Raw genomic sequence first — 60,948 nt, forward strand, 5'->3', positions numbered from 1 at the left:
ATGGGCCAACTGAAAATATTGCCAACGTGGAGTGGAGCGGATTCTAGAAGCAAGAACCACAATGTACGGGGGGCCCGCTAGCCGCTCGGCCAGATGGAGGGGCTGCCCCTGCAGAGGTGGAGAGGGGCGTGTGCAAGACTCTTGCTCTCCCATAAATACCGCCTGATTGCTTTAGTCACCTGCATGCGTGACTTTGTTCATTTTCTTTTTTTTTTTTTTAAGATTTTATTTATTTATTTATGAGAGACACAGAGAGGCAGAGACACAGGCAGAGGGAGAAGCCCAACGTGGGACTCGATCCGGGGACCCCGGGATCACGCCCTGGGCCAGCCAGGCGTCCCTGTTCATTTTCATCCTAAGGGCCGTTGCAAAGGTATGGAAAGGACTCCGACATAAAAGAACACGGTCACTATTCAATTAAGGGACCGGCTACAAGCTGTCATTTTATTTTTTTTATTTTTTTATTTTTTTGCAATGTTTTCCCCTTGCCACATGGACTTTGGTTCTAAAGGCGTCCGGCTCGGGACAACAGAGCTGCTGCATGTTCTTCGAGGAGACCAAACCCCAAACCCTGACGTCCTCCGAGGCCACATAATTGCAGCTTAATCCCAACAAAGGCCCGAATTTCCGTTGACCTGACAGCGGGCGCCACCATGTGGCAAAGACGTCTCTGCCACCCAGGGCTCCCGACGGCTGCCGTCGGGTTCCCAGGGAATTTCTGATTTTGTGGGGTTCGCCCCCCCACCCCCCTGCACGGTTGGTGCCAGAGGAGGGAACTCCATCAGCCTGCCTCTAATTCACAATTTTAGGATTCGCGTGATTCAAACCCGCACAAAACAGGTCCCCGGGCCCGCTGATGCTACTTCTGAAAAATCCTTGAGCTTCTGGCCCCCACGTGGCCGGTGTATTTGCAGATGAAAGGAGGCCACGGAGCTGGCTGTGATCTATGATTATTTGTTTTATATTCAGGATCAACAAAAAGCCATAAAAGGAGTCATTAGAGGATTCCATTTTCCAATTCGCTACACTTGCCTGCTCACCTTCAAAATCTAATCGATAATAATGAGGGAGACTTAAGACAAGTTCAATCAAAAGTTCAAGTCTTGCTGGTGGTTCTTGACATCGCTTTTCCGCCTCTGGTCGATGAAACCGTGGATCGTGTTCTGCGGTGTGGCGGCCCACGTTGTCTTTCCGTTGGCCACAGGATGACGTGAGCCTGCCCCGCCAGCTCCCCGGCACTTCTTTGGCCTCTCCAAACCCTTCCCGTGGCAAAAAAAACCACTCCATTCAGGTGGATCCCCCCAACTGCCGATGATTCCCGAAGTGGGCTTTGCTGCCCTCAGCCTCCCAGAGGGAACGTTCAGGGGGAACAGCAAGTGCAAACCTTCCCAGCTCCTTAGGCAGATCTCAGGTTAGATGGCACTTCCTCCAGGAAGCCCTCCGGACCTTTCCCATGGGAGTCAGACGCACCGACAGATGGGGTCTTCCAGAAAAGGAAATCAAGTTCAACGTGGCGTGTTGGGCAGCCTGTCAAGCGTCTCTGATGAGTGAATGTTCAACCTCATTTGGGGGTAACATCAGGGATTCAGTGACCTTGTCCCAACATGGCCAGACACCTGGCTAGCTGCTGGGGATACGGCACTGAGGAAGTCCAATCAGGTTAATCCTCTGCTCAGACCCACTCCCATGGAGTGGCTCCCGTCATGCTCAGAGCAAGAACCAAAACCCTTCCAGCAGGCCAACAAGACTCCATCCCCTTTCCTCTCCTCAGCTACCGGGCCAGCCAACCTCCTGCACCTCCTCACTGTCCTTGAGTAATGCAGGGCCTTTGCACATGCTGTTTCCTTTGCCTGCAGTTTTTCTCTCCATATAACTGCATGGCTCACACCCTCTCCTCCTTCAAGTCTTTGTCTAAATCTCATGTGCTGGTTGAGGACTTTTCCGCTGTCCTATTTGAAGTTGCACCCCATCCCTAACCTGAGTCCTGACCCCTCCTTACCAGTTAGTTTTCTGGTAGATCTTTTAAGCTCTGACATACTATATAATATACTTATTTATTACTCCATGAGGCCAAGGAGTTTTGTCTTTTCACATGATAGGTCCTCAATAAAAAAATGAGGAGTGCATGAACGAGCCTGACCTGCCCTCACGGACCTCCAAGTCTTGCAAGAGATAGGCTCTGACCAACCTCACAAACGGCTATTTCGATTTGTAATGGTGCAACAATAATCGTGCAAAGGGGAGGAGGTGCGGGCTGCCCTGGATGCACCTGAGGCTCTGCAGGCAGCCACATCTTGGCCCCAATCCCCGCCCCACTCAATTATCAGGATACTTGATTTGAACCTGGACCTATCTGTCTTATGTCCTCCCTGCAAGCCAGAGGCCAGAGGCACCTGTTCCGCCCCGGCTCTCTCTGAGAAGCCAGCATCTGAGGACACAGCGGAGAAGACAGTGAACACCAGATTTCCTTTCTTTAAAAAAAAAAAAAAAAAAAAAAATTTAAATTAAATTGCATTTTGAGCGTTACTGGAAATGAATACCAAAAGAGCAGTGCTGCCGTTTTGCTCCCGCATTAGAATCACTAAGCGAGGGGCTAAGCTGGGTAATGAACATAAAGGCTACCTCGTGGAATGTGGGACTATAAAAATTTTAGATATTTCAATAAAACCACATTAATAGGGTCTCATATTTCCTGCAGGATTTAAAAGCACACAAATACTCCGTCTTTGAAAAATTGTCCCAAACAGTTGAACGTCAAAGCCGGTGGGACCCCTAAATGAAGTTTGTTTCCAACAGGCGCCACCTGGTGTCGCAGCTTATTGAACGCTTTCGGGTGTGAAATGCCTGAGGTCATCAGGTCAGTTCTTTCTGCGGAGAAAAATAATCTTGAATCATTCAAAAGATTCCATGACTGCCTGTCTTTAAGGACGCACTTCTCACATGCCATTTGGCAGAAGGATATTGGGCTCACCCCCTTCGTCCTAACCGGAGGCCAGTTTGGTTCCAAATATACTCGAATCCAAGTGACTGCTTGGACAAGTCACAGAAAGATCGGCCTTTTACAAAACCCACGTATACACTAGTCACCTGCTCGTGTACATGTTAGAAGCACGGACATAGCTCGACCTCTTCATCAGCCATGGGCAACTGAACTTGGTTGGTTGGGGCCTCAGTTTTCCTTATCTGTCAAATGGTGAGGATAAATTGCCACCTTAGATGATGCGCGTGAAATCCCTTAGTGCTGCCTCTGGCACATAGTAAATGCTCAATGCCTGATACTTATATATTAAATCAAGGGGTGGGGGGAGATGGAGCAATTTTCAAAGGGCTATCAAATAATCCCATTTCTAGTAACAGTAATAAGTAACAGCATTGGCATAGACAAACATCAGAACACATAAATTCCAGGACGCCTGGGTGGCTCAGTGGTTGAGTGTCTGCCTTTGGCTCAGGGCGTGATCCTGGAGTCCCAGGATCGAGTCCCACACTGGGCTCCCTGCGAGGAGCCTGCTTCTCCCTCTGCCTGTGTCTCTGCCTCTCTCTGTGTGTCTCTCATGAATAAATAAATTAAATATTTTTTAAAAAGGAAAACATAAATTCTGGATTATTAGAGGTGTCCCTCTCTAGAGGAGGGAGTTTCACTTTCTTTACCATAGACTTACCTGAGGCTTGCTTTTTTAGAAAGACATAGTATGCTTATAATTTTAAAATTAGGAGGTTTTTGGTATTGTGGTAAAATATGCAGAACATAAATTTACCACGTTAACCATTTATTTTTAAGTGTGTAATTCAGTGGCGTTTAGTACATTCACACTGTTACGCAGCCATCACCACCCTCCACCTCCAGAACTTTCTTATCTTCCCAAACTGAAACTCTGTTCCCATTAAACCCTCCAACCTCCTCCCCCAGCACCTTGCCCCAGTCTACTTTCTGTCTCTGTGGATTGGACTATTCTGGGAACCTCCCAGAGATGGAATCATCTACTACCTGTCCCTTTGTGCAAAATGTGGGTTTTTAATGTAAAAAAAATGGAAGTGCTAAAGCACTATCTCTGTCCTGTATAAAGCCCTCAACCACTGTACTATTCCAGAAGCTCTAACAGAATAGATCATGGACCTCTGAGGGCCCCAAGCCCCCTCCAGGGGTACAAAGGGTCAAAAAGACCTAATATACAATGAAGTTACTTACTTTCCACAGGCCACGTGATGTGTGATGTCACCCAAGACCGAACAAACGGCAGAGATGAGCATCCCCTTCTCTTTTCTTAAGACACTAAAGACAGTTACAGGGAAGCCTGGGTGGCTCAGCATGATCTCGGGGTCCTGGGATCAAATCCTGCATTGGGCTCCCCACAGGGAGCCTGCTTCTCCCTCTGCCTGTGTCTCTGCCTCTCTCTCTGTGTTGCTCATGAATAAACAAACAAAAGCTTTTTTTTTAATAAGTAAATAAAAATAAAGACAGTTACAAAACAGTGAAAACACTGCCAGTCTTCTCATCCAATTTCTTTTGGTTGGGGAATTTTGTTATTTACAATGAAAAAAAAAAGTAGGTATTCATATTCATATCAACATATAAAAAATTATTATTTTTCTTTTTGAACTAATAAATGTTGATTGTTTTAAACCGAACGATGATAAATATCAATAAGCATGACCCACATAAGCAAGAATTTTTGAAGACCCTGAATGATTAATCAATCGTTAAGAGTGTGAAACGATTCTGAAGCCAGAAGTATTAAGAATGGCCACATTATGGTAACCTTTCCAATGATGAATGGTGCTTGCGTTGGCGTGGACCGCCAGGCGTTTTTCTCTGTGTAGATGACCTGTCAGCGTGTAAACGTCTCACATGTGAGTCACACTTGTCTCCGGGCACCACATCCAGTCTCCTATAATCCAATTATCTCCTCTGCCCATCCTCACCCCTCTACCCACACATGCCCAGAAAACCATTCAAACACTCCAGACTAAAACTCTCTTGATCCTAACTACCTCTTCTTCTTCAAAATACCTGCCCCACCCACATAGCAGCCTGTGAAACTCCTTTCACTTGGTACAAGGATACATAAGGGACAATAAACTAACAGGAGTTGAGCGTGCATTACGTTCATTGCCACGGGTAGATGCATGCTTATAAGCAGTGACTCAGCGGATAATCTCATAGGTAGGAGGTTGTTGAGATAATTCTACGAGACCATCTTTCTGTCATTAAGAATTGCTGAGCTGGAATAAATTATGTATATTTGCCCATCCACCCATCCATCCTTCCATCCATCCATCCGACCAACAGATATTGAGGGAGAGCCACACTCTGGACTACGCCCACAGGAAACACCAATAAAATAAATTCCTTCCTCCGGGGAGGCCCCCTTCAGGTGGGCAAGACCAGCAAACAAGGACACACTATAATGGCAGGTGGTACTGAGTTTCATAAGAAAAAAATTACAGCAGATACAGACGTAGGGAGGCTGGAAAGGCCCTGGGGCAGGTGAAGTATGAGCACCGGGGTGAAGTCGGGGCCGGGGGCGGACTACCTGGGATACAGTGTGACCAGGCCTCGAGACAGCACGGGTACCACTGCAGCAGCAAGAGGAAGGTGCCCAGAAGTTTCCAGAAGGAGGACCAAGGCCTCTGTCGCTGCCACAGTAAACGAAGGAACAAGAGGAGAGGCCAGGGCTCAGGGCCATGGCAAGAAAGCGACAGGAAGTCTGTAGAGGATTTGAACAAGGACGGGGGTAAAACTCTCTCATTTTTGGAGTTCCAACAGGCATGTGGAGGAGATTCAGCCGAAGGACAGAAAGTTAAACAGGGAAGAAGGGAGACAGGAAGCTGCCCTCCGGGTGAAGAGTGGCTTGGCCCGGGGGACAGCAGCGGAGGTGACAGGAGGCGGCTGGGTGCCCAGAGGCTTTGCAGGAACGGAGGCCCCGGGTTGCTGGGATGAGGAAATGAGAAAGTCTCCCCGACGGCTGAAGGGTCTGGCTCCTTCAGAGGAGCGGGGAGGGCAGAGGCTGTGGCGGGTGCTTTAATGGGGTGCGGGCCGATGCCAGAGGCATCCAGGTGCACAGGTGCGTGGCACAGATGTTTGTGCACGGCACAGGTGTCGGTGCGCAGCACAGGTGTCGGTGCACGGCACAGGTGTGGGCGATCTGTGGCACAGGTGTGGGCAATGTGTAGCACAGGTGTCGGTGCACGACACAGGTGTTTGTACGCACAGGTGTTGGTGCACGGCACAGGTGTGGGCGATGCGTGGCACAGGTGTTGGTGCACAGCACAGGTGTGGGCGATGCGTGGCACAGGTGAAGGTGCACGGCACAGGTGTGGGCGATGCGTGGCACAGGTGTCGGTGCACGGCACAGCTGGGCTCTCGGGCAGGGCTGGAGGCAGTCCTGACATGGGACAAAGGTGCCCGGAGCTCTGAACCCGAGGGCCCTGACGTGTGTGGGAGGCATGGAGGGAAAGGACCCATCTGCTCCTACAATCCCTACCCGCAGCTGCTGGGAGGTGAAAGGGAAAAATCCCCGGGGGCTGAGGGTGGCAATTAGTCCACCGACAAACCGGGAGGATGCCTGTCGGGCCCTTAACTCAAGGACATTTTAATTACGACTATGATGAGATTACAGTTGCCAGTTTGAAGCTATTTTAGGTCACTTAGAATTCCAAATCGAAAGTCCAGGGAGGCGTAGGTAATTTCTCACCCTGGTGTAAGAATCACTTGGTGTGCCTGTTAGACACGCAGGCTCTCAGCCCTCCTGCAGCCCCACCGACCAGAATTGGGGGCGGTGGGGGGTGGCAGTGGGGCTGGGAAATGTGATTCTGAGGGGTACAGCCTGCAACAGCCATAGAAATTCAGGCATTTGATGTGTGCGCAAAAGTGATGAGGAAACCTCACTAGGTGAATAGGGGTGAAGGGCAGTAAGGAAAAAAAAGTGATCTTTTTTTTCTTCTTTGATATGACTTTTTACAGACTCAGGGGTTGGGAATCTTGTCACCCTGCTTCTCTGGCCCATTTTATCCATCGTCGTCCTAAAACATAAATCTGATACCACCATCTGCCCAAATACGGTCAAAGTGCTCTGGCAGGTGCGCTCGGGCCAAGGCCCCGAATCCTTGAGATTTAAAACATCCAAGTCTGGCCTGAACTCCAAATTTGTCCCGGGAGCCATGGTTCTTCACTGGGGACATTTTGCATCCTAGGGACATTTTGGGTTGCCTGAAAGCGGTTGGGGTTAGTACGAGGGGAGGGGTGCCCCTGGCATCCAGTGGGTGGAGGCCAGGGAAGTTGCTGAACCTCCTCTGCTGCACGGAATAGCCCCCGCAACAAGAAGGATCTGGTCCCCAAATGTTGATTTAAGACCTCAGGTCTGTAGCCACGCGGGTGTCCATTCAAGTCTGTAAACTCCAAGGGCTCTTCCGTTGTTAAAGCACTTTACTAGGCACGAGGCCGCGGGGACGCGATTGCACCATCACGCGCATTATGAAGGGCCGTGGCCTTTCTCCTGTCCTCGCCACTCAGCATCTTCTGTTCACTGCTGGTTTCCTCCCACTATTACACCCTGTCCTAACGGGGTCTGTTTACCAGTTTTCAGCCCATCTTTGGCACTAACACGGAAAACGTTGGCTCCTGGGACACAGATCCCCAGCACCCAGTATGAGCTCCTCATCCTCATCAACAAAGGCCAAAGGCGTGCTGGGGCAGCCGCTGGGGGGGGGGGGGGGGGGGGGGCGGGCTCTGCGGTTTAGCGTCTCCTTCAGCCCAGGGCGTGACCCTGGGGACCCGGGATCGAATCCCACATTAGGCTCCCTGCATGGGGCCTGCTTTTCCCTCTGCTTGTGTCTCTGCGTCTCTGTGTGTCTCTCATGAATAAACAAAATCTTAAAAAAAAAAACAAAAGGCGTGCTGAAGGAAAAGAAACAGGCAGGGAGAGGCCACCAACTTTCACCTCTCCAGATTTGATTCTTTTTCCTTCGAATCATTTGGTTTTCAGGAGAAAAGTGGGCTCGCTTTCTTAAGAAAAAATTCAATAAAACAGCTCCCATCAGCCTGCACTAGTGTGGATTACATGCTCCTTTTTATATACGGGCATACAAACACCAGCTTGTGCACGTATCTTACAGACAGAAACAATGCAAGGATACATCAAAACCTATTTTGGGGGGATGCCTGGGTGGCTCAGCGGTTGAGTGTCTGCCTCTGGCTCAGGTCGTGATCCTGGATTCCTGGGATCGAGTCCCATTGAGTCCTGAGTCCCATTGAGTCCCGAATCATCCTCCCCGCAGGGAGCCTGCTTCTCCCTCTGCCTGTGTCTCTGCCTCTCTCTGCGCCTCTCATCAATAAATAAAATCTTAAAAAAAAAAAACTTTTACATAACACAATTATATTAAGGGAGGAAAAAAGGCAAAGCAGTATTTAAAAATGGAAAACAATGAACCTAATGGGATCTGGAGTTGTTGGCGAACGTACAGATAAGGAATTTCAGGCTTCTAACCCATGCTGTATCCTTGAGTGGAATTTATTCAGTAGAGAGTCTCCAGTAAGGACTGCTAGACACCCCCACTCCCAAAGTTTCCAATTCAGCAGGTCTAAGGTGTATTTCTGACAATGTGTAAAATTTCTAAGATGCCTTTGAAACATGCATTTCCCAGTGATGATGATTTTGCTAGTCCGGGGCCACAAGTTGAAAACCAGTTATTTAAAAAAAAAAAGAAAGAAAGAAAACCAGTTATAAACAAGTGAAACTTAAAAGCACTTGAAATCTTCACTTAGAATGTTGGCATTGTGACTTACTTGCTACACGTAGTAGGATAAATCAAGTTATGTTGGTATCAGAAAGCCAAGTTTTCAGAAAATCAAATATAAGATCAAAGAAATAACCTTATTTTAAATTAGTTAGAAACTGAGTGCCCTGAGTTAGGGCACTCAGGTGGCTCAGCAGTAGAGCGTCTGCCTCTGGCTCAGGGCGTGATCCTGGGGTCCCGGGATCGAGTCCCACATCAGGCACCCCACAGGGAGCCTGCTTCTCCCTCTGCCTATGTCTCTGCCTCAGTCTCTCATGAATAAATAAAATCTTAAAAAAAAAAAAAAACAGTAATATAGAAGTGCCTGGCTGGTTCAGTCAATGGAGCATGTGACTCTTGAGGTCAGGGTTAGGTTCAAGCCCCCACGTTAGGCATGGATTACTTAAAAATGTTAAAATAAACCAGAGGCACCTGGGTGGCCCAGTCGGTTAAGAGTCTGCCTTTGGTTCAGGTCATGATCTCAGGGTCCTGGGATGGAGCCCCAAGTCAGGATCACCACTCAGGGGAGAGTCTGCTTCTCTGTCTCCTCTCTGCTCTTCCCCAGCTCATACTCTCAAATAAATAAAATCTTTAAAAACAAAACCCCATAGCAATAGAATTCATTGAAGTCCCCCCCCTCCCCTTAAAAAAGGCGTATATATCCTCATTCTCTAGGTTAAGAAGTCCTGGGGGTTGAAGCAATCCAGGAGTAATGAGCATCCTTATCGCCAAATCACCATTTCTAATTATCATTTCCCACAAAAGGAGCCCAGGATCTTCTGAGAAGTTAACTCTCCAGGTCTTGGTCAGGAAATGGTCAAGATGAGCTCAGAAGCTAAGAAGCCTTCAGGCTGTTGTTCAAAACACACTAAGCCAACTTAAAGGAGCCCCTGTTGGCCAGACAGGAGACTCTGAGCATCAGAGTGATGCCTGCAATTGCTTAAAACTCATGGAATGTATACGCGGTTCCTCAGAAAAAATTCAGAAGTTCATACATTCACCAGTCACGTCTAGGACCAGACTTTATTCTCAAAGCTGATTAATCAAGGGGCAGAATCAAGTTTTATCGTTCAAGCTGTATTTCAGGGTAATCGAATCACAAGTGAGGTCTTCTGTCCAATAATAATAATGCAGAAGAAATTATGGAATTTTTAAATCACCCTTTGCAATATTCTTAATGTTTATCCAGTGGCTGCTAAAACCCAGAGGAGAAAAGTTGATGGAGAACTTTATTACGGCTGGATAGTCTGACATCTGAACCCATGATCAAATTTAACATGCATACAGTTGGAAAACCAAACTATGTGTCCAGAGGGGATGTGATTGGGAGCATATAGATTCCTCCTCTCCAAAACTGAGCTCAAATCTACTTTAAACCTCTCGATTGAATTTATCAGTTCAAAGGACATCAGAGAGACTGGAGAAAGTTAGATGAAGCCACAAATACACAATAAACCCATCGAATGTGTGAATTTCTACAGGACCAAAGACCCACCCTCTTCAATAAATAAAATGTTGTAAGGTTGTAAGGTGTGTGTGGAAAGGGTAAGTAGATTAAAATACTTAAAAAACCAATCTAGGGGCTCCTGGGTGGCCCAGTCGGTTAAGTGTCCGTGTCTTGGTTTCAGCTCAGGTCCTGATCTCAGGGTCCTCGGATTGAGCCCTGAGTCAGGTTCTGTGCTCAGTATGGAGTCTGCTTAAAATTCTCTCTCCCTCTGCTCTAAAATAAATCAATCTTAAATTTAAAAAAATTTTTAAAAAAAGGATCTTCTAAAACCAATTTAAGGGCATCTTGTTTAGGTCCTGAGGAGAAGCCACCTCTGAGACAACCAGGGAACATTGTCATGGAGGTTGGTTATAAGGAATCATTGTCCATTTAGCTGTGTGTGATCATGAAAGCTCTTATCCATTAGGGATACATACTGAAGTGTAAAATGAAACTGTATCACGTCTGAGATTTGCTTTAAAATACTCAGGGGAGAAGAGTTGAGGTGATGCAAAATACTGCTGGGGAGCACAAGGATTCATTACACTAACCTTTAAGTAGGCTTAAAATTGTACTTATAAAAAGTCAAATAAAACAAAACCAGAAACCAGGGACACAATAAAGACCAAAACCCAAGACTGCAAAACACCAAATCTATATTTACATCCACATATAATAACATAACTTTAAGCTGAAATATATCATAAATAAAACAAGTAATGTCTACTGTTTGACAAGTATCAACAATTAAAATAAATCAAACTGGAATGAAATAAATACATAAACAAAAATCCAATGGATTGTACCTCTATTATATGTACTGTTGTCTCAAAAGGAAAAAAAACATACAAAACCAGTAGTATCCCAATAGTTAATACTGATGGACCAAAAACAAAAACAAACAAAAATTTTGGAGTACAAGGGCTGTGAAAAAAAAAATGGACATTTTTATGCATTCAGAAATTCAGAAATGTGGTTAAGAAAGGAGAAATCTGAAAGCCCCCAAAATTTCAGTATGACATGAATTGACTTGTTTTCAGATAGATTTGGTGATTTTTTTTAAATACAGGTTTAAATTTCAGCCCTCTATTATCTCGTATCCCCTTTTAAGATTTACATTTATAGTCACAGCAAGCTTTCTGCAACACTCATTGGATTAGGCAAAGATCAAGTCAATCATCTTGCAAATGTGTTAATCTTCAAAAATAGGCTATAAAAGTGCAAAACTATGAAAACAAAAATCTAGATTATGTACATATGGCTCAGCTTGTGAACAGGAAAAAAGGTAAATAGTGTACACTTTCCTGATACAAAGCACTTCATTGCAATGACAGCAGACTGATCTCTAATCAGGTCTCCCTTTAACGTGGGAGTTTAAGACTTCTCTGTCAAGTATGCTTCATGTTACATAATGAAAACAAAAACAAGAACAAAGAAATAAATCAGGATTCTTTTAGGACTTCACTCTTGCTCTAACGCAAAAGGACAGGGCAAGAAAACTTAACAGTGCAAATTTATTTTTGAAAACGGTTTTCTTAATAAAATATTTTGTGGTTGCTAAACCAATGTACTGCTGAATAAACTCAGCCGCGGACAGCGTATTAAGGGAACAAAAGTTTAAAACACCTAGCAAGCCAGCTGGTGGCTAACCTCTCTTTAAAAACCCAAACTACACATGCACTGAGAAAAACGTTGCTGCTCCAAACAACCAAAAACGGGAAGACAACGGAGGTCAAGAAACAGATCACATCTTCCCCATTACCAGAAGGCTCAGCCGGCAGTTCCTTATTCAGAATCAACGTGTCTATCATTAACTCGAATATGTCCACAGTTAACCCAAATGCCGGGCACACCAAGACTCCTAGATACAAACCTAAAATTTACCCGAAAACTTTCATGTCCTTTAAAATTGCTTCCAATATGTGTAATTCACATGTATAATTTAACGTTTATGTTTTTTTTTACATACTAATTTAAGGAAAAGCCAAGAAAACCTGAATTTTCCAACAAAAATGATTAATGTGATAAAAAATAACTTTTAGGAACTCCACATACAATTTGGTATGTTTACTGCGTATGTGGCTGCTCTGCGGAGGACATGCTTCTCTGTAAACACACACACTTAAAAACCCCACAAATCACACCACTTTTTCAGAAAAGGATCGTGGATCTGGACTCTCCCTCTGTTGACAAAATGAAAATTACAATAAAAGGGCACCGAATTCAAAATGACTGACCACAGTATATGCAGCACATATTCATAGAGGGTCAATACTTGTGTTAACAATTTTGTTAAGACAATAGACTGGGGAAGATTTAACATAATACAAATCATTGAGAATTTTTTTTAAAAACATACATTTTCAACGAAAGAGTACAAATAGGAACTGCTCAAAGTGATGAGCTACATTAGAGAAAAGAGTATGCACAGTATTTGAACAAGCAGGTTTAGAACTTACATATGTACATATTACCTGAGGTGCAAGCGTCATATACTTTCTCCCCACCCACCCCCCAACCCCCCAGATGGTTTCTTTCCAGCAGCGCTCAAGTATGCAAAAGACTCCTCTTCTTATTTGGTCGATTCTAAAAAAAATATTATTCAGGGACAAAATAGAGATTTCCAGTCTCCATTTGTGTACAACCCAACTGTTCCAACTATAGTTTTTATTGCTATTTGGTACAAAAGTTAACAGAACAACTTTACAAAACCGTAGTGTTCCTGGCATGTTACACGCATGGTACGGTCACAGCTTATTTCACAGGCTCCCACCATCTGCTTTTGCCAAAGGATGGACGAACTCAATTTGTGGACAGTACACATCCATCAAGACCTGTGGAAACAAAGGTTCAAGAAGCGATTAAGATAAAACTGAATACGGCCCAGAAAATCTTTAATAGCAAAGTACAATCAACAGAAATAAGGAGATCTAGAAACACAGTGAGTTCCACGTAAGCTCAAATGTTGCAACAAAGGGGCGCCTGCCCTGCTCAGTGCATGGAGCATGTGACTCGATCTCTGGCTTGTGAGTTCAAGCCCCACAGCAGGTGTAGAGATTACTTAAAAATACAATCTTTACAAAAAAGTAATGTTGCAACGAAAATATCAGGACTCTGCATAATGCTGTGCCGCTTCAGAGATACTACTACATACTGAACAGTGATTTAATGAAGAGGATTTTACCAAGAATCAGAATTCATATAAGTTACACTAAGTCTGGCAAAAGCAACGGTCACCGATGAGAAACTGAAAGCTTATATAACATTTGTTCAGCCAACATCTAACAAGTTTTACCAGTGATATTCCCCGCAGTAGACTAGGCAATGAACACGAGTCTCCTCTCCACCCGAGCTAGCAGTGAAGGTGGACACACAGGTGGGGGCCAGTGGGGAGGAATGGAAGGGAACCACTTGTAGGGGGAGCATAATGGTGCAGGGGGCCAGCCCTAGCCTACAGAAAGAGGCTAGGGCTGGACCAACAGGACAGTTAGCATTTACTATTAAGGACCTGCTGTGCCATATGGCACAAGAAATCTGTTACAAATTATCTGTTCCCATAAATTTTCGTTTTTGTTTTAATGGAGAGTGGACTTAACCCCGTTCCTGTCCAACACTTTACTCTCATTCTACTTTCACTACCTGAGGGGAAAAAAGGAGCGTAGGCCTGTGTAAGGCTAATAGGTCCGTCCCTACCTGTCCCACTGGAAACAAGACAGAGAACTCACACCCTAGACTGGGAGTATAAACGGTGGTCACATGACAGGACAAGGATTTCCATGAGAACTCAAACTGTCCATCAGCCCCCATCTCTTCATGCAATTCATTGGTAAATTAGGCCTAGAATAACTCTTCACCTGGACATCAGGCCCGCTGGCCAAACCTGGAATTAACTAAACTAATAATCACACAACTCTGACCATACTACTTGAGTCTTCTCGATATCTACAGTTATATACACTTGCCATGTGAGGCACAAAGTCAAAATGCACCTACTTGTCCCTGTCCCATTCCCCTCCCCCAACAGATAAGGATGCACAGAGGCTTTCAACAAAGATTAAACAGGAGAGTTGGGGGGTGCGGGGGAAGGGGCACAGGCTTTGGTTCATGCAGACCTAGGACAGAACCAAAAACAGAGTATACACTGGGCAAGTTCAATACTCCAAGTCTTGGTACCCTCCTCTGTAAAGTGTGCACAGGGCCTCCTAACCCAGAGGTCAGCAAACATTTTCTCCAAGGGGCCAGAGTGTAAATATTTTCAGCTTTGCAGGCCGTGTGCTCCCTGTCACAACTACCCAGAGCTCTGCTAATGTGGCACAGAAGCAGCCATCAACAATACATAAAGGAATGGACATGGCTGACAGCCAGTTAAAACTTTATAGACAGAAACAGGTGGAGGGCAGTTTGCTAATCCCTGGCCTGATGCCCCCTGCCGTGGAAAGGATTAAGTGAGGTCATGATTATAAAATACTTCAAGACTGAGCATAAAATAAATGCTTAGTAAATTCCAGTCTCTATTACTATTATTAATATAATCATCATCACTGATACAGACCCTGAGCACTCAAAGTTTTAAAACACTTCAAACCTGGGGTGCCTGGGTGGCTCAGTGGGTTAAGTGTCTGCTTTCAGCTCAGGTCACGATCTCAGGGTCCCAGGATCGAGCCCCACATCGGGCTCCCTGGTCAGCGGGGAGTCTGCTTCTCCCTCTCCTGCTGCCCCTACTCTTGCTGTCTCTCTCTCTCCCTCTCTCAAATAAATAAAATGTTTTAAAAAATAAAAAATTTTAAATAAAACACTTTAAAATTAAAATTAGGTGCACCTGGGTGGCACCATTAAGCATTCCAACTCCTGGATTTGGCTCAGGTCATATCTCAGGGCTCTGCCGAGTCTTTCTCCCTCTCCCTCTGCCCCTCCCCCCACTGCGCTCTCACTCTCCAAAATAATTAAACAAATCTTGAAAATAAATAAAATTAAAAGTAATTTTACTTTATATCCTACTGGATAAGCCAGATGGTTTGTTTTCAATCAGATAAAATCAATACATCATATATGCGTTCACCTTTCTTACCCGAAATAGTAAATCAAGTTTTTTTGTCATTTGGCCGATAATGTGCATTCCCAATAAAATTCTCATAGTTTCTCTTTTGTAGCATGCTGCTAGACAAGTGTTGATACGACACAGGCCTTTTTCCTGTTGGGAAAAAAAATGTGGAAAGGTCTTTAGAATTAAGTCCAACAACTGGGAAGATGTATATGGGTTGTCAGAGGTTCAATTTTCACAATTCCTGACTGGTAATGTGATCAGAACACACCAGTTGCATTCATGTTGCAAAGTTACAAGTAAAATGTTTTTAAGTGCCCTGAGGACATGTGCTAGCACAAAATTGTAAGTCACTAAAGCTAAAACAGATCTAAGTACTATGCTGTCACTAATAAGAACTATAAAGTTAAGATCCAGGGTTTAGGCACAGAAAAAAAAAAAAAGCCCCAAAAAATGGTAGCAAAAATATTTTAAACTTATATACACCATAAACCAAAACTGTGGGGAAGAGGAGAAAAAATACTTTTCTCAGAAAAGGATTTTTATGGGGCACCTGGCTGGCTCATTTGGTGGAATGAGCAATTCTCAATCTCAGGGCTGTGAGTTCAAGCTCCATGTTGGGTGTAGATTACTTAAAAATAAATCTTTAAAAAGTAAAAAAGGATTTTTCTTCTAACACAGAGCCCAGACTCTTCAATTAAAGGCAAAGTTTTGACGCCTATCCGTTTTAAGAGCTGGTAGGGAGAAAAATAGGCTGTTTTAATCAAAAGGCTGCAAAAATTAATATTTCATCACAATTTTTATGAAATTCACTGGAGTGTGTGAAAGCAATTGTTTTTTAATTTGCTATCCCTACCCGATCAAATGGCATCAAGCTATCCTTGATAAGAGTATTGTCACCACACAGAACCCTTAATTTGAAATTAATACAAACTGAGAGGCTTAAAATGGATTTCTCCTTGGGGCTGCACAAACCAGCAGGACTTATATCTGACAAAGGAAGTGGTTTAATCAAGTTTGCCAAGTGGGCCAGGTCCCCAGGACACTCTGATCTACCTCTTTATGTGCACAGGTACGCACCATGCACCCCTAAGGGACCGCGGCCAGGAGGAAGCTGGGGTTTTGAAAACATTTCCATGGGGAGAACTCCAAAGTAAATCCACGACTTAAACAATCTATCCATTTAGGGGAAAGGAGTGCCTTTTACGATGCACTTGGCGTTTAACAAATGCTAAATAAGGCAGCAAGAGCCGAAAATCCTAGTTATCAAAACCATTCAGAAGCCATGCACTGGGGTTCGTAGGCTTTCTGTCCCTGGTGTGCGAGAGCGCCTGCCCCTGGGAGCTCACTGGGTGGCGCACCTGCCCATGGGGGCTCACCGGGTGGCGCACCTGCCCCTGGTGGTTCACCGGGTGGCGCACCTGCTCCTGGGGGCTCACCGGGTGGTGCACCGGCTCGTGGGGGCTCACTGGCTTGTGCACCTGCTCCTGGGGGCTCACCGGGTGGCGCACCTGCCCCTGGTGGTTCACCGGGTGGCGCACCTGCTCCTGGGGGCTCACCGGGTGGTGCACCGGCTCCTGGGGGCTCACTGGCTTGTGCACCTGCTCCTGGGGGCTCACCGGGTGGTGCACCTGCTCCTGGGGGCTCACCGGGTGGCGCACCTGCTCCTGGGGGCTCACGGGTGATACACCTGCCCGCGAGGACCCGATCGCCCCAAACTTGGAGGAGGACCAGAAGCCGAGGTCCGGCTCGGGGAGCAGGGAACCCGCACAGCACGCCCCCGCCCCGGCCCCGGGCTCACCTTCCGCCGCGGGCCCGCAGAAGAGCGGCGCGGGTGTGGCGCGGGCCTTGGGCGGCAGCGCGGCGGGCGGCGGGCACACGCACTCGGCGGGCAGCAGCGCGGGCAGGCCGCGCACCACCTGGTACTTGGGCAGCTCCAGCGCGCGGCGGAAGGCGGGCGCGGGCGGCTCGGCGTCGGGCCGCGGCCGCTTGGCCAGGGGCTCCCCGGGCTCGGCGGGGCGGCCGCTCGGGGGGTCGCGGCCCCGCGGGGCCCAGGGGCGCTCGGCGCAGCCGTTGGCGGCGGCGCTGGCGGGGGGCGCCCGGGGCCTGGCGTCGGGCCTGCGGCCGCGCTCCACGTGCACGGGCTCTGCAGGCCGGGCGGCCCCCGGCGCCCCCCCGGGCCGCGGCGCCTTCAGGTTGCTGGGCGCTAAAGTGCTGGGGTCGAGGCCCGGCGGCGGGGGCCTGGCGGGCGCGGCGGGGCCCGGCTTCCCGCGGTCGCGGTCGCGGTCACGGTCGGCGGGCGCGGCCTTGGCGGGCTGCGCGGGGGCGGGCGCGGGCGCGGGGGCGGGCCGGGCCCGGGGCCGGGGGCAGTGCGCCAGCGGGGCCACGTCCTTGCCCAGCAGCGCGGGCGGGCAGCCGGTGCGCCGACTGCGCAGCGCCGACTTGCTCCGGCAGTTTTTGTGGATGTCGGGGTTGTACTTATGCTCCAGTCTCTGGTGCATCATCAGAACCTCCGGATAAAAGGTCTTGAAGGTACAAAACGGGCAGGTGATCCCTGGGATTAAACTCTTGCTCAGAGAGATGGCCGGGCAGCCGTGAAGAGCCCCGAGGGACAGGTTCAGGGGCTTCTCCTGACAGTCCGCGCCGGGCAGGTGCCTGCCGTCGGCCGCCGTCCCCGCCGGCTGCTCCCGGGCGCCCGGATCCGCGCCGAGGACCGCGCCGTGGGCTGCACCGAGGGCCACGCCGTGGGCCGCACCGAGGGCCGCGCCGCCGTCCGCACGCGCAGGGACCCCCGCCTCTGTTCTACCCGCGGGCTCCGCGGCCTGGGGGTCGCCCGGCGGTCTCTTCTGTAACGCGTCCAAATACGCAGGGGCAGGAGTTTTGCCTATTTTATCAGTACTGTCATCAGTTGCATGTTTGTTGAAATCCTGAGTATCTTTGTGTACTGGCGAGAGGACAGTGCTGCCCAGAACATTCGGAAACGTAGAGGCCATCCCCTTAAACTGCTTCGAAGGTGGGCTGCCTTTAACATCTTTGGCACCATCAAAAAATCTTTTCAAATTTTTGGTTTGCGCACTGTCGGCGGCTAGTAGTGCATCTTCCATCTCCTGGTTTTTCCCATCGTTCTTGACTTCCGAGGCAAGATCGATCTGTTTGTCCTTATGATGTCTCTCCAAGTGATACCGCAGAGAGGTCTTCTGGGCTGCAGCATAGTCACAGAATTCACATTTGTACGGTTTTTCACCTAAAACGAGAAACGTCACCGTGTCACACAAGTTCTTGAGCAACATCGAAATAGACCTTTGGAAACCAGAATCATCTGCCAAGAGAGAATATAGGGTCTTTCCTTTTCCTGTCTCTCTCTGTAATCTTCATATTCAGGATCTTTCACCAGTTGCTGCTCGCTTTTTATCAAGAAATGTGACAAGTCTTTAATTAAAAAAAAAAAAAAAAAATAGGACTGCCCAGATGGCTCAGCAGTTTAGCATCATCACCTTCAGCCCAGGGGGTGATCCTGGAGACTCGGGATTGAGTCCCGGGTCAGGCTCTCTGCATGGAGCCTGCTTCGCCCTCTGCCTGTGTCTCTGCCTCTCTCTGTGTCTCTCTCATAAATAAATAAAATATTTTTAAAAAATAAAAAATAAGATAAATTTTAAAAATGAAAAATAAAAAAATAGCACATTTTAAACTTATTTGACCTTCATAATAGCTCTATGAAACAGAATATCATTATCCTACTTTTACAGCTAGGAACACAGAGGCACAGAAAGGTGAAGTAACTTCCCTGAAGGTACACAGCTGGGAAGTGGATGAGATGCAGTTCAAGCCCACCCAGCTTCCTGAACCACTACATTACAGCCACTTCGGCCATCTAAATACTAAATATATGCTTGTTGCATTCTAGATCGTAACAATAACACACACACACACACACACACACACACACACACAAGCTGTGGCATTAAAAAAATATTGAAGAGGTTTTAATAAGATGAGACAGTAGTCAGAAACCAAACAAGAAACTATCTTTCAAACAGAAGAGTTCAAGTACAAGGACACTAACAGACTTAAAAGGACAGCTGCCCTCAACATACTACACACTTTTAAAACTATTCCAAGGGTCTAACAAGATAAAAAGTCAAGGCACAAAACTCCACATCAGAATTCTTTGAATACGAATTAAGAAAATCTAGGAAGTTCCTTACCTGTATGCGTTCTGAGATGAATATTGAGGTAATAATTTGAACGGAAAAACTTCCCACAATAACTACATTCTCTTGAGGATGTAAGATGCTTTATTTTTCCTCCATCATCATTTTTATCTTAAAGTAGAAACAAAAATATTTACGTAAGAAGACAGCTCAAGGACACCAGGAAGACAAGCTTACTTGGGGGACCCTGGATGGGAAGATTTTTAGGAAGGCATAAAACTTTTTGTATTAGTGTTGGGGTACATCAGAAAGGACAGGAACACACCAAATGCTGTTTTGGGGGTTGCTTGATGTTTTCTGAAGCTTTTTATGACACATGCGCCCTGTTTTTTGGGTTTTGTTTTTGTTTTCTGAGTACAGAAGAATTTGGTGTCACCAATTCGGTTCCTCCTTTGTTGCCTCCATCACAGGGAAGATCATTTCACAGCCTGACATGCTTGGGCAACTTTCTGATCTCCCGACATGTCTGCAGCAGGCAGGATCTGGCACAGTGAGGCTGGACCTACAGACACTGGCTGGAATAACCAGCTTCTTCTGAGTAAGTGATTTAGAAAACAGAGCCAGTATAAATTGCCAGTTTTCCCAACCACTAGGGAAAAGAAGTGCATCTTGAGATCAGGCCAGCTACCACTAGAGGGTAGCAAGCACAACTTAATCTTTAAAAGAAAAAAAAGGTTTGGCGTTGGGTCAAAAAAAAAAAAAGTAAGTTTGTGGAAATTTAGCACATTTCAGAGAACAAATTTCATCATTCGTGAGCATTCACGTGGGCAAAACTGTATCTGCGATCAGTCAAGATCTGTCCCCAAATGACAATGGGCTACACTTTATACTTCAATCTCTGCAATGGCCAGGACGCCGTATCTCTGCTGCAACAGCGTCAAGGTCTACTGGGAACACTCATTAAAAGATGATTATACCTCAATACCAGCCCTCCAAAAGACAGTTATGTTCGCTGCAGGTAAGCTACTCGCTCCCATAAAAAAGAACGTTAAAGCTCTAGAGAAACCTCCTCTTACTCAGGATTGAATTACGTGCACTACCATGAGGGCAAGAGAAGTGAGATCATCTCTCAGAAACTGGCCCTAACTAAACTGGCTTTTTTGTCTTGAAAACTGTTAACTCCACTAAAAAAGCCTCTTTTCCCTGCTCCTTGCTCATTCTGCATTTCAAGATTACATATACCTGGTTTACAGATTCTAAAAAACAGCCTATAAGCCACCCATGGGCAGCCTCCTGTTCAACAGACAGAGGACTGTATGATCCCCTCACCCTCAACTCCCCTGAGGAAAACCTCTAGATACCTCCAAACATACTAAAACAGCAGAGACAACCAGTGATTACCAAGACTTAAAAGATAATCACATGCAACAACCACTATTAAACTTACCATAAAGTTGAACAAACATAAATACAAAATAAAATATACCTAGTTTGCCTTTTGTCTTCTTAAAAGTAAATCTAATAGAAAGCCCGGTTGATAGAAAGTAACAGCAAGATAAATCTAGACCTCCACACCATAAAATAAATTTGGGAAAACCAATTCTCTAAACACAGAAGGCCCAGCTTTGTCTTACAATCACACCCAACTAGCTGAGTTTGAACCTTACTGCAATTTCCTACTCCCAAGTATGTGTCAGGATTTATGGTAGGTTACATCACATCCAAAAAAGTTAGGAAATCCATCTATTTTAACAGAAAGGACACAAAATGACCACATACACCTGGTTCCTCCTCCTTTAGCATCACCTCTGATTTTTACAGTGCTAGTTCTTCAAGGACTGCAAACTTTTTACCAGTAGGCTGTTGAAATTCACCTTGCAAGGTAGAAATCAGGGGTCGATGAACCAACTTTGCAAACAGGGAAATCAGGGCGAAGAAAGGTGAAGCAACATGTAATGGGGCCACAAAACAACACAGTGGTAGAACCAGACTGCAGGCAAGTCGTGGCGCTCCCAGCTATTACCAGGCGTTCTAGCCGCCTGCGACCGAGATTTCCACCAGAAGCTTCTGCCCACACCACCTACTGGCAGAACAAGACCCATCATTTCACTTCTTTCAGGGCGCCGGGGCAGCGCCGGGGCCAGTCATCCCCCCGTTACCGCATGCCCCCGAACAGGACGCACACTACCAGGACCCCCTGTGAAGACGAAGCCTGTGCTCAAGGCCTTTCTATGACGTCATGAAGACATCATAATGTCATTTTCTAGATCTCTGAAGACTGTAATATTCTAAGTGCTAGGTTCCCTGTGTCCCCTGAAACTCAAACCATTCTAAATACTCAATGTGCACATCGTGTGCTTGGAAAAAGAACCGGGCGCGGGCTTGGAGGATGAAGAGGCCAGCGTATCATCTGGTCCGATTCATCCTGGGGCTCACTCACAGGTTCTCACAAGCCAGCCGCACACCAGCAGGTTACAGGGAAAGAAGACAGCAGCGTGTGCTTAAACCAAAGACCACGTTTGTGAATGGCAACGTCCCTGCAAGACTAACTCATGTTCCCATCATTCGGTTGTTGAAGATGCAGGGGCTCTTTTAACGGTCTTCGAGTAGCAGAGTCCTTTACTTAAACAAATTATAATTAAATGGATTGAAGCAGCACCAGGTTAAGTGCTGCTGGGCGAGGCGTGAAGCACAGGTGAGCTCCTCCGCCTTGGATAAGAAGAGGTCAGTGAGCCTCCAGCAATGGCTTCTGTTTCCTCCAAGAGCCATTAGTACCTGAGAAATCTGAGCAAGTGACATTTCTTTTAAACCATCTTTGGGGTGTTCACATTCCCTTTACACACAAATGGTCTTAGTTCCTGAACTGCTAACAATCACTAGCCCACCAGACAGAGGAGGACAGGGTACCTAGGTAGCACCGCACAGTTTCTCTAAAGGTGCTGGTAATTATTCCAGCACCTTCTGCGGCCACTAGAACATCGTCTGGAATAAGTGTATGAGAGCTGGGTCTTGGAGGACAGGGAATTTGGTTGCACGAAAGGAGAACCTGTTTTTATAGATAAGATCTGGTGTGCCACGAAACTTCAGCGAAGCCCAGGGTCTCCCAACCTTGAGGCCATGGACGCCAGTGTGGGGTCGCCCCGTGCACAGTAGGATGTTGAGCAGCACCCTGGCCTCCACCCCCTGGCCTCCAGCAGCCTGCGTACTAACACAGCTATGACAACCAAAGATCTCTCTAGATGCTACCAGATTCCACAGGGGGCCACACTGCCCAGGTCGGAAGCCCTGTGTAAGGGAAGACGCCTGTCCTCTGTTGGCAAAACATAAAACACCACGGGTTTTCAGAGGCGGAAGAAACCCTGAGGACAGTCGAGGCCCTGAGAGGTGAAGGGACCTGTTACACAACAGAGCACACTTACCCAAATGGAGCCCTTCCGGAAGTCCATCCTCAGATCCATCTTCAGAACCACCTTCTCGGTCGACGGCTCCATGCTCATCCAGCGTGGTGGGGAGGTCCGGAGAACACGTCCGAGGCTGCCTCCCATCGACGGACATGGTGGGCGACCCGGCGTCGGCCCTCCGGTCCTTCTTGTGCACTCGCGAGTGCAGCACCAGCTGGTGGTAGGTGCGGAAGGCTTTGCCGCATTCCGAGCAGTGGGTCGGCTTCTCTTTGTGACCCGACAGCTTCGGGTCCGCTTCCGCAGAAGGCACTTCACCATTGGAGGGTCTGGGCTTCTCTTTATCTTGGGAGAAGCCCGCACAACCGCTCTTACTGGTCTTGGACTTGCCAGAACCTTCGGAATGGTTTTTACTCGCGTTCCAAATTTCTACGAGCTCCTCTTTTTCCGAACACGAGTCATCGTTGTCAGTACTTCCTTCTTGCCCTGGCTGCTCCTTCACTTCCCGGCACACGGCCACTTTTCCTTTGGTGGCCAACTGCCAGGCCTGGTAGGTGGTGAACGGATCGAGCTGAGGTATCCATTTTGTGGGCTTCTTGACGGTTTCGGGGTGAGATGTGGGTCTCAAGTTTAAAAACTGCAGGAGCTCTTGCCCCGGGGCTGGCATGCCCCCCTGCTGACAGTCTGTTTGTGTACTGCTGGCACCGGAAGCCGTCTCTTTGCTGTGCATCTTCCTGTGATCGATTAGACTTTCCTTATTTGGAAAGAGGAAGCCACAAACCATGCAGATTTTGTAAGGAGAGGAGATGCTCTCGGCCGCGTGCTCCTGCACCACCTCGTTGATGGTTACCGGGCTCTCCGAGCCTTGCTGCAGTTTGCTCTTGGCTCCAGATTTGCCAGTGTGTGTCCGCATATGATTTTTAAGAAACCACGGCTCCTTGAATCTTCTTCCGCACACATTACACCCGTAGGTGAAGGAGTCCTTATGCTTCTTCATGTGGATCTCGACGTCGAAAGCAACTCTGAATGTCTGCCCACATACTTCACAGCTGAATTCTTCATTTTCTTTGCAATTCTTGTCCTTGGGAGGTTCTGTTCTTACTTGACTTTTATCAAGAGGACTAAGATACTCTGCTTCAACGCGCAGAACTGCTGGCTCACAGAGGATAGGCCGATGTTGCATTAAGACGTGTTTATTAAGGTCTTCTGAATGTGTGAAGGTCTGATTGCAAAACATACAGTCCAAGGGCATATATCCTTCTATCTGGATGATACTTTTCTCCTGCGTAGCTCTGAAAGGAACAGCGGTGGTCCCTTTTATTGACACGGCATCATCTAGCTCCATCTGGTTGCCCAGGGAATTGCCAATAACTTCTGGTCCATCCATATACACTAACAGGGATTGAGTGGGCATGTTTCCTGGCACTTTAGGATTGTATATAAAATAAGAATCCGGTGGAGGAATTTCTGGAATTGGAATAAGGCCACTTGTAAGACTTGTCACTCACACCCCCAGCAGCCCTGGGACTTAAAACTAGAACAAATATTTGTTATAAAAGTTCAAAAGAAAGTATATATTCCTGTAGCTTCTTATCTTCAGAAGTCTTAGGAAGCTCGGTGACAGAGCCTCTCACTGGTTCTTTCCACAAACAAGGCAGACAGACTCCCCAATGCTTTGATTCAAATATGAGTCAGCACAAAGCATTAATTCTCTTTGTCTCCACTGAGTGAGTGATTCAATTGAGCAAGAAGTCAATCCCAGCAACCTGGAGACAAGGGATTTCCAAAACCTAGAGGGGGAAAGAAAAACAGAAATAGTTAGCTGCAGCCAGAGAAAAGAGAAGCCTGGTGTGGACAAATCACAGCTGGCCTGCTCGTAGCAGAGGAGGCGCCTAGGTCATCTGCTCCACTGTTAACTAACACAGTGCATCCTGTTAAACATGCTCGTTAATTAAATCATTAGCATTTTATCCAATCAGTATACTTATCAAATCGCTAGATTTTCATCCAGTTAAGAAACTTAGCCCGTGGTCCTTTAATGATTTAAATCTAAAATGTAAAGATTCAGGACAGAAACTGTTAAATTCAGCCAAATACATTCTGAATGCCACTACAATGCACACGTGTAGCCTTATAAACAGGCTCCACTAATCTAGAGAGTATGCCAACTGTGAAAAATGACAATTACAGCACTTTAAGTAAAAATATAAAAGCCAGAACTTCACACTGTCTTATATACAGTCGAGAAACACAAATGCCTAAATGCACCCTCGAAGCTTACACAGGCACTGGGGCCAACAACATACACACACATGAAGCTTTCCTAAAATCCACATACAAAAACTACAGAACACCTTAGAATGATGCTCATCTTGGTCAAGAGAAACCCCCATCATTGTGGTTCACAGAATATTCTATTCCTCAACCCACTGCCCAAAGCCCGAGTTGCTTTTAACAACTTTTCTGCCTTCTGCAGGCGTTAGGGTAGGGCTTCCTTGTCTACACAATAAATAAGGAAATACATACACAAAGCTACTTTGTGAATATACACTTGAAAATAAAACCCTCCACACGGCCAGTTCAACGTGGTCCTCCCATTTTTAACCCACCTTTCACATTCTGCACTGGCCAGGTGGAAAAAAAAAAAAAATGGATTCGTTGAATAAATTCAGCTCTGCGGGCTCAGGTTTAGAAGCTAATTGTCATTCTTGAAGAAGAATTAATCTCCAAAACCCCATACCACCCACCCCCCACCTTTCTGGCAGGCACAGAATTGGTTTTAAATAGTCTCAACTACTTTAGCTGAGGTCTGTTAATTCTACCCAACAAAAAGAGTTGCAAACTACTCCCACCACCTTCAACTTTACTTTCTTCTCTCCACTTCCTCAAAGAGCAAGGGCCTGCAGGCTCACAGAAGACAAGGAAACATTTCTTCCCCCTTCTTTACATTCGTAATAAAAGAAAACTCTCAGGCCCCTTGCTATCTTTAGTTTTGAATAAACCAGATCTTTAAGATGAAGCTTTTCTAAATAAGACTGCAGAACAAAGATTAGAGTCAAGAAAGAACATACAGAAGTGTTTTATCTTAATTTCTTAGTTATAATCACAATGGAGGATAAAACACAGGGGGTGGCTACCAGAGTGTTATTAACAGAACACTCCAGAGACCTGAGTTCTAGTTCTGGCTAAGTCCCAGCGTTCAGGCTATCACCACCACATACCCCATTTTTTTCTACTTGATGTAGACGGTTAAATGACAGGATCATCCTCAAGAGTTCTAAATTTCTATGGTTAGGGGGATAGATCTTCATTTATGGATAGACCTACTCAAAAGAATACTTAATGCTATCCTAAATCAAGATATTAAATGATATTTGAAAATGTAACTGATAATTTAGGGTCCTATGCAGTCATTTATTCATTCAGCAAATATTTACTGATTGCGAGCATACCGGGTAATATTTTTAAATGAAGAAATTATCAGTACATATTCTAGAAAAGCAGCTCTCAAACTCAGACAACATTGTTTTCACCAGCCAACAGATATATGAAAAACCAACAACTCAATGAATTCTACACCAACTAGAATAGATTAATTTCAATTTGAATAAAGGCTGTCCTCTATGAGGTCCTATTTTTTTGGTTGCAAAACAGCTTTTTAAAAAATGAAAAGAGTGGCAACAGCAAGCAGTAAAGTCTTTTTAATCCCCTAATTTACCAAAACCAAAGTCAGTCCTCCATGTCAGACCTCAACATGAACTGGCTGGTTTTTTAAAGAAATGTTACTACTCTGTGATATTTTAAACTGGGAGGAACTCCAGTTTTCTACAGGTAATCTTTCCCAAAAAGACACCAATCCTAAACTCACTCCTTGAATGAGGAACATGATGTGGGTACATCCTTATTATTTCTCACCCAGGTTAATGGCAAATAACTGGAAATGCCTGTCTTCGAAAAATAGTTTAGCTTCAATTTTTATCTGAGATGTTCAAATGTCTGGGTTAAGGAAGTCATCATCAGCTTCTAATACAAGACCTGAAGGATTAGTAAGGAGGCACAGTGCAAAATAAATAAATAAATAAAATCTTAGCAGAAAGAAGAGCTTCAGTTTTGCTGGGGGTGGGGGGAAGGACAGAGGTCCAGAGATGAGGGGAAGGATGTCCTCACCCCGAGTCTCCTAGTATGGTCAGATGGAGAAGACCACTCTCCCAGGCAAAAAACCCAAGTACTTCTTCCTCCAGGGAAGCTTCTGGCACAGATTCTGATAATCATTAACTGTACCCAACTGTCCTAAGCACTGGACTATCTTGGGTCATAGCCATCCTTACTACTCACCCAGGATATGAAAACCCTGGGCCATTTCTTTGAAGATCCTAGGAAGAGAGAGACCCTGTCCAGCTTGTTCCCTGCTGTCCCCCCATGCCTAAAAGGAGTCTCTGGCCCAGGGTCAGGCCCTCAACCAACACCCAGTGAATAAATGAACAAACACTACATCGTCAGTCCAGGTGTGGAATCAGTACTGCACATCTCTAGCCATGGTCACCAACCATAACTGATCTGGTATTAAAATTAACTCGAAGGCTCGTCAGAACATCGACAAGGCTGGCTCTCTGTGGCTGCCATCTAATATATACCATTCTCTGCCATTTCCAGGGTGTAATTAAAAAAAATAATAATAATAATCTATTTAATCATACCATGAAGGTGACCAGCACAGAGCAAAACTGTGTCATCTGGTCTGAAAACTACTCTCCCTTTACTGACCCACCAGAACAGAAATGCAGGACAAGCTGGGGAAATCTCTGATAGCAAATGCCTTCAACTCTTGACTTAGAAACTGAATGCAGACTAAGCACTTCCTTAACCTATAAACCAATTATCTACAGCACTTAAAACCAATCTGCTAACAAAATCTAAAATCTTTAGTGACTGCAATAATAAAGACTTTCATACTAACAAAACTCACCAAAAAATAGACATTCTAATCTAATTACTGTTCATAACAGCCATTCCGGTGGAGTGAAGTGAGCACCCCCAAGGCCTTCCCTGAACCGGCGGCGCTCCAGGTGGGGCACACAGAAGCCAAGGACACACCAAGGCCCTGCTGGCAGAGGAAGTTGTCTGTCTTCACAAAGAACTGGAGGAAGGAGGAGGAGATCATAATGCAACCCTACAATCTGAATGCTTTTAGTCGGCAGAAAGTGAGCATTCAGGACATACTAGGCTAACTGCAAGCAGTTGGCAAAAATGTTTTTCAACGTTGAAAAAAATGCTCTTAAACAAAATGCTCTTAAACCTTTAGTCGGGTAAATGACAGCCCTTAACCTTCAACCATTCGCCCCAAGGCACCTGAGGCAAGAGGTTATCGGGTATCACCTCATTTTCTGAGACAATACTAGGGCTCACTTTCGTATTATGATTACTTAAAGACTTCAAAAAAATTTACAACAACATAATCTTTGGGGGAAAAAGTAGGAACCATATTGCTGTAACCACCTGGAATAGAAGTCTAATGCTCTTTAGGCCAGGTCTCCTGTCGGTTTTTTTTGTTTGTTTGTTTTCCTTTTCAAAGCAGATCCGCATTTGAGAGTAAAGCTCCCATGAATTCGGCCACTACCTCTAGATTTTGAAATTCGCAAATATTACACAGTATACGACGCTTCATGAAAAACACAGCAATTTGTGCTTCAGCACAACACATTAGAAGTAAACGCCACCTTGGTGACAACTGTTGCAACTCAGGAGTAGTTCCTTATAGCCAAGTGTGCTCACACTGTTAACCTTTAGTGACCGCACAGCCTCTACTTCAGTGGAACAGGTTATCTTACATTTTTTTATATGGAATATTTATTACCCTATTATGGAGCAACAGGAACTCAAAGTCCTCAAAAACTGTCAAAACATATAAATATTCTATTTATAGCCAAGTAATTTGCAGTATTCCTGCAAACCTACTTTTTCCCTCCGAGTCACTTAAGTGTCCAAATAAATGATCATTAAAATATTTAGCCCAAACAAACTGCTGGTCTCCGGCCAATTCATTTGTACCCTTTAAACAGCAAAATTATCTCCAAGATCTGGTCAGGAAACTTACAGTTTTTTCTATAAATGTTCCTTCTGTAGGTCACACATACTGTTTCTTGTCTTAATCCGACCAGTGAAGAGAACTGCACATAGGAAGCCACAGTGGCAATCCAAACCTGTAACTTTAAAATCCTTTAACACTATTTCAAGGAAATCACCAAGGTCACACCCATGAGCTAAATGGTCAACCCAACTTTCCTAACATAGCCGTGGAAAGATGTTGAAAAGTGAAAGAAAAAGATTAAAATATTCAGAAGTTTACGTTCAACATCACAATCTAAACTATTCAAAAGCAAATGACTCTTCAAAGGCAAAGCCCGGGGACAGATCCAGATCCTGAACACTGTTAAGTGTTCAGTCCCAAATACGATTAGAGACCAAAGTACCATAGAAAAATATAACCGTATTAGTATATTTGAGCCTCAACACTAACAACTCTGATTCATTCCAAAGCAATTAAGGTCAGTTAAAGGATCCTAATGTGAACACGAAGCACCACATATTAGTTTTAGTTTCAGTATTATCGATATTCACAGATACTGTGGTCTGTGAACCGGCTCTTAAAAATTCCAGCCTGACCGGAAAAAGAGAACTCTAAGGGAAATGAATAAAAAAATAATTTTCTTTAAAAGCAAGATTAAGCACTGTTATGGGTCAGGTTCCACTATTGCTACTTAACCAGTACTACCTTCAATACTTTGAAAAGATTTTAGACAGGACTGACACCAGAAAGAAGATTTCGACAAACTAAAACAGTAAACTCTTCTATCTTTACCTGTATTCTTTCGCTCCCCACAAGGAAAACACCCTGTGTATGCACACACACGCAGCTAACTGGAGATACAGATAAAATAACTATAGCCATCATACTACACCAATACCCTACACACCTACACTTCTTTTTCAACAAGGCCAAATGGTGAGTGTTCTTAATTATACCCAATTTAACTAACCAGATTAAATATAAACATGGGCACTGCCTTTTAAGGCATGAGCTCTTTCTTTAGCAACATTTAAATAATCCCCTCCCTATCTCTGTTGAGTAAATACTAAAGTTGTATGTCTGGCTCTTCTAAGTCACCTGTTTGCTTTCAAAATTAAGGGGGGGAAAAAAAACTCCTCTTTCAATTAATACATATAATCACTGTTGAGTCGATTTATATATTTATATACTGAACTAAAAACAAAGCTTATCCGCAGAGTTAAAAAAAAAAAAAAAACGCAAACACACTTCTTCTGGCATAACTGAACTGTTCTGAAAAGTTACCTTGATTTTGACACAGGTAGGAAAAATAACAACACGTAGTTCTCCTAATGCTGATGCAAGAACAAGATGGATCTGGACTCTCAATCACCAGTCCATAGAACTGTATTTTAAAATTCAAGAGGTTTCCTGACACACTAGAAACTAATGAACAGCAATACACAAACCACTGCGGAACCCATTACAAAACGGGCATCTGACTCCAGAGTGGGTAGAGGCTCTTCTGTACCAAGTGAAGGAATGTGGAGGTCAAAGAGAACTTAGGTGAAGCCTTCAAGAACAAAAGCTAAGGAATTTGAGCGAATTCTTCTCATTTAACTTACCCAGCTGTCTTCTCAGGTTTAGTAATTTTATTTCTCAACTTTATCATAAAATTACCAAACTGGCCCCTAATTTCCAGTAACTCAGTTATGTAGTTACCCGGGGCAGGAAGTAATGGGGATGTTAAGAACAGTCAGTCAACAAATGTTCAAATGTAAAGTCGTTAATGAGCATTCCAATGTTCAGCATAAAAGGGTAGCTTGTGGTGGCAGCTGGATGACAGGGGCTGCCCCACTGTTTATTTGGAAGATAGCTTTATACAGGAATTGAGCTTGCTCATCACAAACGGCAGATTTTAGGAAAGGATGGTCCCTGTCCCACTTCCTCAAAATCAGATTTCTATCTGCTCTCATGGTCTCAATTCAAAATCCTGTGCCCCACACACCACTGGCAAATTTGCCTAACTAGATGATCGGCTAGAGAAAAATAATCCAGATCACCGTCTTCCTTAAAAAGCCAACAAACTTAGTAAGTTTTTTTACACTGCCCTCCAAGGGAGGCCATTTGGTTATAACGATCAAGCTTCCCTCTCCCAAATTTCAGAAATTTCCTGCTGTCTTTGTGTCAATCCTTCTTTCTTCCACGTGCATCTACACCGGTTAACACCCCTCCCCCTACAAAATCTGGAAATGAGGTGTACAGATCGACATCCCACCACAGACTCAGGCGTAGTCTACATGCTGTAACTAAACCTTTCACTATTTAAAGCGTTTCATGTGATTGGGACGAGATTTCTTTAGTTTCTGCTGGGTAGCTGTCCTGTAAACAAACACCTTCCAGGTTTTTCTTTCTAACACCTCAGTTAACGTGGAAACTGTTCTGTATGTTCCAGAGGTAGTCGTTTAAATTAAAATCTCATTACACTTTTTTTTTTTTTTTTTTTTTTTTTTTTTTACTTTTTTTTATTCTAGTGGAATAGTCCTCAGCTTATACAATGCTCTCAGATTTCTCGTTCCTACTGTACAACTCTAAAGCCTGAAAATATATAGCCATTGTTCAGGACTTTGGCTTCAACTTTCCAATTCATTTACTAAACATACTGCTACGGGGTTAAACTCAAATAGGAAATTAGCAATGAACCATTTAAAATAAGTCATCCCCAACAACCTCAAAAACCCTTACACACAGGCCACACTGGCATATGTGAGATGGAACACTCTCAACTGAAATTGTCTTTGAGCAAATGGAAACAAAGCTTCACGTGAAACATAAAAAAGGTCCAATCATTTACAATCCTACAAGCGTCAGAAAGAAGTATCTTTTTTTTTTTCCCTTCAAGTAGAGATAGTAGACAGTCAAGAGTCATTAAAACTACTCCAAAGTTCTTATCCACCAAGATCATGTTTGTGACAACTGTGAGAAAAGAATGTGATTTTTTAAAGTGGGAAAACAGCACATCTTTTGGGACCCCTGAGGCTCTAATCAAGCGTCTCAGAATTAAGAGTGCTCCAGGGTTGGGAAAAGGCAGCCCTGCTGTGGCAAAAACATGCCATTTCATCATAAATGTTGTTAAAAGAGAGAAAAGTGATTATCTGAGATGAGGAGAGAGGGACTCCGTCGTTGCCAGGCCATTATATTCTTTAATGATTTCATCAGTTTGTAAGTGACTTGATGATGAAGTCTTATTTTCTGATTTCCTCTTTAAAGGTCCACTGGAAGGGAACCAGGGGCTGCTATTCCTCCCAGAAGTTCCTCTGCCAAAAATGGAGGCTTACAAAGAGAATGCAAATCTACCTCCACCTTAAAAGTAAAGGCAAAGTCAAACCCTCCTCCTTCCTCCCTCCTCTTCCCCTCAACTACCTGGGAAAAAAAAAAAAAAAACGGCAAGCTTTATCTAAATAGATTCTTCAAGGTGAGGGGGAGCAGTATTTTCTACAAATTTTATCAAAGTGGTGTATTAGTTCCTTTTTTTGATTAGGAAGTGAAAGGGAATAATATGAACCCAAGACAACTGCTAAACTTCGATCTTACAAGTTATTAAAAACAGCAAAGGTCAAACTGCAAAGTGTTAGACGGTGCTGTGAAGATAAAAGGGCTGAATGAAGTTGGACACTAAAGAAAAGTATGTGTCCTTCACCTGGAAAAGTCATAATCCTCCCCCACTTCCTCCTCCAGCGTGCAAACCTGTGTGGAGTCTAAAGGAGCAGCTTTCCTCTTCATACCAAATAATTAAGATTCCAAACAATCAGATTATTAGCCCTATTCCAACAAACAAGCCAAATAAATTGTAAACTTGTGCTGTAGCTACTGACAACAGGGTTTTTAAATAAGTCTCTCTGCCTCTTGAATTTAATACTTATATAACTGATGAAAAAAAATGGCAGCAATTTGGGGTGGGAGGGGTTTGACTTCACTAAAACACCAGGATTAAACACACACACACACACACACACACACACACAAACACACACTCTACTATAGTCTTTGGGATACTGAACAAAAAACAGTATCTAAAATAAACATGACTTCTCAGAAAAAGTCATCTACCATTAAGGACACACCTTAAAAGTTCTTAGCACACATTAACTAAGCAAGCACAAGCTAGTGGTCGGACTGCTGTGTTTTTCAGACAAAAAGCAATTAGATTATTACTCTGCACTTGTCACTGCAGACACCACAGGCTTTTTAGAAACTCTACGGATTATTCATTCCCAAAGTATTATAAAACTTAGTATTTTAAGTCTTATTTGATATCAATCAAGGCATCCATCCATGGGGGAGGGGGCGGGGAAGAGTACAGTAAAAGGAACATTTTTAAATGTACTCCTTAACACATACAAAAGAGAAGGTGCAAGGCCTCCCAAGACCCCTACCTAGTCGCCAGGCCTGGCCGGCAGCTGTTGTTACCCTGCCTTTTCTTTTGTTGAGCTTAATCTCATGTCAACTCATTCAACCAACTCAAAAGCGATGAAGACATAATTGAATCAACCTGAACTAAATCAGACCTAGGCTTCTTAAAACATACAGCTTAATGGTTCCAAACGATCCAGAAAGCTGGGAAACCAGCTAGCATGTAGCATGTAGTGGTCACTACTACGGGACCCCCAAACTGGCCAGAGGACCACTGCAACAGCCCTTTGCGTGTGATACACATTTAGGAATGTTTGTGCCAATGCTTCGAGCCCTATAGGCTGATTCAGAAAGATAAATTGAGGCTCAAGGAATTTCAAAGAGGAACACACCAAAGGCCTTAAACTCTAAAGTGACTATTCTCTTCCTGGGAGGTGGGTGTGGAGGAGAGAGACAAAAATAAAATAAAACTTTCTACTAGTCCCAAGTGTGAGCAGACTACTGGGGTCCCAGAAGTGGCCACTGGTGGCTCTTTCCTGTTCCTGTAACTAAACCTTTAGGAGAAGTCCCCGCCTGCCCACCCCTCCCCACCCCCATCCCACCCGCCCAAGAATGCGGCTTCCCGTCCTCGGTGGCCCTTCCCTGAATCCCAAAAATGTGGGTTCTAGCCCGGGAGCTGGACGTGTGGGTCCCGATCCCCGCGCGCAGGTACGGGCCGGAGCCACCCCCCGGGCCAGGCCAGGCCCCCACCGGGCAGCACCGCCCAGGCCGCCCCCAGCCCGGCCTCGGGGGGCCCCCGGCAGCGCCCTCCTCCCCCCTCCCCGGCCCGTGCCGCTCGCATTTTGGGGCCAAAGCAAGAGAAGAGGGCTCTACATCTGAAACTGCGCGGTTTCGCCACTCAGCGCCTCCTGGCAGAAACTTCCCTTTTAAAAAAAAAAAAAAAAAAAGAGAGAGAGAGAGAGAGAAAAAAAAAGAAAATAAAGAAAGAAAGAAACACTTATAGGGAACAGTTCAATCCTGCCTGCCCTTTAGAGTTACGAGTTCTGCCTCCAGCTGGCTCTGGGACTCCGACTGGAAGCGAGGTGTAAAGATATTCTCCTAAGCGTTTAAGGGCCATTTAAAAAGTTTCAAAAAATCTTTAAAATTAAAGGGGGGGGGTAGGGAGGGAGGAGAAAAAAAAAAAAAAGGGAAGAAAAGAAAGCACCTTGTCCACACACACACACACACACACACACACACCTCCAGGGAACGCAGCCCGTGCGCCGCCGGCTCGGGGATGGGCAGGACCCGGGGAGCCGGGCCGGGCGCGGGGGCGCGGGGGGCGCGGGGGGCGCGGGGGGGCCGCGGCGGCGCCAGGCCCCTCCCCCGGCCCCGTAGACGCGCCCTCCGCCCGGCCCGTGGGGACGGTCCCGGCCATTGTTTGCGGGGGACGCCTGTTAGGGCGCATTGTTTTGGCTGCTCCCAAGTTGCCCCGGCCCCTCCCGGGCGCTCGCGGGGGGCCCGGCCGGCACACCCCGGGAGCCGCCCAACTTTCCCGGGGCAGCGCCCGCCCGCCCGCGCCCCGCGCCCCGCGCCCCGCAGCCCGCGCAGAGCGGCCGCCCCCGCCCCCGCCCCCGCCCCCGGGCCCGGGATGCGAGCGCTGCTCGGACGCCCGCCCGGGGCTCGGCCGGCGGCGGAGGGGGCGCCCGAGAGGAGCCGCGCCGGCGGGCGGCGGGCGGCGGGCGGCGGGCGGGGGTCCCCGGGGCGGGGGCGGGGGCGGGGGGGGCGGGCTCCCGGGGCCCCGGGGGGCGAGGCGCGGCGCGGCGCCCCCTTTACCTGCGGCTCCGGCTCCTCGGCCATTTCCTCGCTCGGCGGCGGCCGGGACTGAACTGACACCACACGAGCGAGCCGAGGTTTGAATGAGGAGGGGAGGGGGCGGGGAAGGCAGGAGGGAGGGGAGGCGACGGGGAGTTTCTCTCGGCCTTTTGTGCGGACACCTCCCGGCTTCCGCGCCCGCACCGGCCCCCCGAAAGCGGCGGGGGTCGCCGGGCGCGGGGCGAGGCCATCCCCCGGGCCCCGCGCCGCCGAGACCGCCCCCCGCACGGCGCCCCCCGCCCCCACCCGCCCCGCCCGGGGATTTGGGGGCCGGGCTCACCTCGGGCGCGGGGCTAAGGTGAGCGGGGCGGGGGTGCGCACGGGGCAGAGGCGCGGGCGCCCCCTACGCGTCCGCGCGCGGACAGTGCAGGCGCGGGGGGTCCCTAGGGCCGCCGGGGCGCGGCGCGTCCGGCGCAGGGGGACTGTTGGGTCAGAAAGTGCTCAGGGAGCAGCTGTTGCGCCCTCCCCCGGCCCCGCCGCTCCGCGACGCCCCGCCTCCTGCCTCCGCCGGCCGCGCGGCCCCGCCCCTCGGCCCCGCCCCCGGGCCACGTGGTCCGCGCAGGCGCGCCCCTGCCCCGCCCACCGCCGCGGACTCCGCCTCCGGGACGCCAGCGCGCGCCCCCGCGTTCCGGCCCGCGATGCCCGCGCACGCGCACGCGCACGCGCGCGCCTTCCCCCCCCCCCTCCCCCGCCCCGCCCCGCCCCCCCCTCCGGCTAAACGTGGCCCGCGCGCGCTCCGGCCGTTCCACTGACAGGTACGCGGGGAGGGGGCCCGGGGGCGGCGCGCAGGCGCAGGCGCAGACGCACGCCCCGGCCCCGGCCCCGCCGCCTCCCGCCTCCCGCCTCCCGCTCCGCGCAAGGTGTGCCCGGGCGAGGGAGGGGGTTCCCCCCGCGTGCCCGCCCCGCGCCTCTGCACCCGGTTGGGGGCAGGTGAGAGGGCGGCCGGGCGCAGACGGTTTTTCGGATTTTCGCCGAGGGCGGGGGTGAGCGAGGTCGAGGAGCTGGACGCGATTAAAATGGCTCAATTACTACCTTCCTAAAGCTGTCCCGTAATTGTCGTGTTTTTTTTGTTTGTTTGTTTTTTCCTAAAAGCGCCCGACTTGCGCCGCTATTATAACTTGAGATTTCTGAACTTGGCCCGGGTTCCGAGCATCCACTTTGGCTTTGCTAGAAACCCACGTGGATGAAACCAGGCTTCCCAAATCCCCGGGGGAGGGGGGGGCCTGTGTCCCCCCATCCCGGCCGCCCCCCAGGAGGAACCCTGGAAGCAACAATCACAACCACCAAGTTTTTGGCCCCAAAATGCAAACGAATGCAAATGTAAACAGAGCTCTGCAACTCAACACACAAAAACAGCCAAGTGGTGGAGGGTTTTTTTTGTTTTTTGGGTTGGTTTTTTTTTTTTTTTTTTTTTTTTATGGGATATGGGTGTATCCCAAATGGAAAAACTTAAAAACCTATCAAGAAAGGCCCTTAAAGTATATATTTAATAAATGGGGTGGGGGGTGGGTAGCGCGATATACATGCTCTGCCGGTGAGCAATCGAAAATGGAATTTGAGAGACAGCTTCTTAGCAGAGGGGAAGAATTTGCCAAGTGTGATGCTTTGCTGTCATTTTATATATAACTACTAACCCCACATATGGTCTGGTTAGTCTTTTTTTTTAAAGGAAGTGAACCAATTACTTACAATTAATTAGCAGTGCCAGAAGTAAATTCTTTGGCCAGAACTCTCTTTTTTTTTTCCCCCCAACCACTCAAAATACACCGATGTTGATCATTTCTATTTCCAGCACCAGGGTTCCTTTTCTGAGGGAAGATAAATATCTTTCTTTAAAATATTTTTTTAAGCCCCTATAGTCACATCCTAAAACGCAATCCCAAAGACGCTCTTCAACAAACAAGAAACTTCATTTAACTTAACCAAAACAAATGACTTGGAGCATTGCTACAAAACAAACTATGAGCAAGTGGAACCAGGTTGAGCCTCCACATTCGGTGTAGCCTCGCTCTACATGTTAATGGATAACCTTTGAACTCTGAAACCTTGAATGCTGTAAACACAATGGCACTGATAGTTAAAAATTCTAGTGTCAAAATTGGGCAAAAAGAAAAAAAAAATCCAAACTTTGCAGGAGGGGGATAGGCAAACAATCAAATGTTTTGACAAATAATCGCTCACTAAGAACAATGAGGCTTCTGGCTCTCAGACCTTGTTGCTACTGAATTATTTTCTGAGCAAAAACGGTTGTGCTTTCTCTCTCTCTCTGCTCTTACAAAGCTACCACTTTGTTAGCATAATAGCATCCTATGGTTTGTTAGTTACTGTTTCTCTCTCCTCACCCTAACCCCACCCCACCCCCAAAAGAAGAACCTTATTATGTTGTAGCTCTTAAAATTGAAAGATAATTGTATGAGCTGATCTATCTGCTAAGAGTTTTATATGTGATCCTTATGTTTGAGCAAAGAATTACAAAGAACCTTATTCCTGGAGACGTGCCAATAAAACTGGGAAATCGTTGCAAAAAATTCTGCCCGTGACTGAGTGCTGGGTTACAAACACATACTGTGTTTTTAAATGGACACACAGTGATATGAATTTGCTAAGGGCGTCCGTGGGACACACACTCTCCCCTTAGAATGTGACGACTCATACTTTTAAGATTTACTTGGGAAGCATGCCCAGTTAAAACCCTGAAAAATGGAAACTCCAAAAGTAAAGAACACTAGGAACGTTTAGTTTTGTAGTAAAAAGCTCAGAACTCCTTATTATTCCATGAAATGAAAATTGAAAGCCCAGCGTTAGTCAGTCTACGGATACTTAGCTCCACCCACGAGTAATCCTGTTTTGCCATCACCCCCAGCTAGACTATCTCTAAAGGAGTCAGGTGCTGCAGAGACGCTGGCAACAAACAAAGGATAGAACCAGAAATGTCCCTTCGAATGGAAGCTGATGCTCTGCACATGTTAACCAGAGAAAGGGCGGAAAGAAGCCCCACTTCGCCTCCCCTTAATGCGACAAACATCAGCTACACCTCGTTTTTCACAATTATCCAAACAGACCAGCCCTCCTTAAGATATATTTCCCAGGGTACGCTTAGAAAATCGCACTATTATCTCTGATTTAATCCTCGTGATAGGAGACCTCTTCCTCTGCTAACTTCTGATTTTCTCTCCAGATGCTGCCTGCCACACACAGCCTTCTCAGATCTCATAACAAAACAAAACAAAACAAAAAGCCCTCCTAATTTGCTACATTTAACATTTATTGGGATCATCTTTGGAGACTTAGCCTTCATTAGAAGAACAATGCGATATGATCCTCCTATTTCACAAGTTATTTTATGTTACTGTGGAACTCTTACAAGAAAGACAGTTTGGAAACTGCACGTAAATCCCTGGAGCTGAAATGGAGCCAACATAGATACTCGACTTAAAAAGAATTCAGTGTTCAGGGCAGGAAAACCCGAAAACTGCAAGTGAGGAGTCAGCAGGAAAAGAAAATGAAAAAGTTAGGCAAACCTGCCAGCTCTTGCTAACTACAAAGGACATTTGAGAAGGAAACGGGGACAGCCCTTTTAACACGACTGAATGCATTAAATTAAGTGGGGATCACCAACAAGTCCAGGGAATGCTACACTCCTCTCTTCTCTATCAGGTTTCTTGATCCCACTCCGAGTCATCTCGAAATTTGAAGCCCTCCATAAAACATCATCGTGTAATATATGATAAAAATAAATTGCAGAAGTCACCTTTCAGAAGTGGAGGCAGTGCCCGGGGCCTGGAGACTCTCTCTCCCTCGGAGTTGCCAGTCCACTTGGCTCAGAACAATACTGTAAGAGATGAGACTGCTGGTTTTTACAAGCAAACTGGAAAGGGAGGGGCCAAGCATAAGGCTCAATTTAAATCGAGGATTAGACACAATTGCGACTTGATTAAGTTAATCAATTAACCTTGATAAGGTGCAAAGAGCGTAGTTTGTTTTTAACTGTATTTGTCCCGTCGGCAAGTTCGACAAGGTCCTTCCCCCATCGGGGAGCACGACTTTTTGTGTTCTGCCAATCTTGGGGCTGGTTTTCCAAGGTTGACTTCACTCAACGTTGCAAATGTAAACTTTTCTTTAAAAAGTACACGTGTCACGTAACTTTCGGGGCACCTCTTGAAAACTTTCTGCACTCCTCCGATATTCCAGACGGAAGGGGAGGTGGCCAAAGGGGAAGGTAGCTAATGTCTGTTGAAACCTGATGCCCCGTCTCATCTCAATAAATGGATCCATCTACCATCCGCCCACTTCCTCAAGCCAAAACCCAGAAGTCAAACCATATTTCAGCTCCATCCCCCCACATACACCTTTAATCCATCAAGTCCTTTCATTTCTATCTCAGTATATCTCAACTCTGTCTACTTACCTCCATCTCTAATACAGCACCATGACCTCTCTCACTGTCTCCTCCAATTAAAAGGAGTATGTAAGGGTTCTTCAAGCTTCTTCCTTCCTAGCCCTGCCTTAATACAAGCTCCACCCGGAGTCCAGGAGATCTTTCACTGTATAAATCAGGTTCTGTCCCCACCCAGCTTAATGGCTTCCTATGGCCTCGGGGGGGGAAAAAAATAACAAACTCCAGAGCTTGCCTCCCCAGCTCTGTAGATCTGGCCCCTGCCTAACTCGGCGGCCTCAAGTTTTGGCAAGCCCTTTCCTGGGATTCTAAGCTTCAGCCACTAGGCCTTCCCTCTGACCTAGAGCCTTTAGACCTGTGGCTCCCTTTGCCTGGCTCCCCCTTCCCATTCTTTCAAGAAGTCAACTTTTGTTCCTCCTGAAAGTGATTTAAACTCTGTGCCTTTGAGGGGGAAAGAGGGTGGGTTCCCTCTGACATCGTCCTGGAAGTCTTCTCTCCAACTGAGGTTGCTCAACTACTCCAGTTCCACTATCTGAAAGCTGCATTGGCCTTAGAATATTTATTTAATCTCTCTGGATTTCAGTTTTCTCATCCACAAAATGGGGTGATGATGATGAGATGAGAAGGAAGACTTTGAAAGTGCTCATCAGGGATCCCTGGGTGGCGCAGCAGTTCGGCACCTGCCTTTGGCCCAGGGCGCGATCCTGGAGCTCCGGGATCGAATCCCATATCGGGCTCCCGGTGCATTGAGCCTGCTTCTCCCTCTGCCTGTGTCTCTGCCTCTCTCTCTCTCTCTCTCTCTGTGACTATCATAAATAAATAAAAATTAAAAAAAAAAAAAGAAAGTGCTCATCAAAAAAAAAAAAAAAACAAGAAAAAAGAAAGTTCTCATCACAGGGAAAAAAATTCTAACTATACAGGGTGATGGATGTCAACTAAACCTATCAATCATTTGGCAACATATACATATATCAAATCATTATTATGTTATATGCTTTATGCTTGTATGGTATCATGTCAATTATATCTCAATAAAACTGGAAAAAGTATAATTAAGATTTTTTTAAGATTACATTTATTCGACAGAGAGAGAAAGCAAGCACAAGCAAGGGGGTAGTGGCAGACAGAGGGAGAGGCAGAAACAGGCTCCTGGTGATGTGGGGCTCCATCCCAGGACCCCGGGATCATGACCTGAGCCAAAGGCAGATGCTTAACTGACTGAGCCACCCAAGGACCCCAGGAAGTGTCTATAATTATTATTTATATAAATAATAAATATTTTTTCTGTAAGACTCTGGACAATTAAATGAGACACACTGAGGAGCTGTAAACGCAGTTGTTTACGAGGGAGCCAATGGGGGAGCCGTGAGGCCTGGCACCGTCCTAGGCACGGGAGACAGAACTTGCAGTAAGCAAAACAAACGAGGCCTTTGCTCCTTTAGAGGGAGACAGACCACACAGAGAGTATATCTGCAACATAAGGGTCCCTGGAGAGGGCAAGAGGCGTGCTGTTGTAGATCGGGTCCCCCTGAGGAGCAGAGAGGCCCGGGACATTGGGCGGCAAAGCATTAGTGACACAGAGAGCAGGAGGTGAGAGGCTCAGAGCAGAAGAAAGGCAAGCTTGGGGAAGAACTGCAAGGAGGCCCGTGCGCCTGGGGTCCAGTGAGTGCACACGGGGAAGGAAGATGGAGCCTGGTAAAGACACTGGCAGGGGCTGGCGTTGGCTCCAGTTGTGCCATGTCAAACAGTCAGTTTTATGTCCCCATGCTCTTCACCGCGTCTGCAGCGCTTCATAGAGCTGGCCACTGCCTCGTCCGTGAAACACCATTTCCCTTGCTCCGGACTCCACTTTCTACTGATTTCCACCATCACGACCATCCCACACCCCATCAACCCCACCCCTCCCCTGTCCTCACTGGACACTCCTTCTCAGTCCCCTCGTGGTTCTTTCTATGCTCCCTGATTTCCAGATGTTGAAGCCCAAGGCCCAGTGCTGGTACTCTACCTTCTTTTTCCCATTCATTCCCTAGATGAGTTCATCCAGCCCAATGGCTCAAAATGCCATCTAGAGGTTTAGGCCTCCTAAATATCTATTTTCCACCCAGGCCTCTCAACTCTTTTTTTTTTTTTTTTTTTTTTTTTTAAGATTTTATTTATTCATGAGAGACACAGGCAGAGGGAGAAGCAAGCTCCCTATGGGGAGCCCAAGGCGAGACTCAATCTCAGGTCCCCAGGATCACAACCTGAGCCAAAGGCAGATAGATACTCAACCACTGGGCCACCCAGGTGCCCCTCGCCTCAACTCTTAAAACATATTTCCCACTGCCTCCTCCATCTCTTAGATGGCTGCCCACAGCAGAGCTCACAACAGATGCATACAGAGGAGAATAGTCAAACACGGAGCCCAGCGGCAGACAGGTCCAGTGGGAAGAGAACTGAGATTTGAGTCTTGAGGCCAGCCAGTGGGATCTTGGCTGTTTCCTCCTCTGTAAAATAGAGATTATAACCCCTACTAGGCCTGCCCCATTGGATGGCTGGGTTGCCCTTGTCAAACCACAGGGGAGCTCTGTGTTGTTTAACAGCAAAGGGTGGTTTCCCTGATGACTCTTCTCATGGATCCTGAGTAATCAACTCCACCAAGGGCTCTCCTTTTGCGTAGGACTGTCTTTGAGGAGACCAGGTACTCTAGCCTCAGCCTCAACTCCCCTATGACATTTACGTGAGTCCTAAAACCCAAGGTTCTGCATTTTGCTGGGAAGAGTGCACAGAGTCCTTGTCCTCACTTCCTTCCATCTCTCCTTTCTGGATGAGACAAATGTTCCAGTGAATTGTCTGTGTAGTTAGTTGAAAATTTATTTTTCTTTTTCTTTTTTGGTCTGAATCAGACTGTTCGATCCATTAAGAGCAGGGACCTGTCCAAATACACACTCAGGGATGCCTCCCACATTTCTCTGCCTCGGGATGGGTCATGTGGACTCGAGCACCAATATTTCAGAAAGATCTCATGGCAAAAGCAGGACCAGTGTGCCGAGAGGCTAGCTGATGCACGCTAACATTTATTGAGTTCCCAATGTGTGCTTTTCACTTTGTAGCTCGTTTAATCCCCTTAATGACCCTGTGAGGTAGGGTTTATATTTTGCTATTTGTTAGAGGAAGAGCCTGGGCAGAGATTAAGTAGCTCTCCCCAGGCCCACAGGCAATGAGCAGCAGCTACCTTTACTGTGTAGACCTGGCCATGCCTCACCCTCATACCTCACCGGTGTACCCCCAGGACCTTGAACCATGCCTGGCATATAGTAGATGCTCATTAAATACTGGATGAGAAATGAGTAAATAGATACTATGGGCCAGGCACTTTACATCCATTATCTCATTATATCCTCCTAGTAACACAATGGCTATTTTTAGACTTGCTGTAAATGCAGAGAGGTCACATATGCACCCAACCAATAGCATGTGTCTGGCATTGTTTGCCACAGGCCGGGGACACCACTGGAAGGAAAGCAGACTCTATTTACAGAGCTACCATTGCAGCAGAAATGCAGACAATCACATCTCTGTCACATCGATCTTTTCAAAAGTCACATTGATCTTTTCAAAAGTCAAACCTGATTACATCAGGGCCCTGCCTAAAACTCCCCATGTCTCTTAGAATAAAAACCAAAATCCCTGATAATGTGGCAGGCAGCATTTGGGCAGGGGGTGCTCAACGACTTTGGGTTTTATCCCACGAACACTGGGATGCCACTGGAAAGAAATGCAAGTGAAACCAACCCACCGAACTTCAAGTGAGTGTTTCTTCCTTGAGAAACTATCTCCTGCGAGATCGCATCCTGGTTAAACAAAGAAGATCTGGCAAATGGGAGGACACGACCATTCCTCTACTTCCTCTCCTGCATGGAGGGCATGATCGAATCCAAGATACAGAGTGTCCCTGAGAAGCAGGACTGGCATGGGACTACCCATAATCTTCCCAGTCTTCACCCCTGTAGTTATTACTGCCTTTTCTTTAAAAAGAGTCAACTAAAAAAATAAAAAATAAAAATAAAAAGAGTCAACTGAGGCTCAGGATGGTGAAGCAGCCTGCCTGAGATCACACAGCTAACAGTTGGTTTCCCCACCTTCCACACTACACCTGAAGCCTATGTCAAAGCCCAGCTCTGTCAGCGATCTAAATTTCCTTACTTCTAAAAAAAATCTATACCGGTGCACATTTCTCGCACATCCTATTTCCTGAATGTTCACCAGTCAGCCCTGTGTGACTCTGGGGCAGGGTTGAAACATCCTCACCCAGCATTCTCCTCTCCGCCCCCTCCCCATTCTGGAACAACAATATTTCACTTGCCTGCCCTGGGGCTAGCCCCTCCCACCCTAGTCACTCCCTGGCATTCTTGGTGTACCTGCTTAGTCGCCCTCCATCATCCCCAGTGGACTCCAAATCTTCTTTGAAGGTAGGGAAGAAAGATCCTGCAAATTTACATCCCAACAGCAATCAGCAGAGTGCTTCTTGCACAGAGCTGGGAGGTAATAAACGTTTGTGAAATGAATATGTCCTAGACTCAGTCTCCAATTTCCATATGCTTTTCTTTACACAGCCCCTCAGAGCTAATCAGTTAATCAATCTCGCAGATCCTATCATCCAGTAGCTCCCAAACGCACCTTCCCCTTTCTATTCCTACCATCCTGTTTTGGGTTTCCTTCTGATCTGTGTCATAATCTCATAACCGGGCCCCAGTATCTGTCTTCTTCCTAGCCTAAAATACTTTTTCCCCAACCCCAACAAATAATCATCGCCCTGCAACTACCGCCCTGTATGAAAACCTCCAATGTACCAAAATAAATCATAGTTTCCTCTCTTAGGATGCAAAACGACACCAAGGGCCCCAGCCAACCTTTCAGCCAGATTCATTCCGTAAATATTTATTGACCACTCCCTTGTCTCAGGCACTGGCTAGGTAGTAATTAAAGAGTGAGGTACAAAACAAATGGGATTCCTGCCCTCATAGAGTTTATATTTTCAATGGAGAAATAGACATTAAACAAATTAAAACATGAGAAAAAATAGATAGGCCTATAATTATCGTAACTACCCTAAAGAAATAATCACTTAGGGACTCAAAGAAGCGTACACAAGGATATTCATTGCAGCATTGTGTATAATAGTGAAAAGTAAAAAAAAAAAAAAATAGTGAAAAGTAAGCCATGAGCTACCTGTTCATCAAGAGGAAACTGGCCACATAAACCATGATATTGAAATAGAAGAATATAGAAAGCGGGTGGAAAGAATGAAGTGGTGTCACATGTGCTCACATGGCTAGATCATCAAGACAAGACATTGTGGAGTAAATAAATACATAAAGCCACACAAGGTATGCCATTTTTGCTGAAACACACTTACGCAATAATATACTTTATAAAGAAAATATACGTATAGGTACATAATACATATATGTATATAATATATAATACACACATACACGTTTATACTACACACAGACCATAAGGCATATATAGGCCGATCATTTAACAATATATACAAATATTGAATGATTATATTGTACAACTGAAACTAATACGTTACATGTCAATCGTATCTCAATAAATAAATAAGAAAAACATATGCAAAGGCATGAATAAAAGTTGGTTAATTCTCAAATATGGGCAAGGATGCAGGACCCTTTACTGGTAGCTAAATTTTTTTTAAGATTGTATGTATGTATGTGTTTATTTATTTATTTATTTTTAAAGATTTTATTTATTAAAAAAAAAAAGATTTTATTTATTTAATTTAGAGAGAGAGCACACAGAGGGAGAGGGAGAAGCAGGCTCCCCGCTGAACAGAGAGCCCCAGCTCGGGGCTCGATCCCAGGACCCTGAGACCATGACCTGAGCGGCAGGCAGAGGCTTAACCAGCTGAGCCACCCAAATGTCCCGGCAGCTAAATATTTTATTTTTTAACATGAAAACATATGCAAATTTGACCTGTATAACTAAAAATTAGCTGCCTATTCACATAGAATTCCAAACTATATTAAAGATCCTGCGAGGGATCCCTGGGTGGCTCAGTGGTTGAGCGCCTGCCTTAGGCCCAAGGCGTTTAATCGGGGGTCCTGGGATCGAGTCCTCATCGGGCTCCCTGCATGGAGCCTGCTTCTCTCTCTGCCTGTGTCTCTGCCACTCTCTCATGAATAAATAAATAAAATCTTTAATAAATAAATAAATAAATACCCTGAGATACAAAAAAAAAAATGTAATAAAATACTTAGTATTTTTATATACTGCTTTTTAATGAACTATTCTCTACTTACCCATCTCCTTGCTCTGTGCCCACTGCCTGTCCCACCTTCATTTTGAACCTCCCCAAACCCACATGCCACATATGTCCGAAAATCAATCTGTAGCCATCCTACCCATCCCCCATGGTCCACTCCAAATGCCACCAAGCTCTTTATTCAGTCACTCTCTTTGTTCAACATCTCCTTTATGACATTTGCTGGGCTATGCCTAGCCCTGGCTGTGCGTGTTTGTCTGAAACCTCAGAGGTAAGGCCCGTTTCCTCCATATCACGGCACATTGGCTGGCACCCAAGAAAGTATCCCAATATTCAGCTGTTTTATTGAATTAAGTAAATATGCTCCCTGGATTCTTCCATTCACTCATTCATTTACTTTCTCACTCAACAAATATTTATTAAGCACTTACTGTGTACCAGGCACTGTTCTGGGTGCTAGGAATGCAGCAGGAAACCAAACCCATCCAGATGCCTATCCTGGTGGAGTTAACACTTACTATTGTACTATATTAAATGGTAAGTGCTCTGGGGCACCTGGCTGGCTCAGCAAGTGGAGCATGCAACTCTTGATCTCAGGGTTGTAGGTTCGAGCCCCACCTTGGGTGTAGAGATTACTTAAATAAAATATTTGGGGAAAAAAAATTAAATGTTAAATGCTATGGAGAAGAAAAGAGGGGTGGAGCAAAGGGGCCGGGGATTAGAGGGAGTTGCCAGAGGTAATGTTCAACAGGCTAGTCCGGGAAGACTTCCCAGGTGGAGTCTCCCAAGTAAAGATCTGAAGGCGTGAGAGTGGGAGCCATGTGAAGTTCTGGGGAGAGAGCATTCCTGGCTGAGGGACTGCCATGCTGAGACCTCGAAGCCATGTGCCCCATGGTTCAAGAAACAGCAAGGAAGCCAGTGCTGTGGCTGGTGTGGATGAATAAGAGGACACAAGTCAGAAAATTAGGATGGAGGAGGTACACATCATTTTGAGCACTGTAAAGACCAGATGTTACTCTGAATGAACCTGAGACTTGGTGAGTAGTACAAGCAGACTAATAATGACCTGACTGAGATATTCAAGAGTCTTGATAACAAACTGATAAACCGATAAAACCAAGAGTCCCCCTAAAATGACAACCCAGATAGTCTCCCTTGCTGAAATCACTCAGATCTTTAAGAGTGTTCATATTTTCAGCACAACAACAACACAACCACAGCCACAATGGTAACAGTGAGAAGATGAGACAAAGAGTAACAAAAAGGGAAAAAGAAAACAATTTGTTGAGCCCCTGCTACTTGCCTGAGTCCTAACTCCACACCTGATCTATCCAATCATTGTGTTACCGTGTCCTGGTAACCCGTATAGTTAAATTCCTGTGGCAGGTTGAGGACACTGTAGCCGCTGTAGCCACCAGAAGTTAATTCACTCCCTGACTTACTAACTTCTTTAACTTACTCAGGATTCTACAACAAGAATGAAGTGGAATTCTAGCCCAAACAAATTCCAAAGCCCATGCTGACTCATGCCATTCTTTTTTTTTTTTTTTTTTTTTTTTGGTACATTTTCTTTTTTTGTACTATGTGGTTGACTTTGGCCTCAGGAGAATAGAGAATAATAATAGCGATCATTGATTAAGAACTTATCATGGGCCGAGCACATTATTCGCACCCTTTCTGGATGCCAGGCAGAATGGATACCCCAGCCCCCACCCCGATTGCCCAGATTAGAAGCTGTACCTCCCAGTGTTGACACGGTAGTGAGTGAAGGCCCGAGCTCTTAAAAAAAGAGGTTAAAAACAAGATCCTAGGCTGCTCAGCTGTTGCCCTTGCCACCTCACTGGAGCTCTCTCCACCCCCACCCTCACCCCCATAGATGGAGGTAAGAGCACTCACTGACAGGTGTATTTGGAGGAATAAATAAATCCTCACTAGTAAAATGCTTTGGGGAGAATTTGGCACATAGTGAGCATTCAATCAGGACACACTAGTATCATTGGGGCACCTGAGTGGCTCGCTGGTTGAGCGTCTGCCTTTGGCTCAGGTCGTGATCCTGAAGTCCCAAGATCGAGTCCCACATTGGGCTCCCCGCAGGTAGCCTGCTTCTCCCTCTGCCTGTGTCTCTGCCTCTCTCTGTGCCTCTCTCTCATGAATAAATAAATAAAATAAAATCTTAAAAGCAAAAAACACTATTGCCACGGTCTCTTCTCCACCACTGCAGGACTCTTATTCTGGGTTGCCAGGGTCCTAATCTGGGTTGGAGAAAAGAAGCTTACATGAAGTGAGAGACTGTGAGAGCTGGGCCCAAGTCTGTCCACTCCAGAACCTGAGCAGCTCTCGATCATCAATGCGAGACCACCCAACGTAGACAAAGCAAATGGAACTCTTTGAAGAAAGATACCTCGATCCAAGCGATCTTCACGGAAGCTGGGAGATACCTGCCTTGCGGGGCTCCTTGGGCATCTTCCCCAAACAGGAGGTCAAGCGAGACTGGAGAGGTGCCTGCAGGAGAAAGTCAGAGGTGAGTGGCCACAGGGAAGGATGTGGGCAGATGAGCCCCTGTCTCCCTGACCATAGGTGTGCCCCCTCCAGCCACACCCTCAAACAGGATGCTGGGATTTGGGGGAAATACTGGAGAGGAGATCTAAGGTCACACTCCTGATAGGTGTGTAGAGTGATCAAGAACTCCTGGGTCTAGCACTGAGGGGGGCACTTGATGGGATGAGCACTGGGTGTTATTCTGTATGTTGGCAAATTGAACACCAATGAAAAATAAATTTATTATTAAAAAAAAAAAAAAAGAACTCCTGGATCTAGACTGAAGATCGGAAACGGCTGCCCCGGGGCTCGGTGGCATAGAGGATCCAAAGCCAGCTCCCTCACCACTTCACCTTCAGCTGATGGGCTGGGGCTCAGCAGCTCCCAAAACGAACCTGCAGGCTTTCTCAGAAACCAGACCTGAGTCAAACATGGTCTTTAGAGCCTGCCTGGACCCAAACCCCTGCCTCCCCCGCTCAGCTGCTGGCAAACTCAGCCTCCCGACTTGACCTGCCTGCCTCACCTGTCCAATGACAGTAACACTGCCACCCTCTCCATGGGGACTCTGGAGGGCTGCAGGAGCTAATCACAACCAAACCTCAAAACAGGGCCTGGCACCCTGCGATCACTCAGTAAACATCAGCCCAAATGACCTGAGTCATTATTCTCTCCAAACGTCCCCTTGTTCTAAAACAGCCCTCTGCAGCTTAACTTAATCACTTTGGCTTCTTTGACAACTTTAAAAAACAACAACAACAACAACAAAAAAATGTGGTTAGCACATTTTGTTGACATATTTTTACAAACACCAAGCCTGCATGTCCTCTTAAAAATGTTTTAAGAGATTATAGTTTGTTCCCACTTGCTCAGAGGAAGTATTTCAGCGTCATTGTGTGGGATGAAGACAGTGAGGAGTACACGAGGATCAGTAAAACCTCTTTCCTGAACTTTTTTCCAAAAAAAAAAAAAAAAGAGAGAGAGAGAGAGAGTTAAAGATTCAGATTCTGGGCTTTTTTAAGGACCCTCTTGCTAAGTATTTTCTGATCAAGTTACCTTCTTGGTTTCTTCTCTCCCCCATAAACACAACACGAGAGGAATGAGATAGTTTTTCTTTCTCCCTGCCTCAAAAAAAAAAAAAAAAAAAAAAAAAAAAACCACCCAAAACTGTCACATAAATTTCTCCAAACCAATACAATCGAATTTTCTACAAGGATTTGTCACTGACATGCTCTATTATTCTTTAAAGAAAATGAGAATGCTAGGCACAGGCATGAGCCCTTTCTGAGGCGCTTTTTATTGGAAGTCAACAAATCAGAACAACGTGTCCCCAAGGAAACAAAGTAGAATTTGGACCAAGCTAAAATGGCTCTGCCCCTAATCCCCGGTCCCCCAGTGCTGTGGGGCTGCACTGACAGGAAGCGCCTGCCACCAGAAGTTTCTGCTAGTTTTCACCAGTATTTCAGCCTCATCTACCCAGCCGTAGAGACACAGATAAGATACTCAGCTTTAAAAAAAAAAAAAAAAAATTTAAATGAAGAAGAAGGAGGAGGAGGAGGAAGAGGAGGAGGGGGAGGAGGGGGAGGAGGAGGGGGAGGAGGGAAAGTAAAGGCCGAGCTGCTGACCTGATCCTACCTTCCTGGTGGGCAGAGGGAGCAGAAGAAATGCAGGCGCCCCTCCCCCGCCAGAACTGGGCTTCCCGTCTGGGTGGAAACTATCTCATTACCACATTTTCAACAAGTAGACCAGTTTCCTCGTTTAATCAAAGTTAGTCTGTGGTTGTTTGGCAGTGTGCGCAGGCCGTGTTTTTACAGCTATAGAAAATGGGTATTTATTTATTTTGTGACGGCTGTGACCATATGACAAACATAAGCCAGCCTCAGCCAGTGATTTATAAGAGCTCGCAGAAGCACTGCCTTTAAGCATTTTAATAGAGGCTCTCTCATCCTTTGTAAGTGGAAGTGTAAATTGGTACAGTCCTTTTGTAAACAGCTCAGCGAGGCGAGTCAAGGGCCTTACAAATGTTCATACATTTGGGTGCAGCCGGACCCCTCCTGGAACCTGTCCTAAGGAAATAGCCCTAATAAAGGAAAAGGTCTTGAGAGCAAAGATCTTCGTGGCAGCGGGCTTTACACTAACACTCGCTCCGTGTGTGCAGGGGAGCGCACAAATAAAGACGTGGTTCATCTTCCAAAGTGATCTCCTGCTCTTGCGCACAAGGCCGTTTCGAAATTTCCAAGTTTTGAAAATATGCCATTGGGAAATAGCTTTAATGGGCAAATGGAAAAATCAAGACACAAAAATCACGTTGTTAAGAAGCCAGAAATCTTCGTATTCGTAAGCAAAAAGGGGAGATATAGGTATACGTAGAATTGTTTACCTTGGTTTTCTTATCAAGGGACATTTTAGTAGGGACTGGGTGTTGTGTGATAGCAGGAACTTACTCTTAATTCAACTGCTGTGATAAAGGCACTGTGGGATGTTTGGGGGGGAAAAGGATATATATATATATTTGATATATATTATATATTATATTTAATATATTATATTTAATTTTTAATTAAATTTTATTTTATTAAAATTTAATGTATTATATTTAATATATTAAATCTATATAAATATATTTATAAGAGCTATAAAGATATATATCTTATATATATAAATATATATATTTATAAGAGCTATATCCTGAAACATATAGGAGGAGAATGACATGTTAGAGTTTATAATACTTGAGCAGATTTTAAAAACAGGAGAATTGAAGCAATGTGGTTAACTTGAAATTGCAAAACTGGGTGTTGGGTATGGGGGTGGTTCGTTTTACTATCCTCTCCACCTTTACATCATTGCAAAATGCTTATTAAAAAGTTTTAAGTCGTTGTTTTCTGATAATGGGATACGTATGACCTTTGTTTACCTCCCGTGTTTCTCGGATTATTTTCTACGATATGCCTTCTTTTAGGAAAAAGGCATTAAAAATCCGAAGAGCTGACAGTCCGCAGAGATGTTTTTATTGCTGTGTAATAGTAGTGAATCCCCAGAATGCTGTGATAAGCCTGTGTACCTTAACGTGAGCTCATAAATGGTCCAAATCCTCTCTCTGGGATAGCACCCTGCCATCTGAGACTATGCTGTAAATATGATCGGCTGATAAAAAGCCCAGCTGCCACGGACCATTTTAAAGATTAGGAACCATTTAAACACACACACACACACACACACACACACACACCCCACCTCTAGCCTCTTAAATGTTAAGTGGCAAGATACTCTGGTTTTACTTCCAAAGTTTCATGCAATAATCATGTAAGCAGCAAGCAGCACAGAGCTCCACATACCACCAAGCTGACTCAGAAGGAAGGGTTCCACATTCCTTAATTAGCAGCATCAGAAAAGCAGCTCTTCCTGCAGTGGAGTTTCCCATTTCAGCCAGCTACTCATTGGCTCAACACACCCCACAGGTTCTCACAGGGGAGTTCCAGAAAGTCTGGAACCCGAGACAATGTTATTGAATTTACATTAACCATTTCCTTTGTTCTGCTTTCATTCTAGTTTATTTTATCATACCCTATTGTATTCTGATTTTTGCAGATTGAAGATGTCCACAATAGCATTATGCATATTCTTTTTTGTCTCCAGGCTTCCCAGACACCCTGTCTATACAGAGATCACAGCCGGGAGCAGAATAAATGAGCACTTCACCAACTTGAAAATACAATTCTCTTGGTTATTAATAGTCAAAAGACTCCCAGTACTGGGCCAGAAGTTTCTTTTTTAGTAGCAATTACTTAAATTAAGTTTCTGATTTGTATTAAAGTTTTCTGGCAGAACTCAACACAGGATGCAAGAGCATGAGGAAGATTTCCAAACAAGATTACACGGTTTTCCGATGTGATACATTTGATCATCTCTGAAAAGGCAGGGGCGACATTGCAAACTTAATTGAAATGTCAAATTCTTGGGAAACGTTCTCCTTGTTAACATTGGACTTAAGGATTGTAATGATTATTTACTTTGAGCTCCAGAGGTTTTGAAGAAATGTAAAAGAATCCTAAGCAGGTGAATGAGAGATTTGACAGATACTTAAAAAACACCATTTGGGGAAAACCTGGTTTTTGTCCCTTGAGGGATCCTCAAAATCTGTTCAATGAGGCATTGTTCCATTTTTTTTCTCTTTCAGTCTTCTCTTCCTTGAACTAGGCCTTTTCAAAGAATGCTTCTGCTCATTGACCAGCAGGTTGAGAGATTTATATTTGGTTTCTAATTAAGTACCCTAACTGTAAGTGAGAGAATGGAGAAGAAAAGCCCATAGTCTTATATCCCAAGAAGAAAGCAAGTGTTTGCTTCAGTGGCAAACCTGCCTTCTCAGGAGTCTAAGGGGGAGCAAAGAAGGCCCATTTTATTTCTTCTGAAGACATCCTCTGGCGCTTGAGAACGTCTGATGTTGTTTAGCAGGGTAAGCCAACCGCTGATGGGTTCTGTTAAGAACAAAAGCCTTGGCTTCTGGTCCCAGAGAGTAATGAATTTCTAGTAACACTTAACTTGGTAATTACGATGAAAAATGTATTTTAAAATTAATGTACTTTAACAGATATGTCAAGTTGAATCCAGAGCCAAGGACACTGGCTTAAACTAAATTGACTTATGGCCTTTTGGGATTCTTGGGTCATGTAAGAGCTCAGTTTGACTTTATCCCTAACTCAGTTTCTCTATTCCCTCTTCATATCACAACTATTAGAGACATAAAAAGTGCCCTGTGACTATGATATAGTCTTTTGGGAGACCTGGAAGATGTCATATCTTTTTTTTCTTGAAAATAAAGTTTATAGGGGTCCCTGGGTAGCTCAGTCAATTGAGCCTCCTACTCTTGATTTCAGCTGAGGTTGTGATATCTGGGTCATGGGGTCAGGCCTGGCCTCAGGCTTCATGCTCAGCGTGGAGTCTGCTTGTCTCTCTCCTTCCCCCTGATTGTATACTCTCTCTCTCTAAAATAATAAAATCCTTTTTAAAAAATTAAAAATTAAAAAAAAAAGGAAAGTTTATCGGGGCACCTGACTGACTCAGCCAAGGGGGCACATGAATCTTGACCTTGGAGTTGTGAGTTCAAGCCCCATATTGGATATAGAGATTACTTAAAAATAAAATCTTTTTTATTTTTAAAGAAAGTGTATAAAAACAACACATTGTAAAAATATTATCCCAAACCCAAAAAGCTGATTCTTCTTTCCGTTTCAAAGAAATCAAGATAGAAATAAAATTGTTTTTATTAATATTTGGAGGACGGCATTCATATCTAAGTAAGAATTATGCTTGTGAAAAAAAGAGATCTGAACTCACTCTAAAAAATTTTGCCCCCTTCCATTTCTGTACATTAGAAAACCGTTCCTGGGGGATCCCTGGGTGGCGCAGCGGTTTGGCGCCTGCCTTTGGCCCAGGGCGCGATCCTGGAGACCCGGGATCGAATCCCACGTCGGGCTCCCGGTGCATGGAGCCTGCTTCTCCCTCGGCCTGTGTCTCTGCCTCTCTCTCTCTCTCTGTGACTATCATAAATAAAAAAAAAAAAAAAAAAAAAGGAAAACCGTTCCTGCCTTCCTCTTTACTTTTCCAAGTTATTAAAGATTTTGTGTCTTTCTTAGTTTCCCGGTATGAAGCAAAACACTGTAAATACATCAGAGAAATGCTAGAATTTTAGCCAGTAATAATTCAAAGCTTTGACTCTGAATACAGGCACCCACTATTCACAGTATTTCCCATTGTATCCTGTTTACAGAGAACCCAGATGAATGGTGCCCACCTGGAGGTGTCCGATGGACCGAAATAATCTTAGCAAATGTGCGATGGTCTGGGTACAGCCGCTGCTACCTCCTCATCTAGCTGAGCCCACTGCTTGGTGCCACCAGTCTGTTAGATAGTAACCTTCAAGCCCTCCTGGCCTTGTTGATATTTCGTTGCCTATCAGTGGATCATTAGTTGGAGTATTTCCTTAGTCATAGAGACTAGCCGTTTGTTGGGACGTTCTCAGTAGGAACTACAGTTGAAGATAACAGAAGGGTTATTTAAACATGAATGTGAAAACACAAAACAAAACACTTCTTTCTTCTTGGGGCCTAAGACTGTTTTGTTATTTTCTGATTCTTAAACTTGTTCAGGCTTCTTAAGTGCAGAGATCTGATTGTCTTTTTAATCTTTCCTGTGACATTTGAATGTTTAAGTCTTTTGAGAATATATATATTTACATTTTCCAACCAGCCAACAGCACTTAATATCTTCTATAGTTCCAAAGATTAGGAAAAGAAGAGAAAGCTAGAGAGTTGGCAAGCAAGTGTGTAATAATCTGGCAAAGAAATTCTTGAGCAAGAATATATGGGTTTGAGTTTATTGGAACATTTGAAAGCAATTAAATTGTTTTTTTCCCCTCAAACTTATTTTTGTCCTTTTTACTTTAAGCACACAGAGGCATACAGCTGAAAAATAACATTGCAAGTATAAATGAATCATTAAGCTGATCAAGCCAAGAAGCTACTACCAGGAGTCTTTATAGAATACTAGGTAAGGGGGATCCCTGGGTCGCGCAGCGGTTTGGCGCCTGCCTTTGGCCCAGGGCGCGATCCTGGAGACCCGGGATCGAATCCCACATCAGGCTCCCGGTGCATGGAGCCTGCTTCTCCTTCTGCCTGTGTCTCTGTCTCTCTCTCTCTCTCTCTCTGTGTGACTATCATAAATAAATAAAAATTAAAAATAAATAAAAAATAGAATACTAGGTAAAATGTCTGTCATCTATGCTCAGGCTTATTGGAGGGGTCGGGACCAGCCCTTTAAAAAAAAAAACTGATCAGCTCCTGAATATTCAAATTTATATTTATTGACCTGATACAGAGTGTCCTGCATAGTGTTAAAAACAGCGTCTTCCAAACTGTGGGGATAGACACGAAAATGAGATCTATGATTAATCTATATGTAAATGTGTGTTGAACACATGTAAATAGAATATAGTAGAAGCCCCAGTAGATGAATCAGAGTTATTCAGGATAACTCCACAATGAGCTAAGAGAATATCATTAGGTCTGTGTACCTGCCTTATTTTAAATACAAGCGCTCCGAAACTTTGCAGTAGCACTTAGGAAAGACTACAGGGTACACTCTAGTATGCAGTGGACAATCCTTTAAAAATACTTCTTTATTTTTATGATTAGAAGCCTTACTGTTCATTGTAGAATTTTTTTTTTTTTTTAAGAGAGAGAGCACAAGCTGAGGGGGGAGGGGCAGAAGGAGAGAGAGAGAAAGAGAATCTTCAGCATATCTGTGCTGAGTGTGGAATCTGACTTGGGGCTCAATCTCACAACCTTGAGATCATGACCTGAGCCGAGATCATGACCTGAGCCAAGATCAAGAGTTGGAAGCCCAACCGACTGAGCCACCCAGGCGCCCCTGTTCTTTGTAGAAAATTTTAAAAACGTCAGAAAAGCACCCTTCAAGTTAACACCTAAACATTCAGCAACAGCCCCGGTTCCTACGTTGGTGTGTTTCCTTGCAGTTTTTATTTTTATTTATATTTATTTATTTATTTTTCCTTGCAGTTTTTAAAAAATGGCCGAGTACTTGGCTGTATCCTGCTTTTCTTCATTTGATTGTTCAACGTGCTGATGTTTCTCAGGTGTTAAAAATAATGTCAGATTGTTAAATCACCTCTTGTTTCCTTTCTCTTTTAAAATTTGCAAAATACCAACGGTATAGGCTATACAGACCCCCTTCCTGCTCACCCACTCACCGCCCCATCCTCCTCCCCACACAGCTCCTTCTGGTTCAGCAGAATGGTAAAGAATATCTCTGAAAACTGAGAAAAAAAAAAAGTTTCACTGACAGTTGAATTAAAACCCTAACAGGTAAAGACTCATACCAGGAAACTTTTTATTTTAAGATTTTATTTATATACTTGAAAGAGAGAGAGAGAGCACAGAGGGAAAGGGAGAAGTAGACCCCCACTGAGCAGGGAGCCTGACCTGGGACTTGATCCCAGGACTCTGGGATCATGACCTAGGCCAAAGGTAGATGCTTAACCTACTGAGGGGCCCCAAGAAACTCTTTTTCCCCTCTGTATCTTAAGATATTTTAGGACATATTATCCAGGAATAAAGACCACAAAAGGGATATTCACATTGTAAAGGAAAACCAAATTGAGAGGGTCCTTATCTCCTTAAAAAAAAAAAATCTTAGCTCTGGGCCTCATGGTGACTTGGAGGGAGGGCCCTGGGAGGCTGGATAACCACAGCGGGAGGGAAACTGGTATTTCTCTGTGTGCTTTTTGTGCTTCCTGAATTCGATATCAGAAGAGGATATTCACTTCTTTAAAAAATACACATGGACATGTTTTAAGTACAGAAGTACATATGTCTGAATCCCAGTCTTAAGGGATCAAGCTCTCATTAAATAAGACACCTACCCCCTCTGTCTCCAGTACCTGAGTTTCCTGACCTCCTCCTCTTGCTTTCCACTTCAGAATCAAACTTCACTAAGAATAGGACACCTGCTCCATTCTGACCATGAGTACATTGTTGGAGAAGCCTTGACAGTGCTCCGCCCCAAAAGTTGATTATCAAACTTTATAAAATAGAGACACCCAAAGCTATGAGATGGATCTTCACAGCACTTGTACTTTGTCTATTCTCAGCCCAATTCAGCTTTCTCTCAACACATCCGACCTCAAAGTCGGCAAATGGGCCACTAGAAGTGGACCTCATGTCACATTTGCTATGATCCAGAGTGAGATGCTCTGGTGAACACCTGCTTGAGGCTTCTTCGGGGGCACCTGCCTGCTAATGTGCTTCCTCCACCCCTTCCTACTCTCCCTCATGGGATTAATTTAGACATTTTCTGAAGTATTTATTTAAAACCATTCTCCTCCTGAGTCAGGATGGACTTTGCTCATCCTATTTCCTTGAAATAAATATTTCCACCTTGCATGGGTGAGCAATTGCACGAGAGCGTGATTTCTTTCAGAGCACACCATGGATGATAGTATGTGTTTATAGAGATGTAAAAAAAAAAAAAAAAAAAAAGTGTGCAATTTGAACTTCCCTTCCAAAATGACGACAGGTGCCTCTGGCTTGTAGAAAACGTTGCAAGGTTTGTAATTTGATATATAGGGAGAGAATCCACTGTGGGGCGACTCTCTCTCTCTCTCTTTTTTTTTTTTTTTCTTTTGTCTTTCTGTCTTCTAATGGGACTGGCTGGCTGGGGAGCTCGCCTCGCCTGGGACCCAGGTAGGGATGAGCCCAACCACCCAGGCAGGGCCAACTCCTGAAACCCGAGTTGTAACAGAATCAGTCCTGACCCAACACAGCCGACTGGAGCGACAAAAAGTTTGATTGTGCAATTTTCTCAGTAAGATGACCTGAGGCTAGTCCCCTGTTTGCTTTCTACATTCTAGAAAACGTTTTTAATGGGTTGGGGAGTCTTTCACACTAAGCACTCTCTGCTCGTTAACGTGGCTCAGAGTGTTGTGCCTTGTTATGAAGTTGTATTTTCAGAGCATGTGGTGAAAGTCAGGATTTTTCCCTTCCTCCTCCTCTTTTTTTTTTTTCCCCTCTTGCTTTAAAAACAAGATAAGCCTGTATGCAAATAGAGTCCACAGTGACCAGTCCCCTTCTCAGCGTTATTTATCATATCACAGAGCCTTCCTTCACCCATTATGCTCTATTTGCATACCTTTAACATTAGAAACATTTATTCCAGTAATGAGTCATCTGAAACATCTTCTGGGTTTAGAGCTAGGAAGCTGGAGTCAAGAGCACCAATGCCGGAAGAATGGATGTCTTCTGTGTTAAAAAACCTCAGGATTGTTTATGTGGAGAGAGAGACAGAAAGGAAGAGAGTTTTGGTTTTGTTTGGGGTTTTGTTGCTGTTGGGTTGTTGTGTTTTTTTTTGTTTTTCTTTTTCTTTTTTTTTTTTTTTGGTTCCTCCGTTTGTTTAATTCCAAGATTGAAATGTGCTGGAATGGATTAAAGATAATATCTGAAATATATTTAGCTGCCTACTTCGTACGTTGAGAAATATTCTGTGCGAATGAGAATCTCATTTTAGGAAGAGAAAGGGCCGACTGCTTGAGCTGAATGTAGCTAGTCTGTCAAAGGAGAGGAAGAGCTTTATACATTAAATTTTTTTTTCCCAGCTCTAAGGAGACATAATTGACACACAACATTGTGTCAGTTTCAGGTGTACAACCTGTTGATTTGATACATTATGTTTTGAAATATTTCTCAAATGGAAAAAAAAAAAAAAAAGGAAAGAAAGAGAGTGAGAGAGACAACCCCAATGCTTTTCTCAGAAAGAACAGGAAGCCTGAAGGAGGAAGTATGTGACAGTTTATTTTTCAACGAGCCCACATTATCAAGTGAATGAAATCCCTCTGGAAGCTATAAAAATGAAAATCCGGAAGGTGGCTGTGTTCAGGTAGCACAAAAGGCTCCTCAATATTTAGAACTTTTTCTCAAAGCTAAGTTATTAATGAAAGCCAATTATTGCACTTTTCCAAAAGGAAACACTGAGTCATTCATGAAATGATCTAAGATTTCGAAACTTGCTTACACCATTTTTTTTTTCCTCCTCCTTTCCTACCTGTGCCAAAAGCCGGCTCAGAAAAAGCCAACCAGTAACCGTGGCCTAAATCCAGGGAGCCGGCCAAATTAGCCGAAGAATGGAGTAATTTAACAAAGACTCCTGATGCCCCAAAGGGTGACTTGTCTCACCAGACAGGCAGGCGAGAGAAAGTGCCTGCACGCCTGCCCAGAGCTCAGAGCCCGGGAGGGGCCCCTGTCCCTGACCCCCACCCCCACTGCCCACCCCCCTGCCCCTGGGGGTGCGATCTGGGGGTGGGGAGTGGGGGTGGAGGTGGGGGGCTGTGATTAACCAGTTCTGGCATCGCAGTTATTTGGCCAGAGCCCTGGCCTGGCTCCAAGTTTCCTGTGGAACAACAAGTGGGCGTGGGCCCTCGGATAGGCCTGAACCCTGTTCCAAGGAGGCATCACATATTCGTGGCCAGAGACCTACGGAATGGGGTCAGGGCTGGGGTACTAGATGAGGATGTGTTCAACTTCTTGATCCGTTTATCAAGCGTGTTTAGTGTAGGCCATTAAATTGCACCCAGGGAACAGGCAACACGTGGGTGGGTCAGGGGTAAACTGTGAGTGAGGTGGTTCAAACCCCAGGGCAGCTCCGGCCCCCCTCTTTCTGGCTGTGGAAGAGGGTTCCAGGTGCTCATTTTTATTTTTTTTTATTTTTTTATTTTTTATTTTTTTTTAAATTTTTATTTATTTATGATAGTCACACAGAGAGAGAAAGAGAGAGGCAGAGACATAGGCAGAGGGAGAAGCAGGCTCCATGCACCGGGAGCCTGATGTGGGATTCGATCCGGGGTCTCCAGGATCGCGCCCTGGGCCAAAGGCAGGCGCTAAACCGCTGCGCCACCCAGGGATCCCCAGGTGCTCATTTTTAAAAACACGACTTTAGATGAGAGAGCCCTTTAACAAAGTGTTAAGCCACCGAACTTTCTGGGTAGGCACCATGGAAGCAGCCTATTTCATCTTCGCAAACAACTCTAAGGCCATGTAGATAAATAATGTAGACAAGGAAACAATGTTTTGGTCCAAACAGTACAGGAAAGGCTTGGAATTGTGCCTCCTGAGCACAACACCTTATGTTTGCCTTGTTCAAACTGTTCAAAGGATTTTATGGATACATTGTCTTAGAAGGCTCTGAGAGGCGGAGAGGGGAAGCACACTAGCCCATTTTACAGATTAGGAAACCAGGGCTCAGGGAGACCGTGACCTTTCTAAGGTCACAAAGGTAGTTTGCAGAGGCCAAACTTCAGGCCAAGGACTCCTGGCAAAGGGTACCAAACCTCCCTGGGTGTGGCCTGTCCCTTATGACCAGGGTCTGAATGTCCCTTATAAGCAGGGTCTGAATGTCCCCTTCTGTATGTCCAGACCCAGTGAGCTGCTGTGTCTGTTGCCTTTACAGTCAACCTGAACTTTCCAATTCTTGAGGAATATTCACTTCTTGCTTCTACTCCCTACCTTAAAAATTCTGGTCCTTTTTCACAATGTGGGATGCACCTGTCTGAAAAGGAAGCGGTCTAGATTCTGGTATTGGCATAGAACAACTTCCTCTTTTTCTCCTTGTATTTCTTGTGGTACCAGTTTTATCCCAACGCCTAAAAAAAAAATCTCAGATTCCACACCACGCAGGAGGGGCTTAAAACAAAAAAACAAAAAAACAAAACAAAACAAAAAAAACACTTTCTCATCCACTAAGATGTTACTAATAGTCACCAGTGATTCTAAAATTTCCTCTGTGTGTGTGTGTGCGCGTGTGTGTGTGTTTCTTTTTTCACATTTTTTTTCACCATGATTTTTCTTTTTCTGGTCATTTAGGAGGAAAGATATTTTTAAAAACGATCATCACTTTTTGTGTAACTCGCATGGTGTAATCCACACACTGGGGGGTTATTACTAACACCAGGAGAAAAAATACTGCAGTTTCAGGACTAACCCCTTAGACACTTCTTCCATAGGCCTCGTTTATTTA

General features: G+C 45.3%; 1 protein-coding gene and 2 long non-coding RNA genes across 9 annotated transcripts; 2 read left to right on the plus strand and 1 right to left on the minus strand.

The window, feature by feature from the left end:
• Positions 1 to 10,900: 10,900 nt before the first annotated feature.
• On the minus strand, positions 10,901 to 47,281 carry ZNF217 (zinc finger protein 217). 4 transcript variants are annotated; one of them, XM_077873610.1, is made up of 7 exons: positions 47,135 to 47,281; positions 38,916 to 38,996; positions 22,873 to 24,641; positions 19,508 to 19,624; positions 17,104 to 18,546; positions 15,330 to 15,452; positions 10,901 to 13,095 (listed from the first exon to the last, which is right to left on the minus strand). In XM_077873610.1, the coding sequence occupies exons 3-6, from the start codon at positions 24,263 to 24,265 to the stop codon at positions 15,343 to 15,345; spliced, it is 3,063 nt and encodes a 1,020-aa protein (XP_077729736.1). In that variant the 5' UTR covers positions 24,266 to 24,641; positions 38,916 to 38,996; positions 47,135 to 47,281; the 3' UTR covers positions 10,901 to 13,095; positions 15,330 to 15,342. The 4 variants fall into 4 exon arrangements, with proteins under 4 accessions (XP_077729736.1, XP_077729735.1, XP_077729737.1 ...); XM_077873609.1 differs by lacking the exon at positions 47,135 to 47,281 and adding an exon at positions 45,869 to 45,991; XM_077873611.1 differs by lacking the exons at positions 38,916 to 38,996; positions 47,135 to 47,281 and adding an exon at positions 35,445 to 35,595.
• Positions 35,068 to 40,612, plus strand: LOC144298543 (uncharacterized). Its single transcript, XR_013365475.1, has 2 exons — positions 35,068 to 35,202; positions 38,343 to 40,612. It is a non-coding gene; the product is annotated as an uncharacterized LOC144298543 (long non-coding RNA).
• LOC144298542 (uncharacterized) lies at positions 46,035 to 55,099 on the plus strand. Of its 4 annotated transcripts, none has more exons than XR_013365473.1 (4): positions 46,035 to 46,102; positions 48,053 to 48,352; positions 52,006 to 52,425; positions 54,814 to 55,099. It is a non-coding gene; the product is annotated as an uncharacterized LOC144298542 (long non-coding RNA). The 4 variants fall into 4 exon arrangements; XR_013365472.1 differs by lacking the exon at positions 54,814 to 55,099 and adding an exon at positions 52,547 to 53,748; XR_013365474.1 differs by lacking the exons at positions 46,035 to 46,102; positions 54,814 to 55,099 and adding exons at positions 46,109 to 46,368; positions 46,583 to 46,868 and having other exon boundaries at positions 52,006 to 53,748.
• Positions 55,100 to 60,948: the final 5,849 nt, after the last annotated feature.

Source organism: Canis aureus, chromosome 26 (genome assembly GCF_053574225.1).
Source record: "Canis aureus isolate CA01 chromosome 26, VMU_Caureus_v.1.0, whole genome shotgun sequence".
Classification (NCBI taxonomy): domain Eukaryota; kingdom Metazoa; phylum Chordata; class Mammalia; order Carnivora; family Canidae; genus Canis; species Canis aureus.

Bases quoted from the DNA above. Each gene is read 5' to 3' on its own strand.
- ZNF217 (XM_077873610.1), bottom strand. From the start codon at position 24,265: ATGCCCACTCAATCCCTGTTAGTGTATATGGATGGACCAGAAGTTATT. The intron at 19,625-22,872 runs GTAAGTGTGCTC...TTCTACTTTAAG, and splicing joins TCCGGAAGGGCTCCATTTGG to ATAAAAATGATGATGGAGGA. The intron at 18,547-19,507 runs GTAAGGAACTTC...TTCTCGTTTTAG, and splicing joins TCATCTCAGAACGCATACAG to GTGAAAAACCGTACAAATGT.